The following is a 72,089-nucleotide window of genomic DNA, read 5'->3' on the forward strand; positions in this document are numbered from 1 at the left end:
AGGACAAACAAATATGGCTTAGTGAATTAGAAGCCAACTTATCTTTGAGGATAAAGGGAATCATTAGTATAGATGATACTTCTCTATTTTTCAAAACAATTGAGGAGATAGAGAAAATCAAATCACACTATGGTTTTCTAAATGCAGAGGTCAACAAAATGAGGAACTCTTGGAAAAGATTAGCCAAGACAAAGGGAAAAGTGATTATCTTCTCATGGCTTTCTGATGATGTATACTAGGAGTGGACAAGAAAGTATGTGGTTCTGGATGTAGAGCAGTTAGAAGAGGTTGCAAAAGAACCACAAGCAGAGGAAGCCACAGACACTGAAAAGGACTTGTAACCACTTCTTCAAAAGACTTTTTTTGTAACAAACTTACTATTGGAAGGTCTGAAGCTTGTATGCATCCATGTTATTATAAATGGATACCAGGACCAATGTAAAAGGGATCGCAAGGGATTTGTAAGAAAACACTACAAAAATTTATGTGAGCTTTTTTCTAAGTCTTAATAGAGAACATTCAAATGTTTTTGTAATATTATCTGAAATAATATCAATATGTAGACCATCGGGTTTAAGCTTAAACTTTGTGTTGTCTTCAAGTATGTTTGCAAAATATTTATTGTTTCATTATGAGTAATCTAGGATTACTTCTTTTGAATATGGGTTGTAAGAGAATTTCAAGTAGATGTGCTTCTTATCTTTTCTCTTCAGGAGGGGAATTAAATACATAGGAATCATTTCTATCAGTAAATTCTTTGTGGGATACTTTAAATTTCATAAATGCAGTTTAGTTTGGTATGAAACAAATTCTTATGTATGTCAGGCATATGTGGGGATCTGCAGAAGCCAAGCTAGTAGGATGTGTGGGGATATTTGATTGTGGGAGTATTTTTTGAACTTTAGATGACTTTGTGGCCTAGATAAGGCACTGGTATCTATTAACGTTTTCTTATTACATATCTTGTAGGTCAATGTTGAACATGAGTACAAGTTTTATTTCTCTATTTCAATTAGGTTTAAGGTGATAAGATCCACTGGTTTTCGGACTAGTTTACTATGGATTTGTCTTTTAAAAGTGTGAATTAAGTTCACAAAAGGTATACCCACCTAAACTTTGGATAAGTTTGAAGTGTAGAAGGTTAATCAAACCTTGTCATATGTTGTTCTGAAAGTCTCCTTCTCTTTGATCTCTCTTCTGTAGATAGAGTTTATCATATTACTATAAGGGTCTTAAGGGGAATCAGATTTTGAGAACAACACTGTCTTTATCTTTTTAATAAGTCATCCAACTATGCAGCACTGATCCTAAACTTTTATTTATACTCACTCATAGTAGTCAGATCATCTCTCAGAGTAGTTATTTGTCTTTCAGGTTCTTGTTTATTGTTCCAGGAGTTTGCCAAATCAATTCTCAACAAATTATTCTCTTGAGTCAATCTACCACATTCATCAAATTTGTTCTTGAGACATAATAAAAGATTATCTTCCTTCTTCTTTCTATCCTCAATATCTTTTGATAACGTCATAGTCAGAGCTCACATTTCATTCTTCATGAGCATGTTTGCTTGACTTAATTTATCACATTGTTCCTTAAGAGCATTCTTCTCCTCATCATCTAGTTTTTGTAAAAGTTATTTTCTCTTGGCTTGAGTAGATGATAACCTTTCTTGCAGGATAAGAATGAATTCATTTGTAGAATTCAATTCTTCTTGCAATTTCAAGTTCTTCATCCTTTTAGCATCATAATTCTCAAGAGCCATCTCAAGTTGCTTCTCCATAGCCATGTTCAAATATTTTGGTTTTAGGATCTCCCTCAAACTATTAAACTTCTTCCAAGTTACCAAGCTCTGATACCAATTGTTGGGATCCAAGAATAATGAGAGGGGGGGTGAACCAATGTTTTTTCAGTATGAACAATTTTTATCCTTTTATACCATACACATATAAACTGGTAAACAAATAAACATATGACAAGAAGAAAATAAACCATCCACATAAATGATCACCATAACACACATAATTTATACATGGAAAACCTCAATGAGGGAAAACCACAATGGGATTTGTGACCCACAATATTGGTTCACTGGCCATATGAAAAGATAGTACATATAGTAGGGGCTTGCACATGTCGGGAGGTACATTGCCCAGAGCATACTGCTCATCACTAAAGAACCTCATAGACTACAAGCTTTCTACTAAAGTAAATTATAGAAAATAAACTCAAGAATTCATTTTCTATGCCAAATAGAGTTTTGGTTCTGTCTCTACTCTCTACCAATTCATAAACCTTGAACTTCAACATCTCTTCTCCTCCAAGAATCCTTTCAAAGTTATCTACAAATCATTGTATGATATAAAATTCACATTCAAAATGATCTTCATCATATATTTTGCATCATATAGTTCTGCTATATTATCCTATATCCACACATTTCATATATATCATATCTCACAATAATAACCTAGCATACTGACCTATATACCTATTATAAATGATATGCCTTATGTCTACTTACAATACATTTATAAAACATATTCAATGTTAGCCTTGTCAATGTTTACAAAATGATTTATTAAGTAAATCCTCCTTGATGTCGGCTTCCAATGAAGTATTGATGCCAGTGCCGGTTTTGGTGCTGGTGTAGCCCTAAATGCTCCAAAGCCAGTATATGCCTCCTAGAGCTAGTATATGACTTCCATCTGATCTTGTTGCCATCAGTGAAAACAAAATGAATCCAATGAGTGTCAATTGCCAACACTTCTCCCCCTTTGACAACAATGCCAAAGTGAAAGTAAAACATATAGTGTCATACTTCACTATTCTACAACAAGCTTCTCCCCTTGTAGAGTAGGTCCACTCAACACCAATCCTACTTCAAAATATTCAATAAGCTCTGGGATTGATGTCTTCCACATCAGCTTAATTGACCTTATTTAGAGGCACAATTGTTGGCAATTAACACTCTATTGGTTGGTTTCATTATGTTGTCATTGATGGCAACATGATTTTGGGTTTCGGCTTTATATGGTGTACCTACAGGTACTTCATAAGACTTTACATCGACACTGGCACCAGCACCGATATGATAGAAGATTTCTTTGGTCACTAGCAATGCATACTAACATGGTATATTAATGGTCACCAGTATTGGAGGCCAACATATCTTGGATCCAGCATCAGTAAATAGTCTTAATGCTTATTCATTTTAATTATCTGGCCGATATGTAAATATGACATTGCAAATATCTTTTTAAGCTGACATAAGGCATGCAAATTGTATAGGGTATATAGGTCAGTCTAATAGATCATTTTGTATGAAGGAATATATGAGAATAAAGGTTATGGAAATGGAAATCTAATATGATTTGAAATATTTCTGAGAGACTATGTATGTGAGGAATTCATTCTAAGGGTTATTATGGTACTGAGGTTTAGGGTTTTAATCAAAATAGATAGAGCTTAAACTAGAACTGTATTCTAGCATAGGAGATGTTATACTAAGCAGTTCACACTTCTCCAAATTGTTGTCTGGATTGTTATGTAGTCAGTGAGGCTTTTATTGTGATGAGCAGTGTGCTCTAGGCTGTAAGCCTTCCTACAAGTGCAGGACCATAATTTATTATAATATCTCTTCATATGGCTAGTGAATTGATATTGTGGGTCACAAATCCCACCATGGTTTTTCCTCTTTGAGGTTTTCCACGTATAAATCTATGTGTTATGTTTCTCATTTATGTGTTTGGTTTATTGGTTTCATTACTTCTTTCAATTATGTTTATACCGGTTGGTGTATGAATGTTTTGTGAAGATTAAAATCTTCTATTCTTGTATAAAACTGATTCACCCCCCCTCTCAGTGTTATTGGTTTCCAATAATTGGTATCAAAGCCTTGTGCCTCAAAGGAAATTCAACAACTTGAGGAAGATCCTAAAACCGAAATCATTGAAGATGGCTTTGGAGAAACAACTTGAGATGGCACTTGAAGATTATGATGTTGAAAGATTGAAGAATTTAAAGCTACAAGATGAGTTGAATTTTGCCAAGGAATTAATTCTTGTCCTACAAGAAAGACTTTCATCTGTTCAAGCTAGGAGGAAGGAACTTTTACAAAATTAGGATGATGAAAATGCACTTAAGGAACAATGTCAGAAATTGAATCAAGAGAAAATGGTTATGAAGAATGGATTGCAAACTATTATTTTGAGGATGTCTAAGGAGATTGAGGACATAAATAAGAAGGAAGAAAGTCTTGTTGTATCCCTGAACAACAAATTTGAAGCACTAGTATATTCAGAGCTGATTTCTGACAGCAGTTTGTCAGATTTGCAATGAATTTTTGTCGGAGTGTTGACAAAATCCACCATTGAAAACTTAGGGTCAGATTGGTCGACGATGCCATGCCCATCAGAAATTTGACAACCAATGGACTCTGCCGATGGTCAAAGAAGTCATCGCTCGAAAGCTTGGTATTCGTCATAATTCCGATGATGATAATTTTTATCAAAAAAAATTTATTATTATCACTAAAGATAATTATTATCACCGATTATGCATTTTCATCAAAAGTATAATATCGATCAGACAAAAGGAAGCTACATCAATAAAAGATATCGATGAGACCCAATGATGTCTCATTGATATAAAAGAGCCATCGAAGGAAGGAAATGCTGATGAATTGAAAAAAGGACTCATCGAAGATAATCAATTCATCGACAAAAGATATCAAAGAAAGCAGAGAGGGTCTTCATCAACGAGAAAAGTTCTCAAGGAAATAACAGTATTGGTGCAACATAAAAAGGACCCACCGAAAGGAGCATTTTCATCGAAAGAATAATATCGATTAGACAAAAGAAAGCTACATCGATAAAAGGTATCAATAAGACCCAGCGATGTCTCATCGATGTAAAAGAGCCATCAAAGGAAGGAAACACTGATGAAATCTAGAAAGGACTCACCAAAGATAATAACTTCATTGATAAAAGATATTGAAGAAAGCAGAGAGGGTCTTCATAGATGAGAAAAGTTATTGAGGAAATAATACTATCAATGCAACATAAAAAGGACCCACTGAAAGGAGCGTTTTCATTGAAAGAATAATATCGATCAGACAAAAGGAAGCTACATCGATAAAAGATATCGATGAGGATATAGGTTTTGAGGAGGTTAAAAGGCATGTTCTCGATATGCATGGTTTTGCCAATGTAACTTTATCGGTGTAGAACAATAAGGGAAAATAAAGAAAAGCTTCAATGAGATAATAGACTTATTCATAAATAGGGCATAGTGATATCGATGAAAGAAGTATTTCGATGGAAAAATAAAGGAGGACACCAAAGCCCAAGGTTTCTTCGACATAAGACCCGATGGATATCAGATATGTTTCGATGAGGATATAACCATACTAACTGAATACAGTATTTCGATGAAGGGAAAAAATACTTGATCGAAGTAATATTCGAAACAAAAGTATTGTTGATAGAAACAAAGATATCGATGGACTAAAGAAACAAATGATTGAAAGACATATCCTCATCGAAATGATTATTGATTGCCGTGAAAATCAAAAACAAATCCCATGAAAGGTCACATCGCCATTAAATTCAAACATGTGCTCAAGTGACCGTTGTCTAAAATGGCCATTACTAACTGATTAAATACACCATAAGTAGTAGATCAACATCAAAGGACACAGCATTAAGGAATTCACAGGTGATGAACTAAAAGCAGGAATTGGGTGAATTCACAAATAAAGCTCAGTAATTCCAAGTAAGTTGTTTGCACACAAACCTCTTTTTTTAAATTCAAATGGAATCATCATCTAAAACAAATAAGACCAGAAAGGGAAAAGAACCTATCAGTGCAGAAGAAAAACCTAAAAGATAGAAAAGGGAAGGGCATTTTTTGGATAGGACCTGATTGACCAGTGCCCATCATCCAGTTTGAGGTCCAAGAAGATTAGAGCTGATGAGGAAGGCCTGGAGGACTGGTTTGAGGATCTTGGAGACATATGGATAGAATTGAGAGGGTATGAATTATTCATATATGGGTACAATAGAAGAGTTTCCCCTCAACCTATCAAAAATTTGTGGAATTGAACTTAGGAAGGTTAGTTGTGGCTAATGTATTCGTGAATGTGGAGCTCATGAAGGCATTGGCAAACAATTATGACCCTAAAACTAGGACCATATATAACTACATGGGTGAGCCAATTCTTGCAATCAGAAAGGAGGTTATTGACACCATGTTTGAGTTAGATTGGGGATTTGAAGAATTGATTGACCTCAAGAAGTTAACAAGTGAATATTTTAACCTAGAGCACATTTACAAAACATGGAGACTCCCTATACATAGACTTAAGAATGCAGGGTCCTTAGTGCCACTAGGTCAGGATGACAAAGCTCCCTATGATGTCAACTCTTTCCATCCATATTTCAAGTATACCTATTACTGTGTTGCCCAAGTGCTAAGGATAAAAGCCCATCATTTGATGGATATTGCAGCCATGGTCATTTGTGCTGATTTATAGTCTAAGGACCCTCGCTTCTTTGATTTTTCTGCTTATTTGGTTGAGGTTTTGAATCATGGGTTAGAAAAGTTAAAGGGGGATGTCATCAATGTTCATTTCAAGCATTATTCCTTACTTATGTATATGCTATTGTATGTGGGCCAAGATGAAGGGTTATGGCCAGAAGAGTTATGTGTCAGGACATATGACAATGTTGGGATGAGAAAACCAGGGCAACTATGGGTTTCCTCATGGGACCAAAGGTATGTGAATAATCAATATTGGCATTTTGAGGAGTTCTTTGTCAAGCCATTATATAGACTATTGGGATTTCGGTGCGATCATGCCCTTGCACCAGAGGTTCAAAGATTCCTAAGACCAAAAGATTTCACTGAAGATCCCTCAATTGCACAATTGGGGAGATTGGTATTATTTTTTAGACTGCACACAAGTCAAGGTATATGGGTTCGAAGGGAGACCATACTTACTACCACTTACAGTCCCTAACAGAGTGCCTTGTCTAGAAATTGTGAGGAAACTCTCAATAGTGAGTACAAAACATCTAACAAGCCATGGGAAACAATCAATTGTACCTGGGTTGTTAGTATTTTCAGATTTTATTGTGAAAAGTTCAAAGAGTTATGGCCTATTGCAGACAAAATTGGATTATTATGGCATGGCTATGGGGGATCCAAGGCCCAATTTCAATCGTAAAGGATACATAAGGATAGCTTGGTCATCACAAAAGCTGAAGGCTGGAGAGCATAAATCTTACCTACCGGATGAGCTCATTAAGAACATTGGCAGAGAAGAGGCCAGAGTGAAGCGAATAAATTTTGAGAAAGCAATGCAGGCTTATAAATGGAAGCTTTTTAGAAGGAAAATGGATGAGAACATGATACAAAATATTGAAGACCCCTTGGAGTTGGCCAAAAAACTTATGGAGCATGAATTGGAAATACTTGAGGGAGTCCCGCCTCATATTTTTAGGGATTACATTGATACTATTAGGAATACAAAGCCTTTGGATCATATGTCTCCTACTTCCACATCTGGCATCGTTCCATTCACTCCTTGAGAGGATTACCCCCTGGTTATGCAGAGGATACACTAATAGACCTGGAAATAGGACAACTGAATGTCTAAGAAGTGGCTTACATTAGATTCCTAGAGCATGAGGATTTCATTGTTGATAGTGACTTCATTGCTTCCAAGGAGTTCACCGTATTCCTCTATCAACATAAAGGATCTCAAATTAGGAATAACATGAGAAATAGTGAAGAAGAGCAGTAGCTTCAAAAGTTACAAGAGGAGATGGATCTTGTGATGAGAGAAATGACACCTAAGAAGGGAAGACAGTTTCTTGAGGAAGCTGGTGTGCTATTATACTCTGGATGGGACATGAACTTTGCCTTTTTGTTTGATGGATTCCTCAAGAAATAGGACCCAAGTAAGTAAATGGTGCCAAAAGAGATTGATAAACTCTTTAGAGGATCAGGATATGATCCAGATCAGAAGGCTCTTCTATAGTAGGCTATCTATCACAAAGATAAAAGACCTATATTGGTTGATACAAAAGAAGTTTTTGGACATTTGATAGTGCAGCAGGTTGAAAAGACTGACCCTAGAACAACTGCCAATCTAAATTTGGATGTCACTAAACTGAACCAGGATTAGATAGAGTTTCTGGTCCAAGAAAATTCTACATACAAAAGCCTATATGAGAATGTTAGGATTCCCACAGATACTGAGAGGGGGGGGTGAATAAGTATCTAACTGGTGAGTTGAATTTCTTAACTTAAAACATGTGGAACATATTAAAATAGTGTACCGGTAAGCAAGAATTAATGCAATAAATAGAGATAAAAGCAACCACATGAAAAACACACCATAACACAATATTTTAACGAGGAAACCCAGTGTGGGAAAAACCTCGATGGGATTTGTTACCCAAAATATTCACTTACTGGCCAATAAGAGAATATTACTGCTACAAGAGGGGCTTGCACATGTAGGAAGGCCAAGTGCCTAGAGCTCACTGCTCAATTACAAAAAGGGAAGTCTCATTGACTTACAAAATGGATTATATAAATCCAGTGTCTTGTACTGCTTCAAAATAGCATCTATAATGCCAGATCCAGTACCTATTTTTGCTCTGTTTCTTACATAAACCCTTAACCTATAATTTGCATAATAGGTCTGCCTTATTTCACCTAATGACATTATCCTATTCTTTTTCAAATATTCTAAAATGATCTCTTATATATATGAGTCATTTTACAATGTTTCCAAGTCGGCTTATAAAGATTTTACAATAATAAACAAAATGTATTACAACAAAAATCCTCTCGGCCTCTGTGCCGATATGCTTCCTTTCACTGCCATTGTCGGTGGTCTGAGTGTTGGTGTAGAGTTTGATCTTGCTAGTGCCGGTGGAATGCCTTGCCGGTGTCATAGGATTGTAAGGTTGCCATCAATGACAAAACCTTCAATCACCTACAATGTCTCATTGGAGTGTGCATATGCCAACAATCTTCTCCTTTGGTATTGATGGCAACACTCATGAGAAAATTTCAAAAGTGTATCCAAAACTTGTAATCCAAAAATTGTTTCCAAAAAAAATGTGTACCAAAAATATATGAGCTCCCCCTAAGTAGATAAGTCTTTTGCTGATTATTTTATCATACTACTACTCCCCCTTTGGCATCAATGACAAAGGTTGTCAAAGTGTCAAATAGAGTTGTAGTTTTCTGTCTCAACCTTGTAACTAAGTGGTTACAATTGAAAAAGATCCGCCAAAACCAAATTTATGCTTTCCAAAAACTTCTTACTATCTTTTATTGTTGCCTCTATTCTTTGAACTATACCAGTGAGGTGCTGCATATGCTCTGTCAGTGTTTTCTATCCTTGTACTAATGCCTCAGATATTTCCTTCCACAAGGATGCTAGATAGTCCAATCTTGGACTTAGTCTTAAACTCATATTTTTCGCCTTATTTATTATTCTCTCCTTTTCTCTTTCTAGCTTAAGTAATTCTTCCTCAAAACTTGTTATCTTTTGTTCAAAAACTGATAATGTATCAGGTGAGTTAACAAAATTGTCAGCAAGTTTATTGATTTCATCCTATACCTTTGCTCATTTTCTTATCTATGTCAACTGTTAGAAAGTTTGTCTTGCAAATGTCTCTATACAGAGTTTTAAATTCCTTTAATGAGTTGCATAGTTCTTGTAGAAGTGTGTCAAATTCCCGAGTACACTTCTTTATTTGATCCTTAAAGAATTTTTGCTTTTCAATTTCCAACTTGTCCTTGAATGCCTCTTCCTTTATTTTCTCAATTATCACTATGTTGTTGGTAATGTACTTAGACAGAGTGTCAAGTTCGCTTAAAGAATCCTTATTATCTATATTGCAGTTTGGAGCTATCATCTTCAAAATTGGGACTATGTCATATATAGCTTTATATGCCTGTGAACTACAATTTGTTATTCTTTTAATGGAGTCCAAAAGAACTTCAGTTACATTTGTTGATTTGTAACCTACTAAGGAACCAACATTCTAAATTTTGTTGGTGGAGGAAGTAACCATGCTTGTAGTGACCTATGGTAGGTCAGTCTATGTTTCCATTTCCTTAAGAAAGGGTTTTTGTTGCTCTCTTGTTGCTAGTGGCACTGTTTCCATATGAACTTGTTGCTGTTCTGGAACCTGTTGCTCTACTTATCTCTTTATTTGTTGATCTATTGGAGTCTCTGTCTGAGTCTTAGCCTATTGTCCTATGCTATCATCTTCCACTTTTCCTTCTGTGTTATCAATGTTATCAATTGCCAGTGGCTCACTAGCCATATCATAATGTTGACCTTTTGAGTATCAACATCAACTGTTTATAAAACCTCTGGATTAAGATTTGTATGCTCTATATCCATACTTTCATCTGCTGGTTGATCTTCAGTTATTGTTATCAGTGGAGTAATCAAAGGTGGTGGGGGTAAGTTATCTTTTACTTTGATGCTAGGAGGTCCACCAACCTTTCCTTTTCCTTTGGTCTTGTCCTTATGATATACTTTTATTGGTTTAGGGTTTCTATACTCTTCCTATTTTTCCTTCTCAACAAGGAATATATCCCATGCATTTTTTGTTTCCTCTGTTACCTCATTTACTCTTCCAACCATTAGTGCATTATGCTGATGTCCAATAGAGAATACTGACCGGTTGGCCTCTGCAATTAGGTCATCTATCTCCTCTGGTGAGTTAACTAGGTAAACAACAAGTAGTTGCTCTACAATAGCTTGTCTTCTTGCTTCTAGTCTCTTTAATAGTTCATCTTGTAGTTCATCTACAACTTGCATTAAGAACTTCTTATAGATATCCACGTGTAAAATGACACTGTTTTCAACTTGCTCTTTCTCATCAGCTGATAGTGTATCATATAATTTTTCTATGTTCTTAAGTTTTCCTTCTTCTGTGATTTCATTCAATAATTTGTTGATTGGGGAAATTTCTTGTTGAGTCCTCTTCTTCTTTGGTGTTAGCTTTTTCATTGGGGTTTTCTTCTTGATCAAAGACCTCACTGCCTATTGTTTTTGTCTAGTTCTTCTAGGTGAGGGTGTGAATGCTGGTGAAGGATCCCTTTTCCTTACAACCCTTTTGAATGTTGTTGTCATATCATTCTCTGAAGAATTTGCTACCGATGATAGGTGAGTTTTAGGTTGTAATGTTACTAACTCATCCTCAGTGATGTCGGTTTGTTTCAGTACATCTTCTTTGATAGCCTTAGTCTGTCTTGAACCTCTTCTCACCATTGCTTCAACTTTTTTCACTCTCTTCTTAGATTGAATTTGGCTTTCAATGGTCTCAGCACTACCAAATACCTCTTCCTTAGGTTCCTTGGGTGCTTCAAGAAGGGCTTTTGCATATGTCTCAATGATGTGATCATCGATCTCATAATCCATCTCAGTAACCCAAATTGTTCTTGGGATAACTGCTTCCATCCAAATCTCATCCTTTTAATCACAAAGCATATATCATCCTTGTATTTGTTAACAATTTTCTTCGACAGTCTGACTCTTTTTTTCATTCTGGCCTTTAGTGCTTGAAAATACTTATTGATATTCTTTTCCTTGTTTTCACCCATGTTGTTGAATAAGTCTGATAACTATTTCCCTACCGGTATATCAAATCCAAGGTTCTTGTTGCCTATATCGAGCACCTGTTTGGTTATGTGTAGCATTAAGCATACAAGTAAATTACCAAATCTAAAAGTTCCTTTCTTATCCTTCTTGATTTTTCCTAAATTATCAATCAACTCATCCTTTAGCCATTCACATACATCAATTTTCTCATTGTCCTTAACCATGTCATAAGCACTTTTTATGCATAAATAGGAAACTGAGTTGAGTCTATTTGCATGAGTTGCTTTGTAACCTAGAATCATGCTAATGAATCTCACATTTATGTCAGTTACATCATTAACCCTCAAGGACCTTTTGTTGGATGTTGCACCTGTTAGGTTTGTTACTAGGTCATTTCAGACCTTCTTTGTTTTGTCTGGTCTATTACTAGTGGAAGGTAACCCTGTTACAGCTTTCACAGCTTCCTTGGTAATTTTATGGACTGAATCTAGCCAAAAGAATGCACCATGTACCCTGCTCAATACTATCCTAATCACTTCCTTGTGAAAGTCTGGAATACAGAGGATTTCAGTGAATCCTAGGGTTTCAACAATTTTATGTTTAGGTTTCACATTTCTGGAATTATCACATATAATAGTTTTGTACATGTTTTTGATTTCTTCATCTCCTAATTTCTCTATATGGCAATGAATGTACATTCTAGGATCTTCTGCAAGAACAACTCCTTTTGGGATTTGGGAAAATGCACCTACATTATCATCCTTTTTAGCTATCTTGGGAACTAGCTAAAATATGGGCCTAGGGCGTTTAATTACCTTGACTATAGTAGGGTTTGCTATGAATTCAGGTGCAAAGGAGGATGCCATGATTATAAATACCTTTTTCTACCTTAGGAAGGTTTGATTGCTGAAGTGCTTTGCCTCTTTGCTCGAAATGCCTTAGCTATAGAAATTTTGCACTCTTCAAATGTTTCAATTCTCGGTGAAGTGAAATGGAGCCAAAAATCACAAATTTATAATGTTTATTTTCCATCTACCACATTTCATGCATTTCGGTTAAGTAATCACTTAACTTTGTTTGCTAGTATAGAAGTAATTTTCAACTTCTCACCATTAACGGAGGGAACAATAGCATATGTCTCATTTGATTGCCAAACCTTCAAAGAAATTTTCTTCAATTTGATGAAGAGCTTCCCACCAGTGGAGTACTACTCTATTCTATCGGTGGAGTGTTGATTGGTTCTACCGGTGGAGGAGTATTCCCAACATTATTTAGGTCTGACTTTTTAATCCATTGTTTTGAGAATTCTTGCTTAACCTCTTCAACCTTTTCTTTTCCTTTCAAACTAGAACTTTTATTGTTTGTTGGTGATACTTTACTTCTGTAGAATTTTGCAATATGTCCAATCTTGTTACATGCATAGCAAGTCACATTATTTTTCTGAATAGCTTTCCCATAACCTATGTCAGTTTGTGTTCTACATTGATTAGATAAGTGTCCAAATCTTCCACAAACATAGAATCTCACATTCATTCTTCAATTTTTAGAGTTATGACCAATTTTGTTGCATTTTGAACATTGACCAATGGGTGTGTTGATGTTCTCATAATTTCTAGATCTACATTGATTCACTCTATGACCATACTTATTACAGTTAAAGCATTTTCCATTGAATTTATAAGTAGTAGATTGTCTTACCGGTTTGCTATGATCCTATGTGTTTGCAGTACCAGAGCTTTCTCCTACCTCAAAGCCAATTCCACAAGTATCACCATTAGGTTTTTGAATCTTCAATAAGTCACCAAGTTCTTCTGAGCTATTCTTGAATTTTTCTTTGTGCTGATTTGCAATATCCAGTTCTCTTTCTAAGATCTCTTTCTACCTCATCAGTTCATTGGAGTCATTCTGAGTATGCATCAGATCTGTCTTCAACAAATCATTTTCATAGCTAAGTCTTATGTTTTCATTTGCTGCATCATTTAGTCTTCTAGTCAACTCTTCTTCATTCTTCTTTCTATCTTCATTTTCCTTATAGAATCTCATGGTCATATCTTGCATCTCATTCTTCATTGTTATGTTCTCTTGTTTTAGTTTGTATATCTGATCATTAAGTGATTCCTTTTCATCATTCTCATTTTGCATCTTTTCACATAGTTCTCTTCTCTTATTTCTTGCAATGGTAAAATTTTCTTGAAGTGTCTGAATGATGTCCTGAGATGCCTTTAAATTATCTTCAACTTCGATGTTTTTCAATTTCTCTGTATCATAGTCTGAGAGAGCTACTTCTAGTTGCTTCATCAGATTTTCCATTTCTACCAGTGTCAAGATCTTCCTCAAGCTATTAGGCTTCTAAAAATAGAGGACAAGGCTCTGATACCAATTGTTAGGATTCCCACAGATACTGAGAGGGTGGGGTGTGTTGTTCTCAAAAAATGATTCCCTTTAAGACACTTATAGTAATATGATAAACTCTGTTTGCAGAAGAGAGATCAAAGAAAAGGAAAATTTTAGAACAACATATGACAAGGTTTGATTAAACTTCTACACTTTGAACTTGTCCAAATTTCAAGCGGGTATACCTTTTGTGAACTTAGTTCACACTTTTAAAAGACAAATGCAAAGTAAAATGGTTCGAAAACTAGTGGATCTTGTCACCTTAAACCCAATTGAAACAAGAAATAAAACTTGTACTCATGTTCAGCATTGACCTACAAGATATGTAAAAAGACAACCTCAATAGATACTAGTGCCTTATCCAAGCCACAGAGTCATCTAAGTTCAAAGAATACTCCCACAATCAAATATCTCCACACATCCTATCAGCTTGGCTTCTGTAGATCCCCACATATGCCTGACATACATAAGAATTTATTTATGCCAAACTAAACTGCATTTATCAGATTCAAAGTATCCCACAAAGAATTTACTGATAGAAATGATTCCTATGTATTTAATTCCCCTCCTAAAGAGAAAAGCTAAGAAGCACATCTACTTGAAATTGCCTTACAACCCATATTCAAAAGGAATAACCCTAGATTACTCAGAATGAAACAGTAAATATTTGCAAACATACTTGAAGACAACACAAAGTCTAAGCTGAAAACCAATGATCTATGTATTGATATTATTTCAGAAAATATTACAAAAACATTCGAATTTTCTCCATTAAGACGTAGAAAAAGGCTCAAGTAAATTTCTGCAGCATTTTCTTACAATTCCTTGTGATCCCTTTTACATTGGTCCTGGTATCCATTTATAATAACATGGATGCATACAAGCTTCAGACCTTCCAATAGTGAGTTTGTTACAAACAAAGTCTTTTCAAGAAGCGGTTACAAGTCCTTTTCAGCATCTGCAGCCTCCTCTACTTGTGGTTCTCTTGCAACCTCTTCTAACTGCTCTACATCCAACACCATGTACTTTCTTGTCCATTCCTGGTATACATCATCAGCAGGCCATGAGAAGCTGATCACTTTTCCCTTCATCTTCGCTAACCTTTTCCAAGAGTTCCTCATTTTGTTGACCTTTGCATTTAGAAAACCATAGTGTGGTTTGATTTTCTCTATCTCCTCAATTGTTTTGACAAATAGGGAAGTATCATCTATATTAATGATTCCCTTTATCCTTAAAGATAAGTTGGCTTCTAATTCACTAAGCCATATTTGTTTTTCCTTCAATTCAGTTGGACTGGCAAAACCCACTGGGAGTAAATCAAATACTTGATCAGTGTACTCTTTCTTGTACAAGTTGACCTTTCTATCTGCATTATCTACTCCTTCTGCCAACTTTTTTAGGTCCTTTGTCATATCACAAGTGGATTTAATAATGGGGTCAGCCCCTGCTTCATCATAAGATACACAAGTAAGTTCCAAATCCTTCTCTCTGGGCTTCCACTTATCAAAAATAGGCATTAGGATAGCCTTGTCTCCATTGAGCTCATTCCATATTTCCAAAAATTTTCTCATGTTGTTGTATAGTAATGAGGACCCTATAGTGTCAGCAAAACTCAAGATTGTAGCCCTCACTCTCTCTTCATACTTCTTTGCAAATAGGGCTTGGGCCTATTTTAGCTTCTCCAACTCATGGGGAGTGATCTCAAATAATTGGGAACTAGAAGGTGCTGGAGGTGGTGGGAATTCAATGATGGGGCTAGTAGGTGGAGGCCTTGCATGGGAAGAATAAATCATTAATGTTGAGGACTCACCTTGATGGTATTGTCCTACCAGCTGACTTGTCAATTTGGCAATGATGCTATCTTTACCCCTTACCTCTTCCTTGGCATTGTTGTAAGCTTTTAAAACTATCTCCAGGGCTGCATTGTCCTTATTGAGGGTGACCCCTTCCATAGGTTTGCTCTCTTTCCTCACTACCTCTAGAACCAAGGCATCTACTATATCCTATTCAGGGAGAATAAGTACACTAGCCTTTGGTACCATGTCTCTTCCTTACTCAGGTATGATGGTCTTCAACTCATTGACCATTTCTTGCTTTACTTCTTCCTCCACCATAGTTGGATCTTGGTTGGCCTGCCAACCCTTCCTCTTCTCACATCTAGTATTAAACTAATCAATATTTTGCTTCTACATGAATTGCATGAAAGCCCCTAATGTGATGAAGTTTTTGTTAGCCATGAAATCCTCACTAGCTTGTTTGATGTTAGGATCCAAGTACTGGCCTTTGAACTCATTTGTGGTTATGTCCATCTCAGCACCAAGGGGCTCTACTAGCATTCCCTCTTCTACTTCATCATAGGTGTAGGATATCTCCCTAAGACTACCCAATTGTAACAATTGCTCAGCTGCTTCCTATTCATCTCCTATGTGAATAGGGAATTGAGATGAAGAATACAAGGGTTCATTAGATTGCACTTCCTTCCCCTCTCTTTGCCTCTTGGGGCTCTTTGAAATGTCATTGGAATCTTGTATCTTGGTCTTTCCTCTTGAGGTAGAATTCTCCCCTATTGTTGGCATTAATACACTATAATTAGACTTTCCATGCTGCATGTAATCACCTAGAGGTATTGCTTTGGCAGATGTAGACCTAGTTAAAACTAGTCATGCCTTCTCAGGATTATTCTTAATCACTACCTCCCTCTTCTCTTTCAATCTCTGCATCACATCTTCAAAATAAAGAATCAAGAATTTAGCCTTTTCTTCAAAAGGGTGGAAACTAGACAAAGGGTCATATTTGGTGTGAAATTGCTGCACAAAATCTAGGGCCTTCTTGTAGGCCACCCACTTCTCTTTTCTTAGCTCTTGCTCATCCAAATCAAACTCATTCTAGATGAGGTCTTCCAGGAAATGGAATTGGTGAGGTCTACCTCTGCACACTGCCCTTTCCCTGGACATGTCATTGAAGAAATCTTCAGGGTTGGCACACCTTGATACTGCAGTTGATAAGTGGTAGGGTTGAAGGAAATCTTCAAAACACTTCCAACCTCCTTTAGTTATCACAAATTGATGTGCTATAGTTATTGTGGGGAAAATGGTCCCTTTACCTCTACCTGCCAGCTCTTGTTATTGTACACTACCAATCTACCTGAGGACTTCTGCAATTCTTATTTTAAGTTGGACTTGGTATGGCAACAAAAATGGAGTGCCTTTGAAACCATACAAACTGAAAACTGTGGAGATTGGGTATAAGTACATATCACCCCAATTGTGGACAATCTTAATGTCTTCAGCAAACTCCTTTAGTCTAATGAATTCCAAAAGAACTTTAGGGACTCTTGGATTCTCTGAACATAAAAGAGTCCTGATTTTGGATGCAAAGCACTTATCAAACCTCAAGTAGCTAGCATCTTCTTTGTCCCATGATAGCACTGTACTCCATAACTGAACTCACATCTTCTCTCCATCCTTTTCTTTTACAAGATCCATTCCATTTGCAAAATAATCACCACCCTTGAATAGAAACAGGTGTATGAGGAGGGAGTACCATCCAAAAGGCCTATCCACTTTTCCTTTCTTTATCCCTATCAAGCCTTCATGGATGGCATCAATAATATAGGGGGCATAATCAAATGTCACTGCGAGAGAAGGGTTCAAAATTTGAGCAATCATTAACATATAATGATTTGGCATATTTTCTTTAGCATCTTCTCCAAGAATTTGGTGGAGTAACCAGTATAATCCCTTAGCTCTAAGGGTGAACAGATTCAAGGAGAAAGGCTCCATAGTATTGGGTCCTACAATAGTTAATCCACCTATCTTAACAAAAAATTCTATAAGAGGCCCATTCCTAAGGTGATTCCTCTGTGCATTGTAAACTTGAGCCAATGATTTGAAATTGATGGGTTCCAAATAGTTGGATACTTTACTAAGCCTGAATGCATGTTTGAACTCGTCATCATTAATCTCAATGAGGGTTTTTCCATTTTTGTCCTTAATACTATTTTGTAATTGGGTCATAGTTGTGTGCAATTTGAGTTAGGAGGTCCACATCCATGAACACACTAGGAACCACCAATTTTCCTACATCCAATTCCCAAATACTATTCAACAGGGCTGGGGAGTGTCTCATAGCAAATCCGACCTTAAATAAGCCCAACCCAGACAACCCTGTCAATGGGTCTCTCAGCCAATTGCCTTTGTCATACAATCCTTCTCCTATTCTCAAGCGAGGAGCTTTTGTCACTAATTCTTTTACCTTAGCTGCCACATTAGTTGACATGGTCAACTATTCTAGGAAATCATCACAGATTGTCATCTCATGGTAACTAACCTTTCCTGAGAACTCCCTTTTAGGTGCCATATTAAGATTACTATGCAAACAACTTAATTACTAACCACAATAGTTCTGTAACAAATCAAAAACCCCAATTTAAACAAACTGTCAAGTAATTACTAATCAAGAATACAAGAGAACCTATACTTGGCTTGAAGAAATCTATTCTACACCTATTTTTATCTGCTCTACACCCACTTTTCTGCAATAGCTCTTCAAAATGATGCCTTCATTCAATTGATGCGAGATCAAATATGGTAGTCGGGCTCTTAACTGTAACATTTATAGAACATGCTTTGGCTATCCCTTTAGAATTGAATTCATAGAAGAATTCAAAAATTTCACTCCAATGGGTCATAACAAACCTATGTATTCTCTTTTTCACTCTTTCGCCATTTTGTAGAGCATAACATCCTTGCATGTTCACCTAGCAAAATTGCGCTAGCCACTAGATCATATCAAACTTGCACTATCTTTACCCTTTTACCTTTCCTTATTTGGCAATGGGCTAGAAATCCTTTTGCTACTTCACAGATAGTAGCCAACATGCACTTTAACCTAGGGAAATGGTGCCAACCATCTAATTAGATGAGACTTGATTGGTCTTTACACCATCTTAATCTCTTTTCCTAAGCATCGGGCCCTATCTCCTTTTCGCCATTTTGCAAGCTTTAACCCTTGAGCATTTTTCTTTTGTGAAGCTATGCCAAGCGTTAGATGGAACTCTAACCACCTGACCTTTATCTTGAATCGGGACCATCAACCCTTTTTACTAACCGTGCCTCATCTTGACGACTAACAGTTTTTGCTATTTCACAGGAGTTAATCTGCTTCCATCTTTGGGCCACGAAACAATAGGAAGCATTGGATCAATCTTGAGATGAACACCTTTTAAGTGGGCCTTCTAACATGGTATTACTTACCCCACTCTTTCACCAGTTAACAAATGCCATGTGGAATTCAACCATTAGCCTTGGAAACTCCTTCGGGTTCAGTTCTAAGTTAGCCACATGTCTTACTTCACTATTCCCACATAACCATCACTTACACCCAAGCGGACCCTCAATCACCTTTTAAAACAACGTGTCACACGACACATCATTATCAACTCTGAGAAAAGCATTAACTACTATGAAATGTCATGCCTTCATGTGAATTGTGCCTGTCTTTTTTGACTTCATGAACATTAATTTCTGATTAGTTTGCAACCATGAAGTTACAGGAACCATTGGATCAAAATAGAGTTGATCGGCCTTTACCTTTATGCCTTGCCTGTCCTTTGGGCCCACTAGCTCTTTGGCCATTTCATAGGAGTTAATCTGCTAGCATCTTATCTTCGCGAATTTATGTGGGCCTTCAGATCAGATGAGACTTGCACATCTGTTATGCCTTTAGGTCTTCTTTTGCCTGGGCCCATCACCCTTTCACCATTTTGCAAAAGTTAAAGCACGTTCAGTTTCATCTTGTGAAACCACGGTGTCCATCTGATCAGATGGAACTTGATCGATGTTTAACTTTAGTTCAAACCTATATGCCAGGTCTGTGTTTGCCTTTCACTATTTCACAAAAGCTAAGTTGTGAGCACCTTTTGGTCATGAATCAATGTGGGCCATTGATCTCTTTCCGAACTAATCGCCCTTTAGCCAAGAAAGAAGTGCTCATCTTTGGGTCCTACCAAACCTTTTTGCCATTTCATGAAAGGTAACTTGCATGCTTATTTTGGCTGCGAATCAATGCAAGTCATTAGATTCACAACAAGATGGAGTCTCGTTAAGCTGGCTACCAATGCGCTCAGTCATTCCCATTTATGCCTTTCACTATTTTGCAAAGTTTAACGCACTAGCAACTCCGCCCAACAAAACAAAGAAATTCATAGATCTATATGATAGTTGTGCGATACTTACTTGGCCCGATGGACATTGGAGAAAGCAGATAAAAATGCAAAAAGAATTAAAAGATTTAAAGGGACCACCTAAGGAAATGACAAAGGGAGAACACTTCTACGATAAATGGACCCATCACTTAAGTGAATAAAGTAATGCTAGATTAGAAATAAAAAAGGGTTTTTCTCAGACATTTTAAAAGCAACTAAAGATTAAACCCTAACACCCTCTTTAGAATACACAGTAGTTAGAAGTAACAGGGCCATGTCAGACTCAAAATTTTTATAGACTTAGCCACTTATGGAAAAAAGCACCCATTTTAAAAATAGTGATAACAATGGCTCTAACTGGGGATGGTTGATCACAAGGTCAACACAAGAACTTAGAAAACTCTGGAGAAATAGACCAAAACACAAACCCACAAAACAACAACATAAAGCAAACTAAATATATACAAACAAAGGACCTGTTGTGCATGGACATTAAGAGAAGTAATGTTTTAGGAATTGTCCATGCGCTAGAAATTCCTGTACTTCATCATTCACATTCTTCAAAAAATATGTGTCCTTCCCATTTAATTCATAGACCATAGAAGGGCCAATGCATAATGACTCAAACTTCTTATGCTTTCCGTTGTCCTATCCTTTTGCATTCCACTGAAGAACAACATCACCAATTTGAAACTTTCTCAATGATGTCCTTTTATCAAATAGATACTTAGACTACAATTGGATCTTCAAATTTCTCTTATGGGCTAAAGCTCTAATTTCTTCCACTTCCACCATCTGAATCATCTGGTCCTCCATAGGCTCAGACAACTCCATGTCTTTAGCTTGTAGGAATTTATATACTAGAAGAAGATTGTTTATTGGCACCCTTGCTTGTGTACCATAAACCAGTTCAAAAGGTGACATTCCAATGGCCTTCTTGACAGTAACCTTGTCAGCCCACAAAGCTAGCTTCAACTTCTGATCCCAAGACCTCTTGTTTTCTTCCAGGATTTTCTTGATGATGTTCAAGATGCTTTTATTACTAGATTCATCTTGTCCATTTCCATGAGGATGATAGGTGAAGAGTAAGACATGATTATTCCATGACTGGTACAAAATCCAACAAACTCTTCTGACCTGAAACTCATGGCATTGTCCATTACTAATTTTGCAGGGATTCCAAATCTAGTTATAACATTATCCATCAAGAAGTCAATGACAACTTTACTTGTAGCTCTTCTGGTGGGGATAGCTTCAATCCATTTAGTAAAATAATTAGTGGTTACTATGATCCATCTATGACCTCTTCCTGATCTTTCAACAATCTCTCCAATGTAATCAATGCCCCATTGGACAAAAGGGGCTTCCACTGTGACTGGATTTAAAGGTAAAGCTCCTTCATATTTTAGCTTGGATGAAAACCTTTGGCATGGGTCACATTTCCTAACATGTTCATGAGCATCTTTGAATAAGGTAGGCCAATAATACCTATCCCAGACTATCTTTCTAGCAGTTGTCTTAGTAGAGTAATGACCTCCACATACTCCATCATGCATTTGAATCAACACTTTCTTGGCCTGGAATTCATCCAAACACATTAGTAATGCCCCATCTCTGTTTCTCCAAAACAGGTCACCCTGAATGAGAATATATTTTTGTGACTTGAGTTTTAGAGTTCTTCTCTGATTATGTGTCATTCCCTCTAAAAATATTGCATCTTTTAAGAAATGGACTACCTCTAAATACTAGGGTTGCCTTTCAATACTAGTGACCATGGTGTTATCAACTTCAACATTGTTTACCTCAATATCAAGAAGATTTGTTTCAGTCATGAGATTTGCAAGGCCTAAACCTCTTACCAATTTAGTAATCTTTATTTCAAGATCAAACTCTTGAATTCTATTTATCTTTTTCCTGTGACCTTAGATTGGGATAAAATGTCCTTCACCGTAGCATGTGGAACATAAGCAACTACTTGTGCATTTACAAGATATGGCCTAAAAGCCTTGACAACTTTAACTAAAGCATATGCTTTCTTTTCCATGATTTCATATTTCAATTCTGTTTCTTGTAAAGACCTGGTATAGAAAGCTATTAGATGTTCATCTCCCTCAGTATCCTTTTACAACAACGCTGCAGCTACTATATGATATGAAGCAAAAGAGAACAAAGAGAAGGGCTTACTATAATTCGGGGATTTCAACATAGGTGCTTCTTGAATGGCCTTTTTAATCTCAGTAAAAGCCTTTGAAGCTTCTTGATCCCAACAAAACTTGGTATCCTTCTTGAGCAACTTGACAATGGGCTTAACTATCTCTGCAAAGTTTGCAATGAATCTTCTAACAAAATTAACTTTGCCTAAAAAACATTGAATACCTTTAACACTCTTTGTTTCAGGCACATTGTTTATTGCCTCAATTCTTTCAGGGTCTATTCTTACCCCTTTCTTGGAGACAATATGCCCCAGCAACTTCCCTTCTGTGACAGCAAAATGACACTTCTTGGGGTTTAATGACACACCAAATTCCAAAGCCTTACTGAACACTTGTTCCAAATGTCCACAGTGGTCATCAACTCTTTTGGAGAAATAGGTTAAATCATCTTGGTATACTACCATAATGATGTTGATGAATTCTTTGAAGGCTACATCCATTGCTCTCTTAAATGTAGCTCTAGCATTTTTTAACCCAAATGGCATTCTTACATAAACATATGTTCCCCAGGGGGTGGTGAAAGTGGTTTTGAATTGCTCAGATTCCTTCACTAACACCTGATTATACCCTGAGAAACTGTCCATCATTGACAAAAGATCATAGCTAGTTACTCTCTGCAGCATGGCTTCCATATTGGGAGAAGAATAAATATCCTTTAGGGAAGCAACATTTAAATTTCTAAAGTCAACACAGAGCCTTATGTCCCCATTTTTCTTTCTAACCGGGACCAGATTGGAGACCCATGAGGAATGCTTTATTGGCTTAATAATCCCCCCTTCTCTTAGTTTAGTCAATTCTTGTTGCATCTTGGTTTCTAGCAAGGGATTAATAGGTCTCTACTTTTGTCTAAAAGGCTTAGCAATGGGAAGTAAATGAACTTCATGCTGAAATAGGTCTTGTCTATACGCCTTTAGATCTTATGACCAAGCAAATAAATGCTTATATTTCTTTAATAAATTAATGAGATTCACTCTGACATGAGGAGGCAACCCTTTTCCAATGTATACCAACTTAGGGGATGATTCTATTGCCAAGTTTACTTCCTCCAACTCATCAAGCTTGGTGGTTGATGATGGTGCAGATGACTGTCACTGTAACTGAACATACCCTCAAGCTCTACCATCCCTTTCGGTATTTCATTTGTTTCCAACTAGACCAAGTCATTCCCAAATACTGTCTCTCTATTGTCAATCGCCTCTACCAATGCATTGCAATGAATTTATTGTCCATCATAATCATCAATGCATTGTATGAATCTAAGAATATCTTCATCATCTTCAAATACTTGCCAATTATACACATTATCAAGGATGGCAGGCCTAGATTTTATTTCACAGTGGATATACCAGTTAGTATTGCATCATCATTCTTCAATGCAACAATGGCTAAGAAGTTTGCCATGATATTCTTTGATCTCTCTATCCAATTAATAGAAAATGCACTAAAATGCGCAATGACATCCCATACTGCATGCTTGTATCTTTTCAATCTATCATTCTTGGAAGCATATTTAGCTCTAACTTGAGAGACAACTAATTCTAAATCTCCTAAAACTTTTCACAGTTGTATCGCATGCCTCTTTGCAACTTCAAGCCCTAATAACAGAGTTTCATATTCTACAGTGTTATTTGTGCACTGAAAGCTTAACAAGAAAGAATATTTAAAAGTTATACCTGATGGGGATACAAAAAGAACTCCTGCTCCAGATCCTTCTTTGGAGCAAGCTCCATCAAAATACATTTGCCATAAACCATGCTGTTGTGATTCAATTTCAATCACAATGGAGTTAGTATTCTTCAACTGGGGTAAAATTGGTTGCACTCTAAAATTATCAAGATCAACATCAATCATACAATTGAGCATGCTGGGATCTACATTTTCAATCACTAGAGGAGCATGTGGTTCTCTATACAACTTGACTTGATTCCCATTGATTGGGATGGTAGCATAAGGCAAATCCAGTTGGACATTTCCACCTACTGCTGCTGCCCATTGCCTAGATAATAACATGCCATAATGAGGCTTAGTGTTAGTGACAATAACATCCATCTTATAGGTCACTTTAGGGAATGCTGCTATCTTTACATCAACATCTCTCATTGTACCTATCATAGGCACTTCTCTATTATCCATAGCATAACATTTCCCATATAGTGCAGTCACTGATAGTCCTAATTCTTTCATAACACCATAGGGCATTACATTAGCAGTTGCACCTGAATCTATCATACAATTTTCAATCAACCGGTTAATCAGTAACAAAGTGACATAAAAAGGATCTACCCATGAAGGCTCTTGAGTAATAGTTGTTCCAACATAAACCTCTGGGGTTTGGAACTTTTGATCCTTTTCATTTCTAACTGAACTAGTGGGTAAAACTATGCTACTGTTAGATATGTTAGAAAATAAAGACAAGGCAACTTCTCTATGTTCTTTTATTTTCAATAACTCTACTAATGGGGCTATAACCTTCATTTGTGTAAGAGTTTGAGCCATGTCAAATGTGGAATTGTTGCTAAACTCATTATTAGCTTTAGCTCTTTTTGCCTTAGGTTGAATTGCCTTCTTTATTGTGACAGCTCCTTGAGTATCATTTGTATTTTTATCATCTGTACCCTTGGGTACTTCTTTGATTTGATCTTTCTTTTCTTGACCAATTTGAGGGGAAATAGCACTACTTGATGCCCTTTTCTGAAAAACTTCTTTTAAAAACATAGAACTAGGTTCACCTTGATCACTATCCTTTTTGGCACTCCTTAGGTTATAATTGTGCTTAGCCTTAGCTATAGCAACTTTAGTGAGATTTTTTACTTCTTCCTCACTAGGCCTTCTAAGATGAACTTCTTCATCTTCAATGGTTACCACATTTAGAGTAGGATGCCAATCAAGTGTTAATTGTCCTTGGGAGGATCTTTTACTATCCAACACATCACTAAATTCACTTTGTATAGATTCCTCATCACTTTCTATAATGGTTTCAAACATATTAATATCAGGCTCAACCTCTTGTCTCATGGATTCTTCAAGGGCTTGAGCTACTGCACATTGATGAGGAGAGTGTGGTCCATCACAAGCTACACATCAGGGAGTATTTTCTACATTATGAACATTTTTTCCTTTTAAGGGATCAGGGGTATCTTGGTTCTGAATATTCTTAGGCTTCTCATTCTAAGGTTTACCATCCTTCCAGTTTGTACTATATGGCATATCATGTAATCTAGGAGGTCTATCTTGCCAATTATAGTGAGGCTTATCATTTTTATTTACCTTAGCAGTTAGATCCTTCATAGTAGTGACTAAATTTTCTATCTTGTCTTCCTCCTTAGCAACTTTGTTTGGTTGTTGTTCAGTTTCCTGCCATAGCCTACCATCCATTCTTCTTCCTAATTTTCTAGATGCTTTCCTATTACTTTCCATGCTGATAGCAATTTTGAATGCATCTCTTAGGCTATGTGGATTCTTATCCCTTAAGATATAAGCCATTTTGGAATCAAAAGCATTGTAATAAGTGTTTAGGCACATGTTATCATCTAACCTCATCACTTGATATAACCTATGCATGGATTTTTGAAACCTAGCATTGAAATCAGTGACCATTTTGCTACCTGATTTTCTAATGTTATTGAATTCATTTAACATGAAACTCACATTTGTCTTGTCACCATATTGTTCTTGAAAACAATTCTTGAAATCCTCCCAAGACCCAATGCTATTAATAAGGAGGCCTCTAAACCAATCTCTTGCATCATCTAGTAGGGACTGAACAAATAATTTCATTATGACATCTTCATCTGCTATCTCATAATCATTTATCAAGTCACTGAAAGATTTTAAATGCTCCTCTGCACTAATTGCATTATTTCCAGCAAACTTGGGGAGTCTACCTCTTAACTCAGTAGGAACATGGTTGGGATATCCTAGGATTCCATCAAAAAATAACTGCCTATACTGCTCTAAGTTGATGGGTCTCCTTTGGAAAGGGTTAATAATATTGTTATTACCCATGTTCATTCTCACAATAGGGTTTTGAGTTTGAGGTATCTGGTTATTCTGATTAACCACAGGGGCTTGACTAGCTATTGTTGTATTGACAGGCAAAGTGGACTGAACCTTAATAGGGGGTAGGGAAACTTCTTGAGGAATAGGTTTATTTAGATCCTCTGATGGGAAAATGATAGGGGGAGCTCTTAGGTAACCAATTTTTCTTTTAACTTCTTGGTTAGCTGCCTCTAACTCAATTTTCTCTAGCTCCATTTGTAGATCTTCTTTTTCTTTCCTCATTCTTTCCATTTCCCATTCATGTACTGATAATCTATGAGAGATTTCCATTGTATTCTTTGATCCTAACCCACCTTCAATGCATTTTTGCTTTCCTTTATCAACCTCATTTTTAACAGGCTGTGCATCACTAAAAACCTCTTTATTTGGTTGGATTACTAACTTATATGCTGGTTTGAATTTGGGGGCTAGAATTTCTCTAACCACAAGACTTTCATCTTCACTCTTGGCCTTTTCTTGGGCCAACAATTCAAGATTAGCAATCTGCCTAAGAAGCCTATCTCTTTCCATCAGTTTTGCTTTGATTTCCTTCTCCCTATTTGCTTCCTTTTGGGCTCTTAAGGAGATTAGGTGATGAACCTTTCTAATTAGGTCTTCTATTTCTTGGGACACTTCATCCTCATTAGGGAAAATCTCCTTAGAGTTAGATACATTAACTTGGTCTATATCAATCAAGCTGATGTTTCCATCAACTATTCTAGACACAGAATTTTTGACTATATTTGAACTACTTCTATCTTTAGTAGATAAACTAGTATGAGATAGATCTTGATTTAAGACATGAACATTATCTATATTTCCAAATAACCTTGAATGGAAACCCAAAACATCATGTTTAGATTCTTGGGAAGATGCATTTGATTTAGCATAAACAGGTCTTTAAGATGTCTTACCGGTATTGTTGCTTTTCTGCACCCAAGCAGCATTTGATGGCTCATGTAGTACTGATCTTTTTTGACCTCTTCGTGACTGTTTAGGTAATCCCTCCTGCAACATTTCACGAGGATTTTTTTTCATGAAGGACCTAGTGTTCTTTCCTCCTTGCATTTTGCTTATTTTCCTTTTCAGAATTTTCTTATTTCAAAAGGACCAGTTTATACTAATAGAGTTGCCACCCATAAAATGATGGGAAATATGAAAACAAGCTATGAATAGAATACTGCCCTTCTTCAGACCAAGATCACATATCAAATATCAAGAAAATCTCTAAAAAGATGTCCAGACAACATTCAAAGTTTATTGAAGTGCCCATCTATAACACAGACACATTTATGGTTGTTCCCCAGCAGAGTCGCCACTTTTGTTGTTCTCAAAATCTAATTCCCCTTAAGACCCTTATAGTAATATGATAAACTCTATCTGCAGAAGAGAGATCAAAGAAAATGAAACTTTTAGAACAACATATGACAAGGTTTGATTAACCTTCTACACTTCAAACTTGTCCAAAGTTCAGGCTAGTATACCTTTTGTGAACTTAGTTCACACTTTTAAAAGACAAATCCATAGTAAACCAGTCCAAAAACTAGTGGATCTTATCACCTTAAACCCAACTGAAATAAAGAAATAAAACTTGTACTCATGTTCAGCATTGACCTACAATATATGTAAAAAGACAACCTCAATAGATACTAGTGCCTTATCCAAACAACAAAGTCATCTAAGTTCAAACAATACTCCCACAATCAAATATCTCCACACATCCTATTAGCTTGGCTTCTACAGATCCCCACATATGCCTGACATACATAAGAATTTATTCATACCAAAATAAACTGCATTTATCAGATTCAAAGTATCCCACAAAGAATTTACTCATAGAAATGATTCCTGTATATTTAATTCCCCTCCTTAAGAGAAAAGCTAAGAAGCACTTATACTTGAAATTTCCTTGTAGCCCATATTCAAAAGGAATAACCCTAGATTACTCGGAATGAAATAGTAAATATTTGCAAACATACTTGAAGACAACACAAAGTCTAAGCTCAAAACCGATGATTTGCGTATTGATATTATTTCAGAAAATATTACAAAAACATTTGAACTTTCTCCATTAAGACTTAGAAAAAGGCTCAAATAAATTTCTGTAGTGTTTTCTTACAATTCATTGCGATCCCTTTTACATTGGTCCTAGTATCCATTTATAATAACATGGATGCATAAAAGCTTTGGACCTTCCAACAGTAAGTTTGTTACAAACAAAGTCTTTTCAAGAAGCACTTACAAGTCCTTTTTCAGCATCTGCAATCTCCTCTCCTTGTGGTTCTCTTGCAACCTCTTCTAACTGCTCTACATCCAGCACCATGTACTTTCTTGTCCATTCCTAGTATACATCATCAGTAGGCCATGAGAAGCTGATCACTTTCCCCTTTGTCTTGGCTAACCTTTTCCAAGAGTTCCTCATTTTGTTGACCTCTGCATTTAGAAAACCATAGTGTGATTTGATTTTCTCTATCTCCTCAATTGTTTTGACAAATAGGGAAGTATCATCTATATTAATGATTCCCTTTATCCTTAAAGATAAGTTGTCTTCTAATTCACTAAGCCGTATTTGTTTTTCCTTCAATTCAGTTGGACTGGCAAAACCCGTTGGGAGTAAATCAAATACTTGATCAGTGTATTCTTTCTTGTACAAGTTGATCTTTATATATGCATTATTTACTCCTTTTTCCAACTTTGTTAGGTCCTTTGTCATATCCCAAGTGGATTTAATAATGGGGTCAGCCCCTGCTTCATCATAAGATACACAAATAAGTTCCAAATCCTCCTCTCTGGGCTTCCACTTGTCAAAAATAGGCATTAGGATAGCCTTGTCTCCATTGAGCTCGTTCCATATTTCCAAAATTTTGCTCATGTTGTTGTATAGTAATGAGGACCCTATACTGTCAGCAAAACTCAAGATTGTAGCCCTCACTCTCTCTTCATACTTCTTTGCAAATAGAGCTTTGGCCTATTTTAGCTTCTCCAACTCATGGAGAGTGATCTCAACTAATTGGGAACTAGAAGGTGCTAGAGATGTTGGGAATTCAATGATGGGGCTAGTAGGTGGAGGCCTTGTAGGGGAAGAATAAATCATTAATGTTGAGGACTCACCTTGATGGTATTGTCCTACCTGCTGACCTGTCAATTTGGAAATGATGCTATCTTTACCCCTTACCTCTTCCTTGGCATTGTTGTAAGCTTTTAAAACTATCTCCAACTTAGCTTGGTGATCTACCTTTTCCTTGGCTTCTTTTTTTGCCACTACAACACTGAACTTTGCAGTCTCTAGGACTGTGCTAGTAGCCTCCACTACCCCAGTGCTCTGCACTCTTTTCACTATCATTCCTCCAAGGTAACTTGACCCTGAGGTGTCCTTTTTCTTTCTATTTTCATCTATTTTCAGAGACCACATGACCAGGGTTGCATTGTCCTTGTTGAAGGTGACCCCTTCCATAGGTTTGGTCTCTTTCCTCACTGCCTCTAAAACCAAAGCATCTGCTATATCCCATTCAATCAAAATTAGTACACCAGCCTTTCCTACTATGTCTCTTCCTTGCTTAGGTGTAATGGTCTTGAACTCATTGACCATTTCTTGCTTTACTTCTTCCTCCATCGTAGCTGGATCCTTGTAGGGCTACTCACCCTTCCTCTTCTCACATCTAGTATTAAACTGATCAATATGCTGCTTCCACATGAATTGCATGAAAGCTCCTAATGTGATGAAGTTGTTGTCAGTCAAGAAATCCTCACTAGCTTGTTTGATGTCAGGATCCAACTCCTGACCTTTGAACTCATTTATGGTTATGTCCATCTCAACACCAAGGGGCTCTTTTGGCATTCCCTCTTCTACTTCATCATAGCTGTAGGCTATCTCCCCAAGACTGCCCAATTGTAATAGTTGCTTAGCTACTGCCTATTCATCTCCTATGTGAATAGGGGATTGAGATGGGGAATACAAGGGTTCATCAGATTGCACTTCCTCCCCCACTCTTTGCCTCTTTGAGCTCTCCTAAATGTCAATGACATCCTGTATCTTCCTCTTTCCTCTTGAGGTAGAAGGCTCCTCTGTTGTTGGCATAAATACACTGTAATTAGACTTTTTATGCAACATGTAATCACCTAGAGGGATTGCTTTGGTAGATGTAGACCTAGTTAAAACTAGTCCTTCCTTCTCAGGATTATTCTTAATAACTACCTCCCTCTTCTCTTTCAATGTGTGCATCACATCTTCAAAACAAAGAATCAAGAATTTAGCCTTTTCTTCAAAAGGGTGGAAACTAGAAACTAGACAAAGGGTCATATTTGGTGTCAAATTGGTGCAAAAAATCTAGGGACTTCTTGTAGGCCACCCACTTCTCTTTTCTTAGCTCCTCCTCATCCAAATCAAACTCATTCCTGATGAGGTCTTCCAAGAATTGGAATTGGTGAGGTCTACCTCTACACACTACCCGTTTCCTGAACATGCCATTGAAGAAATCTTTAGGGTTAGCACACCTTGATACTACAATTGATAAGTGGTAGGGTTGAAGGAAATCTTCAAAACACTTACAACCTCCTTTAGTTATCACAAATTTATGTGCTATAGTTATTGTAGGGAAAATGGTCCCTTTACCTCTACATGTCAGCTCTACCTCTTGCACACTACCAATCTACCTGAGGACTTCAGCAATTCCTATTTTAAGTGGGACTTGGTATGGCAACAAAAATGAAGTGCCTTTGAAACCATACCCTCTGAAAACTATGGAGACCGGGTATAAGTACATATCACCGCAATTGTGGACAATCTTAATGTCTTCAGCAAACTCCTTTGGTCTAATGAATTCCAAAAGAACTTTAGGGACTCTTGGATTCTCTGAACATAAAAAAGTCCTAATTTTGGATGCAAAGCACTTATCAAACCTCAAGTAGCTAGCATCTTCTCTGTCCCATGACAACATTGTACTCTAGAACTGAACTGGCATCTTCTCTCCATCCTTTTCGTTTACAAGATCCATTCCATTTGCAAAATAATCACCACCCTTGAATACAAACAGGTGCATGAGGAGGGAGTACCATCCAAAAGGCCTATCCACTTTTCCATTCTTTATCCCTATCAAGCCTTCATGGATGGCATCAGTAATATAGGGGCATAATCAAATGTCATTGTGAGAGAAGGGTTCAAAATTTGAGAAATCATTAACATATAATGAGTTGGCATATTTGTTTCAACATCTTCTCCGAGAATTTGGCAGAGTGACCAGTATAATCCCTTAGCTCTAAGGGTGAATAGATTCAAGGAGAAATGCTCCATAGTATTGGGTCCTACAATAGTTAATCCACCTATCTTAACAAAAAATTCTTTAAGAGGCCCATTCCTAAGGTGATTCCTCTGTGCATTGTAAACCTAAGCCAATGATTTGAAATTGATGGGTTCCAACTAGTTGGATACTTCACTAAGCCCGAATGCATTTCTGAACTCCTCATCATTAATCTCAATGAGGGTTTTTCCATTTATCTCCTTCATACTCTTTGTAATCGGGTCATAGTTGTGTGCAATTTGAGTTAGGAGGTCCACATCCATGAACACTCCAGGAACCACCAATTTTCCTACATCCAATTCCCAAATATTATTCAACAAGGCTGGGGAGTGTCTCATACCAAATCTGACCTTAAATAAGCCCAACCTAGACAACCCTGTTAGCAGGTCTCTTAGCCAATTGCCTTTGTCATACAATCCTTCTCCTATTCTCGGGAGAGGAGCTTTTGGCACTAATTCTCTTACCTTAGCTGCCACATTAGTTGACATGGTCAACTATTCTAGGAAATCATCACAGATTGCCCTCTCATGGTAACTAACCTTTCCTTAGAACTCCCTTTTAGTTGCCATCTTAAGATTACTATGCAAGCAATTGAATTACTAACCACAACAATTCTATAACAAATCAAAAACCCTAATTTAAACAAACTATCAAGTAATTGCAAAGCAAGAATACAAGAGAACCTGTACTTGGCTTGAAGAACTTTGTTCTTTACCTATTTTTATCTGCTTTGCACCCACTTTTCTACAACAGCTCTTCAAAATGATGCCTTCATTCAATTGATACGAGATCATATATGATAGTCAGGCTCTTAACTGCGACATTGATACCGCATGCTTTGGTCATCCCTTTGGAATTGAATTCATAGAAGAATTCAAAAATTTCACTCCAACGAGTCATAACAAACCTATGTATTTTCTTTTTCTCTCTTTCACCATTTTGCAAAGCATAACATCCTTGCATGTTCACCTAGTGAGACTGCACTGGCCACTAGATCATATCAAACTTGCACTATCTTTATACTTTTACCTTTCCTTATCCAGCAATGGGCTAGAAATCCTTTCGCTACTTCACAGATAGTAGCCAATGTGCACTTTAACCTAGCAAAATGGTGCCAGCCGTCCGATCAGGTGAGACTTGATCAGTCTTTACACCATCTTAATCTCTTTGCCTAAGCATCAGGCCCTATCTCCTTTTTGCCATTTCGCAAGCTTTAATCCTCGAGCATTTTTCTTTCATGAAGCTACACCAAGTGTTAGATGGAACTCTAACCACCAGGCCTTTATCTTAAACTGGGATCGTCAACCCTTTTTACTAACTGCACCTCATCTTGACAGCTAACGATTTTCGCTATTTTGTAAGAGTTAATCTACTTCCATGTTTGGGCCATGGAAAAATGGGAAGTGTTGGATCAATCTTGAGATGAACACCTTTTAAGTGGGCCTTTTAATGTGGTATTACTTACCCCACTCTTTCACCAATTAATAAATGCCACGTGGCATTTGGCCATTAGCCCTGGAAACTCCTTTGGGTTTAGTTCTGAGTCAACCATGTGTCTTCACTATTCCAACATAACCATCGGTTACACCCAGGCGGACCCTCAATCACCTTTTAAAACCACGTGTCACCTGACACATCATTATCAACTCTGAGAAAATTAGTAACTGCTATGCCATGTTACGCCTTCATGTGACTTGCTCCTGTCTTTCAAGACTTTGTGAACATTAATCTCCAATTTGTTTGCAACCATGAAGTTACGGGAACTGTTGGATCAAAATAGAGTTGATCGGCCTTTACCTTTATGCCTTGCCTGTCCTTTGGGCTCACTGGCTCTTTTGCCATTTTGTAGGACTTAATTTGCTAGCATCTTACCTTCGTGGATTTATGTAGGCTATCAGATCAGATCATACTTGCGTGTTTGTTATGCCTTTAGGTCTTCTTTTGCTCGGGCCCATCACCCTTTCACCATTTCATGAAAGTTAAAGCACATTTAGTTTGATCTCATGAAACCACACTTTCCATCCGATCAGATGGAACTTGATTGGTGTTTAGCTTTAGTCCAAACCTATATGCCAGGTCCGCGTTTGCCTTTCGCTATTTCACAAAAGCTAAGTTGTGAGCACCTTTTGGTCATGAATCAATGCGGGCCATTGATCTCTTTCTAAACTGGTTACCATTTAGCCAAGACAGAAGTGCTCATCGTTGGGTCCAACCAAACCTTTTTGCCATTTCATGAAAGGTAACTTGCATGCTTATTTCAGCTGTGAATCAACACAAGCCATTAGATTCACAACAAGATAGAGTCTCGTTAAGCTAGCTGCCAATGCACTTAGTCATTCCCTATTTTGCCTTTCACTATTTCGCAAAGTTTAAAGAACTAGAAACTCCACCCAATGAAACAATGAAAGTCATAGATCTATTTGATAGTTGCATGATACTTACTTGGGTTGATGGACATTGGAGAAAGCAAATAAAAATGCGAAAAGATTTAAAAGATTTAAAGGGACCACCTAAGGAAATGACAAAGGGGGAACACTTCTATGATAAATGGACCCATCACTTAAGTGAATAAATTAATGCTAGATTAGAAATAAAAAGGGTTTTTCTCAGACATTTTAAAAGCAACTAAAGATTAAACCCTAAACCCCTCTTTAGGATACATAGTAGTTAGAAGTAATAGGGCCATGCCAGACTCAAAATTTTTATAGACTTAGCCACTTATGGAAAAAAGCACCCATTTTAAAAATAGTGATAATAGGGTGAATCAGTATCTAACCGGTGAGTTGAATTTCATAACTTAAAACATGTGGAACATATTCAAATAGTGTACTAGTAAGAAAGAATTAATGCAATAAATAGAGATAAAAGCAACCACATGAAAAACACACCATAACACTTTTAATGAGGAAACTAGGTGGAATTTGTGACCCACAATATTCACTTACTGGCCAATAAGAGAATATTATTGCTACAAGAGGGGCTTGCACATGCAGGAAGGCCAAGTGCCTAGAGCTCACTGCTCAATTACAAAAAGGGAAGTCTCACTGACTTACAAAATGGATTATATAAATCCAGTGTCTTGTACTACTTCAAAATAGCATCTATAATACCAGATCCAGTACCGGTTTCTGCTCTATTTCTTACATAAACCCTTAACCTATAATTCGCATATAGGTTTGCCTTATTTCACCTAATTACACTCCTATTCTTTTTCAAATATTCTTCAATGATCTCTTATATATATGAGTCATTTTACAATGTTGCCAAGTTGGCTTATAAAGATTTTACAATAATAAACAAAATGTATTACAACAAAAATCCTGTCGGCCTCTGTGTTGGTATGCTTCCTTTCACTATCAGTGCCGGTGGTCTGAGTACTGGTGTAGAGTATGATCTTGCTAGTGCTAGTGGAATGCCTTGCTAGTGTCATAGGGTTGTAAGGTTACCATCAATGATAAAACCGTCAATCACCTACAATGTCTCATTGGAGTGTGCATATGCCAACAGCCAAAACTGATGAAGGAAAATAGAAGCTGCAAGCAAGATTGCTTTAGATTGATACAAGTACCACTCAAATAGGGATGACATATGGTGTTAACAGAGATGCCATGGATTCCTTGACAGACGCTATGTATTGGAGGCACAGGGCCAAAAAGACATCCCGGCAAGTAGAAAAGGTACAACAAAAGATGGATAAGTTGATTCTGGAGATCATTGAACATAGGTTTAGAAGTATGATGCAAGTTGCAAAAATCTATTGGAAAACATACACTGGAACAGTCAAAGCTTTGAAAGAGCATGAAAGGCTTAGGTCTCAGTTGGAGGACATGATGAATGACAACAATCTAATTAATCTAGGTGAGAAAATTGAAGTCGAGGCTTACTTGAAGTCCCATGACGAATTGGCAAATCAATTAAGGAAAGAGCTTCAGAGGCTGGATGATGGGACTACCCCTAGGATACCCTCTTTTTATAGTAATGGTGAGTTAGTATCATTCAAATAGTGGAAACAAGAGTTCATTGATGAGAAGAATCGAGTAGTAGCAGAGTTGGATCAGGACAAAGAATTGTCACTTTGTGTTAACCATATTCTATCCAATCATTTCCAGACAGAAAGTGACACGAGGACACTAAACAATGACATTCTAATGTATAAAGATGATAAGTACATTCAACACATAGGAATGCTAAACTTGTTTATCTTCCAGTTTGTTAACAAAAGTGCTAATTAATAGTTATGTGTTGAAAAGCCACGATGCTTGGTGACAATGTATACCCTCATATAAATGAGGGAACTTTTATAACAATAAGGATCATTAGAGAAGAAGTAGAATATAGCCTATACTTACTACTATACCATTTTGCAAACATACATAATATAATCAGTCATCTTTCATTTGTGTATATGTTGTGGATTACTGTATCTTTCTGTAGGCAGTTGCTTGTGATATTATCTAAAGGAGATAAGGTTACTTGTGTTCTTCTAGTGAAACTTTGTGTTTCATATTGTGGATTTGAATAAAAGATTTACTTGCGAATATAGTTTTGTATATAGTGTGCCTACATATTATCTCAACCATGGTGCGCCTGCGTATGTATATAGTTTTGTTTATAGGTGGAAAGTCTGAGGTTCAATGTCGAACTTGGTTGCTTTGATACCATATGTAATATTCCATTAATTCTATACTTAAAGAAAATTAATTGTGATGTATATTAAGATAAAAAATTAAGCATTTCAAAATAAAACATAACTACTTTAGTTGAAGGAGAAAACTAACTAAGTGTTCTTCAACATAATAGGAATCTAACTAATTTATCTAAAAGGAAGGTAATCTTTTAATGATAGAAAAAATTGAACAAATATTATTAAGCTAATCAATATGAGAAAGGAATTCAAATGGCCAGTTTCATCACTTAAATAAAGTATCACCATCTTGGCCAAGGTTTTAACATTGCAAGCACCAATGCGTTGTTAGTGTTCACCTCCCTTGCTTGACTTGTACATCCAATTCTTGAGCTCAACAAACTCACTAGTTACCAACCATCTAAACAATCCATCTGCTTAATGTGTACTAACAATAATGGTTATTAACGACCATCATATGATAAATAGCATACACTTGAGCCAACTAACTCACTGGTTTACTAACCAGCTATCTAGCAAAATGCTTAATGTCTACTAAGAGTAATGGTCATAAATGACCATCATAAGATAATTAACATACACTTGAGTCAGTTTATTCATTAGTTATAGAACTTCTAGGTTTAGCTGATCCAATTTGTTACATAACAGTATCATGTCTACTGACATTAATGGTTTACAAGGACCTTCATGGGATTGCGACATAACCTAACAAACCAACTATTACAAATCCCCTATATCTAGCAAGCTTCAACTACCATCATGAAATTAAACCTAATACAACATTGGTTCCCTTATTTAGCTAAATTAACACATCATATTGTGGCTCAACAAAAAATATGGTTCTAATATATTTTTTTGTCTTTCTATATTCCCAAAAGTATGTGTCTAATTGATGATAAGAATCCTTCTTTAGGTCTTGTAACCATGGAGACTGGTTATAATCTGATTATTACCGATGTGCATTGATTCCAAGATGAACCATATTTGATTGAACTATGAGTTAAGAGTGGAAAACAAATAAACATAGAATAGCTACAAATTATAGCAAGGCATTGTGACTATAAGATAGAAATCATCGTAGGAGCCTCCAATATATCAAAAGTTGAGAAAGTAGCAAGCTTACTATACAAAGATAGTGATCACTATAAAGTTTTAGTCAAGTTCAAAGAATTGATTTATGGGAACAAAGGGTTTCATATGGGGATAGAGAAGTCTCATGAAATATCATGACAATCATAATCATAATCTAAAGAGTAGTCAAATCTTCAAGATAGATGGTGATAGTGCAGTTATTTTGTTGAGCATCAAATCTGAATTAAGTAAAATATCTTGATTTTAGAAATTAAATCATAGAAGCCATCTCTCTTTGGAAGAAATCATCATTTTCACTGATACCGTAATAACCCATAGGTTATCGAATAAGTCTAAAAGAATTCTATCAAAGTATCTAAGATTCAAATAGTATCGATGAGACCCAGCAATGTCTCATCGATATAAAAGGGGCATTGAAGAAAGAAAATGCCAATCAACTTCAGAAAGGACTCATCAAAGATGGTAACTCCATTGATAAAAGATATCGAGGAAAGTGGAGATGGTTCTCATCAACAAGAAAAGGTCTTTGAGGATATAACACTATCAGTGTAAAAAGACTCACCAAAAGAGATGGTCCCACCAACAAAAGGTATCGAAGAAAGCAAAGGTGGCCCCCACTGATGAGAAAAGGCTTTTGAAGAAACAATATCATCAATGCAAGGTAAAGAAGATTCATCGAAAGAAGCATTCTCATCAAAAAATTGATATCGATAAAATAGAAGAAAACTACATCGATGAATGATATCGATAAGGATATGATTTTCAATGGGAGGACAAAAGAAGTCACCAAAGTCCAAAGTCTCTTCGACATGAAACCCAATGGACAGCAAAAAGATTTCGATGAGAATATGAGTTTTGAGGAGACTAAAAGGTATGTCTCCAATACACATGGTTTCATCAATACAACTTTATTGGTGGAAGACAACAAAGAGAGGATAAAAGGGGCTTTGGTGAGACAACAGACCCATTCATTGAAGGAGCATAGTGATATCGATGGAAAAAGAATTTCAATGGAAAACTAAAGGAAGTCACTAAAGCCTAGGGTTTCTTTGACATAAAAAGGGACTAATGGATACCAAATAGGTATCAGTGAGGAGATAGCAATACTCAATTTATTTATCTTCTAGTTTGTTAAACAAAAAATGTTGGTTACCTGTTATATTCCGAAAAGCCACAGTGCTTGGTAATAATGTATACTCTCATATAAAGGGGGGAGCTTTTGTAACATGAAAGAGAATTAGAGAAGGAATAGATTATAGCCTCAGGCTTACCATTGTACTATTTTGGCAAATATACATAATAGAATCAGTCATTTTCCTTTGTGTTTATGTTGTGGATTATTGCATTTCCTACAGGTAGTTGCTTATGATATTATCTAAAGGAGATAAGGTTATTCATGTTCTTCTAGTGAAATTCTGTGTTTCATATTGTAGATTTGGAACAAAAAGATTTACTAGCGAATTGTAATTGTTCCTGGTATTTCTTCCTTGGATGGTCTCTTAAAAGCTAGGGTCAGATTCATTCAAGTGGTTTACAATATAGACATTGAAGTAGAGCTCATAAGAAATAGTAACTGATAGACTCATCGAGAGGTGGTGGGTTTAAAAATTGTCTCATAAGTTTACACAATAAGTCCTAAAGAAATACAAAGACTCTGTAGCCCAAACAACAAAGAAATGCATTGGTCATCTATAGAATACAATTCATCAACTCACATTTCATTTTAAGGCAATAGGAGTAGCTGAGTAGGAAATATAGAGTAGACTATAAATAGTGTATATACATAAATTTCAAGCACAGAAATTGAATAATTTCTACAACAAAAATCTTGAACTCATTTGCTATATCTCCATCCTAGCAATTTATGCCATTCTGAGATGCATTAGGTTAGTCTCAGTCACTAGAACACAATTTGCAACATGCATTAGGAGTTGTCCTCCTTACAAATAGTGCAACATTAAAAAGGTATTATCAAAGCTACAACCATAATTCAAAGAGGAAGCTTTCAAAGATAGGACAAAGCTAGGTACAATTATAAGTCAAGGCAAATTCATAGTCTAAACTCAGTCCAAAATAGTGAAGAAGTGCAACAAATGACATGAGAAGTCTAAAGAAGTATTATAGCAATCATGAGTCAAGGATTAATGAAGAGATTTTTTGCATCCATGATACAATCCTTAAAAGCATCCATGATATAATCTCAAACACACTTTTTACCATTCTCTTTCCACCAACCATGTATTTGAGATGTCTTTGATTTAGATATGGCATGAGCTTAGTCATAGAGTGAGACTAGGGAGTTGGACCATCTCAACCATGGTGTGCCTGCATATGTATATAGTTTTGTGTATTCATTAAAGATTTTCATTTAATTTTAATCAACTAAAGAGCAATATTCATGACTTACAACTAATAAAAAAACTTACAAGGATGAGGCATATTCATTACTTACAAGTAATAAAAAAACTTACAAGGATGAGGCATATTCATAACTTTTGCAGTCCTACCTTGGATATCAACACTAGAAGAAACTCATATTGTTCATGTACAGACAAGACAATATGGGAGTTTATTTTACCCAACAACTTGTGGTGTTGTTGTGCATGTTGGCTCTATTGGACCCTACAATTAAGATTCAATATACATTATTCAATAAGATTAACTCTGCAACATAATGAAATATTGAAAAGTGTGCTACCTTGTTGAGCTTTGCTTGGTTTTGAGAATAGTTTAATATTATCTACTTAACAGGGCCAACCACGTGAAGGTGGAAGCTCATTTGACCCCTCCCCCCCCTAACATCACTCTAAATTCCTTATTAACACCTTATAACATTCATTCATTAATATCACGTAACATTCATTAACACATAACATTGATTAACATTAATTAACAGGCAACATTCATCAATATTAATTAACACGTATCATCCATAACCATTAATTAGCACATAATTACATTCACTAACACCTAAAAATCAGTCATTATCAGATAAGTTAGATTACAATCATTTCTTTCTTTCTTTTTTCTTTGAAGCTATGAAAAGACTAAGTGGAACATTAGTTTCTTCATCATTTCCCCCCTCTATATATGTTCTACCAACTGCTCATGATCTCAATGTATGCTTAGTCCTATACTAAGGATGAGGACACTAAAGTGAAGGGGGGTCCTCTACAATAACAAAGAAATGGGTTAAATTCAAAAAAAAAAATTATTATTGTTACAAGTATTTCATTAATTTAGAGAACATAATTGTTGTTCTCTTTACCTGATGGGGCCACATCATTTTGTGTAGCCTTAACCTCAACATGTTGAACACCCTCTAGATCATCTGGAGTTGAAATACTAAAGGTTACATTAATGTTGAACACCAATTGCAATTATATTTGATTAAAGAAATAATAGTGGTCCTCTTTACCTAAATGGGGAACATCACGTTCTTGAGGTTGTGTACCCAAATCATGCTCCACTTGCTCACCACCGACTACATTCTTTAAAATATTAACAAAAAAGGTTACATTAATTACTACTCTAATTACAAATTAAGATGTTTAATTGTATTAATAACTAAATAAATAAATTTGAATAGAAAATGAATACCTCCACTACTGGGATGCACATCTGGACCTTCATGTGTAGGTGGTGTTTCACAATTAGCAGGCTGCATTCCAATGACATGCACATTGTTATCATTGCTTGCTTATTTAAAACAAATATAGTCACTTTATGTTGGAATTCAACATCAATTAGATTATTGGTAAAGTATTCAATTTGAAACAACTTTCATTTAGCATATTTACCTGTGTGACAGATGCACTTGAATGTTGTGTATGCCCACTCAATTCTCATAGCTAATTAGCCATGGTTGAATAGCCTTGTTGGTAGGCAATTCTCTTGTCATCTTATGTGGGTGCTCTATTGAATTTAGAGCCCTGCATTTTTTCTTGGTACCGTGAATTGTGCTTGCATTGTTTGATAAAAAAAAAATGTTTGCAATTTATTAATATTTTGATGCAATATTTTGTTTACATGAGATACTTACAATTCGTGCAGCAAGTTTCATGTAACCACTAGAGCCCAGTTTGTGTTGCCTGTGCTTTTCTTACCTTGCCTTGGTTTCCTTTGACGTGTCACTCAGTCTATAAAAAGTTTGAAATATGTTAGATTATATAAATATAAAGAGTAATCAATTAGTACATAATTACATTCTTAATAGTATCACGTACCTTCTTCTAGCATCTATTTGTGTATTTCCTTTTTTCCTTTCAATTCTCTCCTTGGCATCCAAAATTAGGTCCTTCCACTCCCTCTCTGGAATCATGGGGGGACACTCATACTTTAGGTTCCTCTCCAAATGGGTCCTGTATTGGTCCCTTGCATACTTTAGATATGTGCCATCTTTTTCAAGGAGCTTGGTTTTGTCAAAGGTGTCATTTCCAAACCACTCAACCATTTGGTTTGTCAATTCATCTTTTAACCCTTTTTTTTGGTCATTCCAGCTTTTAAAGAAAAAACAAACTTGTTAGATTCAGAAATAAACTGAAGCTACATTTATTACACTTCAAGAAATGGATCAAAGGACAACTATTCTAGCAATGATATGAAATCAAAAGTGGATAAGGGTTAGTTCACATATGATGTACCACATTTTATGTATGGTGGGCCCAAATATCTACAGTGCAATGTCACTAAGATGTTTATAGAAAATATCATTGCCTACAAAAAATTCATGGGATCATTAGTCCAAAATGAGTGATCATAAAGTAAATTACAATTAGAGTATATATAATAATAATTTTAAAGTACCTGGAACCTTTTGTATCTTTAAGGGAAGCATTTCTTCATCGCTTAACACCAATGTGGCCTACAACATTCTCGTACTAGCAATAGGAGAAGATCCAGGAAATGATGGTATGTTATTAGCAGTAGTCACCTCTAGCACATCCTCATGTGCATCTCCTCTTGCAAAAAATGAATCCACTATGAAATGGCATTGGAATTCAAGAAAGAACATTTGAAGGGAAATAAACACATGTCAAAAGATAGAGCAAAAGAAGGATCTACCAATAGTAGGTGGGCCAATATGACGTGCACTAGATGATGTCTACATGCTACGTGTTGCCAACATTGTAGTCGACAATATAGGTGTGGGTGACCTCTGATGAGGTAGCGACGACATTTGCATAGTAACATTGACAACACCTAAAGAATAATACATTAAATATATCAAACATTAAATATATGAAAAGTGCAAGAATTGTAAACAAGGATGAACCTTTATTTTGAAAATTGACAGTATCAAGTATGATGTGTTTTGGGTACTCAAAGTGATAAGTCGAGCCAGTGATAATCAAGAAAATCATCATCACTTGAAGATCTTGCAACACCCTGATCATGGGAACAACTTTCATGAGGGTAGATAAATTTCTATAGAAACAATACATACATATTTTAGTTAATGACATAAAAGAGAATAAAATATAAACCATTATTGAACTTTTGTTATAATTAAAGCTTTCATTACTGCTTACTTGCAAGTTTTCTATTGTCTTAAACAATAATTCCACCCTCTATCATATCTCATTAGTGGTAGGATGCACGACTACCAAAGCAACAATCTCTTTTCTAATTTTTATAAGAGGCATTTTAAAGAATTTCACAAGGTCTGTGGGATCTTCAAGGTCATCATTGCCACATCCATAGAAAGGTGCTCAGGTACTGCAACTCCCTTTCCCTTTCCCTGAACATCCATCTATGTCAAGAATCATTAACAATTACAAAATTAGTATAAATCACTAAAAAAGAGAACATAATAATGTAACAATTTGCTTCTATCTAATTTGTACAATTACAATGAGGTTTACCTGCTCGGTAGAAGTGTCACAAGCTACAAGTCTGTCTATGATATGTGATGGATCCATGTCAGCCTGTGACTAAGAAAAAATATAAAAAATGTTACCGAAATTACATAGTACACAACATGAACAACATGAACTTTGTAGACAAAAAGAGTATTAAATAATAAAAAGATGTTGTCATCAAAATCATTGTAAATTTTTTAATTCCTTACCTTTACTTTATGTAGACAATGCAAGATCCTCAACTAAATGGTTGATGATGGCTGTAGTCATTGACCTATTCCCACCAAGGGTGACAACATCACACAGGGACTATACCTAAAATCAACACCATCAATTGAGCATCATAAGCATTACTACATTTGTAAGTTGATAAACAATAAATACATACATATCATAAGCATCACATGAAGTGTCATCATATATGCAATTGAGCATCACAATTAGGATCACATATCATGTGTCATCATAAACATGTAATCCATCACATATGTATCATAAATCACCATCCATCACATAGGTAATAAACAATCCACGTTCTATAAATAAACACAAAGTTCAAAAAATGTCACATGCATCATCATAAACATGTGATCCATCACATATGTATTTTAAATCAATATCCATCACATAGCTAATAAAAATCCAATTTCCATAAATAAACATAGTTTAAAAATTGTCACATAAATAGTCACTCTCCCTATCTCCATCTCCATATTAAAAGGTGCATCATGAATTAATTATGTAATAGCATTAGAATTCAAAACACAATGAATTAATTATGTAAAAAAAATTCTATCAAGAAGTCAATATTAAATAGATAATATACTAATCGCATACCTCATACATTTCATTCTTCATCATCATGAACATCAAGGTCATCATCACCAACATCATCATCATCATCATCATCATCATCATCATCAACCTCTTCGCCATCATCATCACCATCACCATCACCATCACCATCACCATCACCATACCATCACCATCACTTTCATCATCATCATCATCATCATCATCATCATCATCATCATCATCATCATCATCATCATCATCATCATCATCATCTTCTTCTTCTTCTTCTTCTACTTCTTCTTCTTCTTCTTCATCATTGAGAAACTGTCGATCGTGATCACCATCCACTTCATCTTCTACTTCTTCGGTATCTTCTTCTTTGGTATCTTCTTCTTCCATCACATTATACTTTATCAGCCTTCCTCTTGGATCATGTCTAACAACAAATGACCAACCCAGTTTATGTGGAACCTCTGAGTAAAATACTTGCTCATATTGGCTTGGAAGAACATAAGGCTCATCCCCAACTAGTTCAAATGACCTTGTATTTAGCATTGTAAAACCATTATCATGTTCAATAACAGTTCTATCAAGATCATTTTTATTCAATTGTAGCTAGTACCATTTGACGACGAACAAAACTAATTTGAAGGAATTAAAGTCATAGTCAAGTATATCATCCAAAATGCCATAGTATCAATTTTGAGACTATTGAGGATGAATGTCATTTCTCGATGAAATATTTGTCACCTCAAAGACTGCAGTGATGCTAGAATCACAAGTTTTCTTCATGTCATCCAACTTTTTTATGGGAAATTTATGACCATTCCAGCACATAGCATTGTAGTGTTTGACCTACGATATGTCAAACATGTAAAATTTATTGCATTGTGAGTTGATAAACATACGGGTGATTAATAAATTTATACATACCTATTTATCTCTTAAACCATATGCTAAATCAATTTCCCTTTGCGTAACATTGGAATCTCCATTATGATGTGCTTCTTTAACCAATGAAGCCACACCTTCCCATGTTAATGTGCATCTAGAATGTTGACAATGTTCAATCCATACCGTCATCCAATCAGGATTGTTTGCAATATACAAATGTAGTGCATTCCACTCTTGACCAACTGTACAAAAAATAAATAGACGTCTTACAATTGATTTATTTTGAAGATTAAGAATTAATTAACTACAATAACATCTTATAATTACCTCTCACTTTCCTCAATCTACCTTTCCTTGTCAAGTACTCCCCTTCGAATTTGTTAATGGTGTTGGGATCCCAAATACGATCCACATGGATCTTTGCTGAAAACTTAGGAAGATATTCAGAAATGTACACCATAGTCTAGTATACCATATATCCCTCCACCATAGAACCCTTAGGATGTGCTCTTTGTCAAGCCAAAGTCTTCAAAAATTTCAAGTGCCTCTCAACCATCCACATTGACCTAGTGTGTACAGGTCCACACAATTCAATCTCCTCAACTTGGTGTATGAGGTAGTGTTCTTGTGCATTGAAAAAAGCTGGAGGTAGACACTTTTGCATTTCACACATTAAATGAGGAATTTTTCTCTTCCAATATTTTATATCATCTTTATGGATTTCTTTACATGACAACCACCTACAAGGTATTCAAGATGCAAAAAAATATATTGCATAAGAAGTAAAACAAATTGCAAATATAATATCTATACAACGAACTAAACAAATATCACTACTTACCTCATGTATTTTCCAAGATCATATATGACTTGCTTGACATTATTGTCGAAGCCGTCTGGGAGAGATAGAGGTAGAATGTACTGCAACAATTATAAAATTATCTTTTCATTTTTTTGTAACATAATGAAAAGTACATGTACGCATAGTACTTAAATACATACTAAAAACACAAGAACATGAATTACCTTAATGAAGGTATGCCAATCATGTGTTTTCATTCCTGGCCCAAATACACTTTTCTTTGATATGAGATTGTTTATGTTCGTAGAAAATCCTATGGGAAATCGAATTTTTCGTATGACTTCTTTTATAGCATTGCTTTGCTGGTCCGTTAATAACCAAGGAAGCTCACTTGTATTAACCTAGTCTCCATGGCTATTTGATTGAATGAAATTTATCATTGCATGATTGGAATCTTGAATGTCACTACATATTTTGACAATTTTTTCTTTGTCACACCTTCCATCCAATATTTTCCATGTTGTCTCTGTTATATTCTTTCCAATATGCATACTATCAAACAAATGAACAATTTGTAACTGCTTGTAGTAGGGCAACCTACTAAATTGTTGGGTATAACTTTTTATTCCCTTAGGAAGGTGGTAATTTATGCCTTCATGACCTTCATGATCATAATTCACATCATCAATAAACAAAACAAAATAGAAAAGATGTTTTATGACAAATCAATAGATGGAATGGCATTACCTTGATGATTAATTCTATTATATTCCAACTTCCACAGGTGAGGTGTCATTCTTCATTGCTTTGATGTATTCTCTTATTTCCCATTGAAAAGATGTTTTTCAGTATTTAGATACTTATGATTTTTGTGGAGAAAGTGCCTATACTCATCAAACACTTGCTTTCCTAAACTTTTTGAATGATGAGATTTCATCTTTGGACCACAAATAGGACATGCAAATTTTCCCTTTGTTTGAAGACCTACAAGATAATGTATAATTGGATTAAATATGATAATTTTTTGAATTATAATGTTCATGAATTATAATTTTTTGAATTATTATATAGAAGCATTGCATGGAATTGAAATTGTCTTTGTCCTATTGGTCTAGAGACGTCATACATAGTGACACCATTCCATAACTCCAGCAACTCATTGATAAGAGGCTCGATATATATATGCATATCTTTAACTTGGTACTTACCTAAATGAATCAACAAAAACATTACATAATTATTATGGCCATTTTACTACAATATTTATAATTAAATTTAGACAACTATATTGAAATGATAAAATACCTAGAACAATCATTGCCAACATTATGTGCTCCCTCTTTATTGACATCCATGGAAGAATGTTATTGTTGATAACAAAAACAGGCTACACCGAGTAAACAAATCTCATCTCTCCAAATGGATTGACACCGTCCACTGCCAATGAAAGCCTGAGATTGCGAGGTTCTTCTTTAAAGTGTGGCCACTTTTCCTATATGTCCATAAATGCTGAACCATTCACATGCATTTGAATAATTTCATCTCGACTTCTATTGCGTGCATGGTAATCCATAAATTGTGCCAAGCTAGTGCACTTGAATAATCGTTGCATACGTGGAATAATGGGAATATAGTGAAGAACCTTGTGAGGAACCCTTTTTGTTATTTGATATGTTTGATATCTACTGATATGATATTCAAGGCATTCAATTCAAAATTCATGTTGTTTGTGATACATAATATGATCATTGGGACAAGCATCTATTGCTTGATACTCCATTAACAGCAGATAATTCTCGATATGAGTGAGGTAGAATATTTGATGGTGGTAACAATAACTCACCTATCAATCTACAGCGAAAAAATATAATTTGTTATAATAAATAATATTAATGGTACAACATGATTCATAGTTTATTATGACATACCTTAACATACGTGACATTGTTATGTTGGATAAACCATTCATAACCTTCAAGTTCACCAACAATAATACAATGGAGAGAAGAGTTCCCTACGAGCCTTCGTAAAGGGCCTCAGATGCCTTCTCAAGTAGAGGGACATCATGAACAACATCAAGGTCATCTTCATCATCATGATCAGTTGCACGAGTACTAAATGAGTCATGGATCAATGTATTTGTACCATCATCTTCAATTGTCTTTTATGGCTCATGATCGTCATCTTCCATGGGATCATTATCTTCAGCTTCGATATTCACACCTCCATGTTCATCCACTTTGAAAACCATATTCTCAGGGTTGTGTTGATCCATACCATGTGCTCCGAGGTGCTCGATCTATATAAAATTGATAAACATAAATAAGCCGTGATCATGATCTCATCATCACATGATTTATTATGTATATAAATTGTCAAAATGATATAATGAGAAACTTACCAATGGATGATAATCATGTCCACCTTCAATGTGACCATGCATCCTACAATGTTTCTTCGTTGTTTTGATTAGAAGTCTTCTAGTCTTTAAACCCTTACAAATTTTGCACGGACATTAACATTTTCCATCACCTTTTCTTTTCAAGTTAGACCATAATCTAGCAATTGTCTCCTTATTTTGTTGTTCATTGATATTGTCTGACATGGTCTTTCTTCATAGGCAAGAAAATAGAAATTATCATCATTAAACAAAGCATCTTATTGAATTTAGATTTCTAGTTTTCTTATGGTACATTACACAACATGTAAAACAAGAAATACTCAATAAATAACAAGATTCATTGATCTAGTATTATCACAATTTGCACTTGGCCTTCAATATTTTCTCTTCCTAACACTATTTATCCATTACCTGTCAAGTACACAACTCTAAAACTCGTGGCTATTAAAATACATAGGACAACATTGTAGCATCTTATAATCATTTGTTATAAAACCAAAGTACTTGGGAGTGATTCTTTTGTTTGTCAGAGTCCAGGAAAACCATGTCTACTGGAGCCTTGAATAACTGACTAGAAGGATTTTTAATTACTTTTCTTTTTCCTTCTAATTTTTTCACTGTCACTTCCATCCTCTGAGTCAGATGCCCTTGCCCTTTTCTTTCTTCTTGTTTTTTCATACTCATTGTCATGATTTGAATTTTTTTTCTTTCTTGGTGACTCCTTACTGCTCTCACTGTCAGTTTCACCCTCAGAATCTGAGTCTGATGTATCAAAATCTAACGAAGCTGATGTACTAGAAGAATCATTATTAGAGGTAGATTCATCTAACTCAAGAATAGACTTTTGTTGCTACATTACAAGCCTTGGCATATTCTTCAACTACTCACGTAAACTCTTAGTGATACCACCAAGACCAATAGAAGTAAATAAATTGATAGCAAACCATGAATTTTTGAGATTGTCCTTTGGAGAAATTGAATCAAACGACTCCTACATTGTTGGATCATTCAACCTTTCATTAAGCAAAAATATACCAAGTTGCTTTGCCAACTCCTGCAAGAGAATCTTTATAAAAATATGGGAAGAGGAAGTAGTATCTTCCTCTCTCACATATATAAGCAAGACAATGCCATGGAAGAGCATCTATGCCAAGTAAGTGGGCAAAAAACTTTGAAACATTATATAGTTTATTTGTTTCCAGTCTCTGTATCATAGAATACTATTGTACAAAACACTTATCAAAAGATTCCTCATAAATTTTATTGATCATATAGAATATTTGCCCAAGAAGACCATAATAATGAAGGTATGTTCTCTCTTGACTAGGTTCAAGCTTGATCTTTAGTAGCTTATGACCAGCTTCCTCAAAATCAACACTTGACATGATTGTCAAATAAATTGTATGTCTAAAATTGACCAAGTTTGTCTCTGTCTCATCCTATATTCTCAATGCTTCCTCACCTTCCTCTTCATCATCATCATCATCATCTTCATCATCATCATCATCATCATCATCTGAATCATCACCTGAATCATTCTCCCCTTCTGCTTCATCTGAAGAAGCATCTCCAAGGATATCTTTCTTCAGTTTTTCATAGGTTGCCTCATGCTCTAAGAAATTAGGATCTAGCTTGAAAAGATCCAAACCAGCTTCTTGATCAAGTTCATCTTCTAGGAAAACTTCATGTGTTAACTGATCTGGACACACAACTGGATGACCCTCAAACTTAGCTTTGCAAAATGCAAACATGCCTTCGATTAAAAACTGTACTTGTTTGTCAATTTCCCCCTCATGGAGAATACCTCTAAATATTTCAAAAATCCCATAGAGACCTTCGGGTGAAAGGTCTTGCAACAAAGAACCACATTCTTTCACGATTCCAATAGTAACCTCTACACTGTCATCTGTGGGGTTCTCTAGTAAAAGGGTGAGAAGTTCCACGGCAATGATCTCATGTTCAACTTGTTGATTCACTAAATGAGCTATGAATTTGGCTGTAGCTATCAACATGTGCTTGTCATTGCATTTGCATGCCCTCTTAAGCTGCAAAATAATTCTTCACAAAAGTAGATTGCCAACTTCAGGAAATTTTGTATTTACCATAGCAACCAACACAGCAAAAACATCTGTAAATCTAGGGGATGCCATTTTGGATTTCATACAAGACCTACAAAATAGACCACTCCCATGGATGATAATCTCTGCAAACAACTCTTGAATGATGTTCTTGATGTTAGATGCATTTACCTTGTTTACTAACCCATTGATACTCTTTCGAAGGGCATCCCATGTCATGCGTTGGTATTCCACATTGCTCTTTCCTTCCACATCTTTCATCATTTGAGCTAGCTTAAATGGGGGAATGTAAACACCCCTGCTTCTTCCAACACCCTTCTCAGCTCCTCTTATAGCACCTTTGCCATTCCCATTCTGAGATGTTGCAGACACAACACCAGAAGTTTTCACTTCTACTGCCTCTCTGTCCCTCTTGTTTCTAGAAGCCCCTTTACCAATTAATTCGTGCTTATTTTTGTACATAAACCCATCAAGAAGCATGAGTCTTTGCATATAAGCTCACCCAAATATTTTATAGTTATTTTTCATCAAGATTCCCTCAAGAGTTGGCAAATCCTGCTTCCATACTTTAATTCTATTTTCTCAAAGGACAATCCAAAAAATCCATGCATTGCAAACAACTTTTTACACCTTTCTTGGTTGTGGTGGCATCACAGAGAGTTTACATCAATAAATGAAGAACATGCCAATTCTTTTAATGCCATAGTAGAAGTCTATCTCTTATTCAATATCTCTAGTGAAACCCTCATGATCTTTTGTTGGAGTAGAATTTGTTATATTATAGAAAGGGTCTTGTCCTTTGTTGATGGAATATTCATCTACCTCAAGAAATAATTGTTCTTTCCTCCAACATGAAGTGGAACTAAATGAAGATCTAGCACCATGAAATGAATCCTCAAAAGGATTACTATAGTTAGTTTTGGTAGATAATGATCTGGGTAAAATACTAATGTGGATATAGGAAACATTATGTACTAGCTTAGCATACTCTAAAAACTTTGGTGTGACATGCTACATCCAATTAAGTTTCCATCAGTATCTCTATTGTGTTTATGGATTGGGATTCAATGTACTCTTTTTATACACAGATTTTACTTTCAACTGAGGAGGTTTGTATGTACTTACTTGTCTTTCAATTGTATCCCTATTTCAAGAATTTCTTCTATCAACAAATCATTTGTTGTAAGTTGTACAAGTGGAAGCTTGAACATGCCTTCCATGCTAGCCTTGTTGATATGTTCAACACCATCTTGTGCAACAAATCTTTAAAAAATCCACTATTTCATTGAAGAGTGAGTCGTAGGGACAATCTAGGACACTTATAGAGGTTTTGCAAGAGAGATAAATAGACCTAAATATTATGACTTAATAATGATCAATAGGTAAATAGATAAGAAACTCTCAATATCAAAATGACTTTCTCAATTTTCTTTACTAGAAATGGATAGATCTACTAATAATGGCTTTATAATTGTATGTCAACTTTAGACTCAATCCAAGAAGAGCTAGAACTAATATGCGATATCTAGATTTATGATCTCTATAATATAACAATCCCATAATTATGTTTCCATGCATCTATACCACAACACAAACATCATGCTAGTGTTTAGCCATAGCAATTGATATCCTAATTATAGAATGTGAAATATGCACATAACTATGATTAAAGATTAAGGAAAACAAAGAAAGATGCTTATTGCAAACATAAATGACTAATGGACAAGAATTGAATTCATTGTAGATAGTTTTGAATATAAAATTCACTTATTTGTGTGCATTTAGTAACTCATGTACTTGTGGCCAACCATTTATCTCTTTCATAAATTAAACACTTATTAATAACATTAAATGGTTGAGTAATTATGTTTTAGTTGAAATTGAAAATAAAATATTTAATTTTAGGACAACTCACACTATTAACCCTATCATATTTTAGACTCTCGGTTTTGTTAGTAGTGATTTGATGTCTTTGGAGATGATAATTACATTTCTTTAGTTACATTTTCCAGTGTACTCCTAGCCTGTGCCAAAATGGGAGCTTTGGAACAGGGTATGGACATCCATCAAAGCATAAAAGATAGAGGAATTTTGTTAGATGTAGTTAAAACTGCTCTATTAGCATGTATACAAAATATGGAAGCATAGACAAGGCATGGGAACTATTTGACAGATTGCCTCAAAGAAATGTGGTTTCCTAGACTACAATGATTGTCGGATATGCACAAAATGGATTTGTTGAGAAGGCTTTAGAAACTTTCAAGCAAATGCAATCGGTAGGTGTAAAGCCAAATTCCACGACCATTGCTACTATCCTCCCTGCCTGTGCCAAAATGGGAGATTTGGAACAGGGTATGGAGATTCATTGAAGCATAAAGGATAGAGGAATTTTGTCAAATATTGTAGTTGCAAATGCCCTAGTAGACATGTATGCAAAATGTGGAAGCATAGACAAGGCACGTGAACTATTTGATAGAATTCCTGAAAGAAATGTTGTCTCATGGACTGTAACGATTGCTGGATATGGACAAAATGGATTTGTCAAAAAGGCTTTAGACACTTTCAAGAAAATAAAATTGGAAGGCATAAAGCCAAATTCCACAACCTTTTCCATCATCCTCCCTACCTATGCAAAAATGGGAGCTTTCAAATAGGGTATGGACATCCATCAGAGCATAATAGATAGAGGAATTTTTTTAGGTGTTGTACTTGCAAATGCCCTGCTTGACATGAATGCAAAATGTGGAAACATGGACAAGGCTTGTGAATTGTTTGATATGATGCTGCAAAGAGATGTGATCTCATGTGAACAATCAACATGCGCGTATATGGGAGGAAGGGATCGCTACTACAAAATTGAGCACTCACTCCTCAAGCATAGTTCTATGGTTTTACGAGATTAAACTAGGGCAATTAACCACCACATGTATATTTTTTGCAACATGAAATTAAAAACTAGGGCAATTTGAATCTACCTCCTGCGTGGGATTGCAAGCAATGCCACAAATGCCTTCAATGCAGGTTTGATGTTCTTGGGGGTTGAAGTCACCACAGATGCCTACGCGGGAAATTTGCAATACAAATGAATTCCCCTCTTCTTTTTTTTTAAAGTAATGGTCATTTTTGTCAAAATTACGATGAACTTGAGCACTTTTTTGGAAAAAAGAAAATTCTCATTGCTAATGCCTTCTTCGTTGAAACCAAATGGGAAATTTTCATCGGAATTACGACAAATGTGAGCATTTTTTCAAAAAAAAATCAAATTTGGCCACAATATACCTTCTCCATCGGAAACCTTAGTCGAAAATCTAGTCCAAATATATTAGTGAAGAATGTGGTAGGTTGGTTCATGAAAATGAGATATTGAGGACTGATTTGGTATAATCCCAGAGCAATAAGCAAGATCTTGAGAGACAAATGATGATACTAAGAGAAGAACTAACTGATGCTAGTGAGTACAAAGAAAAATTCAAGATCATCTCAACATAGTTTGGTGACTTATTGAAGAGACAGAGGTAGATTGGACATTCTAATGGACTTGGATTTGAGCAAGGACATAGTTCTAGTACTGCTAATGAAGATCAAAACCATAACGTACTGGTAAAACAATTCAATGCTTATAAATTCAATAGTAGATGTTTTGTTTGCAATAAATTTGGACATATGGCTAGGTAATGTAGAAATAGAACTAATCAAAACCCTAATTCTGCTCCTGGTAAATGTTCTAAATGCAATAAGTTTGGTCATAAGATAGAAGATTGTAGATTGAATGTAAAATACTATTCTTGTGGAAAATTTGGACATATGGCTAATCAGTGCAGTTCAAGAAATTTCACCAGTTTTAGCAAAGCAATTCAAAATAATAATGTTATATGTTATGCATGCAATGAAATTGGACATATTGCTAAGTTCTATGGAAGAAGAAATCCATCGGTAGGCAATGGAGGATCAAATGATAAAGGTAAAGAGAAATTTAGTGACATCCAACATGATCACACTCAGAGATGGGTTAGAAAAACTGAAGAGCAATCATCAGATGGGAATGTACCAGTTATCTATTTGATAGAAGAGGCTGATCCTACACTGTCAATGAGATTAACCGTTAACTAAGGCAAATGCCTTAGGGGTAGGTAAATTTCATAGAAGATGATGCATATGCCTCAAGAAGAGGTTATGGAAGATGTTCTAGATATTGGAGAGGATTATCCAACATTGATATGTTCACAATAAGATTCGATTTCATTCATCGACAATCATTTATGTCAACAAAAGATTAGGGTTTTCTTGATGGATCAAAAGTCAATTACAGTTCATTGTTAATCACCCAACATTCAAAGAGATTACAGAGTGATTCAAAGAGACTTAGTGCAATTAGAATCTTTTTAGAGGTGATCAAATTTCTTCTTGAGCAATCACCCCGACATCTAGAAGGATTTTTTGGAGGTTTTCACCGAAAGTGTTCAAAAGTATTTTTATTGAATCATGGAATCGAGATCATCTTTTTCTCCTATTTTCATTGCAAATCCATCTTTAGTAGAAGTTAAGGACCACCCCAGGCCAATTTTCAAATGGTATCCACATGTGGCTACCAAGGAAGATTCGATTGGAGCATTTTCTCGCATTCCAAAGGGAGTGGTATATGTGGAAGATGTTAGGGCCTATGTTTATTGTCATATAGAGGACCTAGGCACTTCTGAGATCAAGGGGATGTATATGAATGAACTCATGGGAGAATCTAGCAAAATCAAACTAGCATATCAACACATCGAAGATCTAGGGTTTACTGATATTTTGGATATTTAGGAATTTGAGGATGAGATAGTCAGATATGTACTGAGTAGAGTACATGGGGAATTCATATGGCTAGACCAACCCTACAAAATTACTAAGGAATCTATCTGGGCAATTATAGGCTTGTTATTGATAGGGAAACATCCAGATAAGAAAGTATCAAATGACTTTGTAAGGAAGATCACAGGTGCCACATCAGACAAGAGATCAATGAAGGTGAGCACCATCACCAACACCGACATCAAGTTTGGAATCATGATCATAGGCTACAATGTAACTCATTCTAATTGACTGAATTTGGTTTCCAGTTCATGTATTTGGGCTGCATATATGATGATGAGAGAAAATATCAAGTTGGATCTTTGTGGGTGGATGCTTGAGGAATTGTTGATCAATTTAGGAAAGATTAGAGGTGAGAAGAAGGACAATTTCCATTATGGAAATCTGTTGGTCTATTTAATGTTATACTTTTTGAATGATACTCATAGTTTTGGAAGAAAGCAATGGGATTTTGACATCCTGATAGGGAGATAACTTAAGCAATCAATTGCTACATTGGGAAGTCTTAGAGATGATAGGATATGGGGTTACTTTAAAGATTTTTTAGAAATCTATGAGGTCTAGAATAAGACTACCTAAGAATATAGTAGAGAAATACTCTACCGACATATGTTTCATGGTCAAAATGGATGAGACCCTCATGGAGGTAGTCAAGCCCTAGAAGATATGGATAGCTGAAATGAAACATGAGGTAGATGCATTAATTCTTGATGCATATGTGAAAATTTTTCTTGATGCTGAAATAGATGAAGTACAAAAACCTTGTTGAATAGCACAACAAAATAATCTTGAGGTTGAAACCAAGTTCAACTGAAAGAAGAGGGAAAAACAAGAAGGTAAGGTGAGAAAGTTTGTACAAGAAGTTTCAAAGGAAATTAAGGCACTCATTGATGTTGTCCCAAAGAAAGGAAGAAAGAGGAAGGATTTGGTAGTTCACACTGAACCTGTGACTGTTGAATCTAAATTCAAGGATAACACTCCATTAGCATTCAAAAGAGTTGTGAGGAAGAAACCAGAAGAACCTAAGGTGGAAGCAAAGAAACAACCGGTTAGGAAGGTTACCATCAAATTACCAGCATAGAAGTAGGCACCTAAGGCCACACCATCAACTACATCTGATACATCTAGGAAGAGGAAGAAAAGTCACATTGATTTGGCACTTGAAATTGGTAATGTAACAATTATTTCACCTAAGATTTGTGCTAAGATTGTTCATGAAATCACTAAGGATGGAATATTGAAAAATTTTGAGTTATATTATGATTAGTTAGAAGTTGATGAGAAGAGAGAGGTGGAGAAAGCAGTGCTTCTATATTTAGATATCTATAAGAAAGCACTTATTGAAATAGAAAATCAAATATTGGTAGAGTTATACAACATGCTAGATGCTAGAAGGTTATTTGCAATGCAAGAAGACAAACACATTAAGATGCAAGGACTTTTAGCTATCTGTGTTACCATAGCTCCAGATGAGATGGAGCAGACAATAGAGGCTACTGACAGAAAGGTTTTTAATAGAAAATACAAAATAACTAGTCTAATGTTAGGGAGAATGAATGAAGTGATAAAGGAAACACCAAAGGCATGGCTAAAATTTTTGGGAGAGCATAGAGGATTCTTTACTTCACTGGAGACAAAAATTAAAACTATAGATACATCAGTTAAAGGGAAAGGTAAAGGAATTATGGGTACTCCACCCATAGTTTTGAAGAACATTAAGATAGTGGATATTAAGCCACCGGTTATCACAGATGTACATACACATATTAAGACATTGGTTATTACTAAGAACATTGTACAAGACACCAACATTAAGGATAACTGTCCTTCAGATATTAATGTATAGGTTGAGGATATTGTTCCTAGAGGGGAACCGATAGTTGCACAGACTACACCAAGTGGCAAAGCCACTAGTGCAAGTGATGAGGCATTAAAAGATAAATCACCAAAAATAATAGGGGAATCTAGTAAAGTACCAATTGGGATTCCATAATTGTTGACAATTGACACTTCTCAAGTTGAGAAGAAATCCATCATGGAAATGAGTCCCACGGAGCTAATGATGATGGTTGCTCATAAACTAATGAAGGAGGGATCCGTAGATAAGGGAATAATAAATCAATCAATAATAGTTTTACACAGATTGGTCCTAGAATGTCAGATTGAGAATGGAGCAATCCCTTCCAGCAAGCTTAAGGTAATAACATAACATATCTCTAAAATTTTCAATCATTACAACAAATCTCTAACCGACAAGCACTTGAGAGATTCACTTTGGCTAGGAGAGCCGCTTTCGATCAAATTATTGAGACACAAAAGAGGAAGATTGAGGAGAAACTTATTCTTATTAAAAATTCTTTGAAATGGTTTACTAACATATACAGTGTATGTTGTGATATAGAGATTCTTACAGCAAATGTTGATAAGAAGATAAAGGAGTTATAGGAAAATATTGATAATATTGCTAATTCTTTTGATTGTCTAACTTCACTGACAACATCTATTGATGGACAAATTTTGACCTTGGAGAACCAAATTTTTGCTCTTGAAAAGGAAAGAGATAAGATCATTTGGAGAGCCATAAGCCTCAAAGGTTTGGTGAGTCCAAGATTGGATTCACTTGGTGTACATAAAAGGGAATGTATGGATATGCTTGGTAAGCCCACACTGACATAAGTCACTAAGAAAGAATCACTTGCATATTTATTTAGTGGACTTGTATCCATCTTTGACACACTCAAAACTGGCTGAGATACCTATGTAGAGCTACTTGAGAATGCTTACCTAGAAGTCTTGAAATTGGTCAAGCTCCAGTAAGCCATTTTTGGAGGTATTCGGTGTATAGTTATTATTCTTTGACATTCTTTTTAACAATTTTTTGGGCATTGATGTCAAAGGGGTAGTATACATGTGAAAAAGATAAAAGAATGAAGAGTTGCATACAATAGGGGGAGCTATAATTTTTTTGGAATTTTGGTATCTTGGAGTATTTTGCATATTCAACTCAAGGGGAGCATGACAGGATGAAACTGATAGGTCAAACCATGACCATTTTTCACATGAGTGTTGCAATCAATGCCAAAGGGGGAAATTGTTGGCAATTGACACTTTATTGGTTGGTTTTATTATGTTGTCATTGATGGAAACATGATTTTGGGTTTCAGATTCATATGGTGTACCGGTAGCACTTCACAAGACTCTATATCGACACTGACACCGACACCGATAGGATAGAAGATTTCTTTGGTCACTGACAATGCAGGACGACATGGTATAGTAAAGGTCATCGGTATTAGAGGCCGACACATCTTGGATCCACCATCAGAAAATAGTCTTAATGCTTATGCATTTTTGTTATTTGGATGACATGTAAATATAACATTGCATATATCTTTCTAAGCTGACATAAGGCATGAAAATTATATAGGGTATATAGGTTAGTTTGATAGATCATTTTGTATGAACTAATACACAAGAATGAAGGTTATGGACATGGAAATGTAATATGATGCAAAATATTTCGAAGAAACTATTTATGTGAGGAATTCATTGTAAGGGTTATTCCAGTACTTAGGTTTAGGGTTTTAACTGGAATAGATAGAGCTTAAATCAAAATTGTATTCTGGTATAGGAGATGATATACTAAGTAGTTCACACTTCTCTGAATTGTTGTCTAGATTGTTATGTAGTTAGTGAGGCTCTTATTGTGATGAGAAGTGTGCTCCAAGCTATAAGCCTTCCTACAAGTGAAGGCCCATCATATATTATAATATCTCTTCACATGGCTAGTGAATTGATATTGTGGGTCACAAATCCCACTGTGGTTTTCCAAGTATAAATTTGTGTGTTATGTTTCTCATTTATGTGTTTGTCTTATTGGTTGCATTACTTATTTCAATTTTGTTTATACCAGTATACCGGTTGGTGTATGAATGTTTTGTTAAGATTAAAATCTTCTATTCCGGTATAACACTGATTCACCCCCCCCTAGTGTTAATGGTTTCCAATAACGACCCCGAGCTAACCTCTAAGATACTCAAAAGTAGCATTAGGCAGAGGTTTAGTAAAGATGTTTGCTAGTTGTTCCTTAGTAGATACATGCTCTAGTAACACATCTTTATTCTGCACTTTCTCTCTCAAGAAATGATATTTCAGCTCTATATGCTTGGTTCTAGCATGCAACACCGGGTTATTTGAAATATTTATTGCACTAGTGTTTGTAGTCACGAAGGATTGCACCCATGATGTTAACTATGAAACCAAGCAATCTTGTGAAACATGCAAAAAACCTTCTAGCCAGTGGGTTGCTCAAAGTTAAGGTGAATCTTTGGGTTATGGGCCAGTTTCCCTTGAATCCCTCCTAAAACTAAATTATCGATAAGGAAAAAAGAGAGATAATATGAAAACACTGAAAAAATTGCAACTAAACTAGGAGATTATACACCAAAAATATAATGATAATAGCCTAAAACTCATAAAAAAATATGTCAAAACTTCACTCACAAAAATTAATTTTACTCGCCAACCACATAAACATTTCCTAGGAAGGCAAAGGAAATCATAAACTTGGAAGGAAAACCAGTTTCAAAAACAAATTTACAATTATCTCTTCTACACAACCTAAAATCTGTGATTATATTAAAAGCAAGGATACATGCACACAGTAAATCTTTTTCAAATCTACAAAATGAACACACACAATTACCAAGGCAAACTCATGAAACTCTATAATATCAAAGGAAATCTACTATACAAAACTGTGAGGCCCTACCCCGACCCATCCTATCTCTTCAGTTATTTTCATTTTGGAACTATTTTGGATGCTAGTTTTGACACACTATGGATATAGAACTTTTCCTGGTTCCACGATTTTGGTAACATTGATATATATGGGTGCTTCATTTCTATGCCTTGTGGATGATAGAATATTATATGATTCTAGATTAGGGTAATCTTGTGATGATGCAGGTTATTATCTGAATTTCAGAATTTGTTATAATGTTAGAAAAATGTTTGCATATCTTGTAGATGGATCAAATTTTGAGGATTATAATAACTGCTTTGATTTGTGATAAATCATATTTTATAATGACGAGCCTTTGTGGAATGAATGTATTGTATTCTGATTTTGTGTTATATATTATATGAGGTTATTTGGAAAGTACTAATGTTTAAATTGAGATGCGCAGGAAATTATCCATGTGACCATGGAAATATTATGGAGAATCAAGCCTAGGCCAATGTGCGTTAGTAAAACCAGGGGTTGTCTATTTGGAGAGACAACACCCCGTATGTACTATATTTTATTCGTAAATGTAAAATGTTGCATGAGTGTAATTTGTATTTATTAGATTGTTTAAGTTGTTTAAGGGACAATTGCCATGTGTGTATTGTGATGTGGAATTATTTTGTAGTGTCACTTGACACCTATGTAGTATGTTGTGTTGGCAAGTTGTCATGTCACCTTTTTAAAAAGTTTTATTTTTGTTAATTGTTATATCTCCTAATTATCCTTGAAGGAACCAAGAAATCTAGGTTAGAGAGCCACAAGGAAGGTCAACTCAGAGTTGACCCGTAGGTTAACTTCAGGTGGACTTTCTAAAGGTCAAATCAACTCCCAGAGTCAATTTTAGAGCATTTCTATTAGGCCTCATGGGGTACCTATGGGTGAAGGCCAAAATTGGCCATGTGTCTTTCCCTTAGGACTTGTTTAACCACCCAAAAAAGTGGTTTTCCCAAGATGGACGAATTCCATCTATAGGAGTGCCATCCTTGGTAAGATAACCTTCTTGGAGATAGTAATCCCTCTTCCCCATTTCATTTCCCTTCTCTAGACACCTAGGTTAGGGAGTGTGTAAGACCTAGGGAAGACCAACCCAATGGGAGATCTCTCACTCTATCCAAGAGGTTGGAATGAGTGAGAGAGGCCTTCTTAGGCTAAGAATGGAAGCTTAGTGAGCTAATCACCCACTCTCCATCCTTGGAGATTTTTGGGAAAAAAAAAAACTTGGAAGGAAAAACCAGTTTTAGGAATAGAGGAATTTGGGGGCCAAAGAATTGCAGAAAGTTGTGTGGATTGGGTAGCTCATCTCCAACTAAATTTAGCATACCTATTGGTAGGATAAGGTTGGTTTTATCTCCCCTTGTTTATGTTGTTTATGTTAGTTATGTTGTTTTGTTGAAGGAAAGAAATGCTTGTAAAGAAAGTGTTTATGTAAATTGTTGTTGAAGAAAATAATGTGTAGTTTCATTCTATGTTTGTTTTTTTTGTTTGTGTTTTTGTTTTTGGGAGTGTCCAAGATCTCTTACTCTTGGGAGAGTAGGATGATCTTGGGGTGGAAGAAGCATGACAACCTTGGGTGAGAGGCTCTCCTTAAGGAGAGTGATCTCAAGGGTGTGCTTTGTGACCCTTGCTGCATAGCCTTGTGTATGCATTGGGGGTCATAAGGGGAGAGAAATGGCTTTGAGCCTTTGGGGGGCATAAGGTGTGTGAGATGAATTCTATTGAGTATTTTGTGTTGCCATGAGGTGGCTTGTGTTATATTTTGGCTGCAGTCTCCCCAATGGTACTTGGTCCACTTCCACCCGTAGATTGATCACCACAAATGTGGTGTTAGTGTAGCTTGGGATGGGAAAGTGTATGTTTGTGTGTTTGCCTTATTGTTGTGTTGTATTGCTTGGTTGTTACCCCGTCTAGGTCTTGATTCTCCTAGCTCGGGGGTGGCTTCTGGTAAGCCTAGGTTGGGAGGTGAGCATCCCATGGTCACAGTCCTAAATCTTACATGCAGGTGGCTTGGAAACAGACAAGGAGTTGCAGATTGTTGTGTTGCAGACTTTTATTCAGATTCCTGATTTTTATTTAAATGCAGAAAAGGATAAAGAAATTGTAACTTTATGATTTGTAGCAAAAAAAAAAGAGAAAATGCATATGTAAATATAGGGCTTAAATTGATGTTGTTCTGTTTAAATAAATGTATTCTTTATTTTCGGTGTAAAGATTTAGAAAGAAATGACTGTTGAAATTTATTCACCCATTCTTATATATGGGCTATTGTAACTTATCATTCTGGAAAAAGCAATGTAATTTTTGTTATATTTTGATGTCTATTGTGTTTGTTGTAGCCTACATTTAAATCTGGTCTATTCACTTGTTTATTTACTGCAATATTAAAGAAAAGAAAAAGAAAAATGCATTAGGATTCCTTATTTACTTGCATAGTTTAAATTCTGTTATTTTATGACTGTTTAAAAAAAAAGAGAATTAGTATTGTTCTTATTTCTCATTATTTACTTGCACAGTTTAGATTCCTGTATTTTATGATTGTCTGTAAAAAAAAAAAGAACTAGTATTGTTTTACTTCTATAGAAAGTTTAAATAAAAGGAAGAAAAAAATGGACCTACTCTAAATGCTGTTAGAAGACTAAAAACAGAATGTAAATGGTTAAAATCTCAAATCAATATAAGGGTTTTTAGCCCTATTACTTCAAAATTTAGTCATATATATATATATATATATATATATATATATATATATATATATATATATATATATATATATATATATATATATATATATATATATATATATATATATATATATATATATATATATATATATATATATATATATATATATATATATAGGTATATAAGTATATATATTGAAAATATATACCTATATATATATAAATATATATATATAAGTTCATGTATGTGCATACCCCTGTAACAACGAAATAAAAGATATATATATTCTGAATCCTGTGCATCTTTGTCACAAAACATATAAAGGTATTGCAGAATAAACTTCTTAATCATATATATATATATATATATATTTCTGCATCTGAAAAACATACTCTGTAGATGTCTGTAGAACAAAAAAAATAAAGACATATATGTTATGTTCTGATCATAACAATGTTTATATGTGTATATAAACATATATATACAAATATATATATATATATATATATATATATATATATATTTGATATTCAAAAAAAAAACACATCATATAACATTCTGTTCAAACCACGAAACATATTAAAATGTGTTTAAAACAAAAATGGGGAAATGGAGACACGCGGGCCACTGTGTGTAACACAGTGGACGGCCACGGCCGAGCCACTGTGCTACACACAGTGGGCGGCGCTGAAGGGCACCGCACTGTGTGTAACACAGTGGGCGGTCACGGCCGACACTGTGCTACACACAGTGAACGACGCCCGCCACTGTGTGTATACACAATGGGCAGCGGCTATGTCGTCCGCCACTGTGTGTACACACAATGGGTGGCACTGCCGCCACTGTGTGTATGCACAGCGGCGCCCAGGAAAACCCTTCCACTTCCTCCACCTCTCCCCACATGAAACCCTCTGCCTCCGTACCTGCAATCACACCCTAAACTCAAAAAAAAACAAAAACAAAGAAAATGGTGTTATAAACCCTAACCCGAAACGGGTTAGGGTATAATATGATAAAAGAAATAAAATAAAATAAGGTGCAATATATAGAAATGCATCCCTAACCCAATTTCGGGTTAGGGTTAGCATTTTAAGAATTTATATATATATATATATATGAGAAATTTAATTGGAATTTTAAACTTGGGTTTTAATATATATATTTGGGGTCAATTTAATAATGGAATTATTATATGTCCATTTAAATTGGGATTTTAAACTTTGATGTTAATATATATACATTTGGGGTCAATTTAATAATGGAATTATTATATGTCCATTTAAATTGGAATTTTAAACTTTGATGTTAATATATATACATTTGGGGTCAATTTAATAATGGAATTATTATATGTCCATTTAAATTGGGATTTTAAACTTTGATGTTAATATATATACATTTGGGGTTAATTTAATAATGGAATTATTATATGTCCTTTTATTCTTTAGGGGATTAAAATTTTAATATCTAAGGGATTTAAAAACAAAAGGGGTTATTATAGTTGGATACACCATACATTAAATCGATTAATTTATTTAATTAATCAATAGATTTTCCCCAAATATATTTGGACGTTAGGAAAATTTGAAAGGAGGAATTTGAAAATTTATGAACCTTAAGCCCTTGAGACCGATTTTTGGTCGGATTGAAATTTAATTGACAAAATCAAGGGATTTAGGGAAAATTAGAATTGGCCTTAGCTTATTGTCGGTTTTAGTGGGCAAATGACATTGTAGTAATTCGAACCCTCATCGGTTGGATGTATATAATAATTTCGCATGTGCATCAATTAATTAATAGCATTATCCTTAAATGGATTGGGAATGATTTAATACAATAAGATAATCAATTATCCCTTGATTTAATTAGCGACAACTTGTCTTAGGTAATTGAGCTAGCTAACTAATCCACGATGCTAATTAATCCCCTCCCAACAAGTCGCTCACTCGAGTTGGTTAATTTACCCAACCTTAGAAGTAAGTTTATTTACATCCTAGATAAGGCAAAACTTTAATAAAGTTATTATATTATAGAATATGTTGCGAGTTCATGACGTCAAAAAAAATAAATTTGTTGTTCCGTTTTTGTGCCCTAAAGTTTGGGCACGACAAAAACTGGAAATAAACTAAAGTGTTGAGATACAATGTCTTTTTGCAAAAAAGTGCATGCAAAAAAGAAAAAACCAGAGGGAAAAAAGAAGGAGAGAGGAGAATATATATAACCTATCATGTACATCTCCTTCAAAAACCCTAATAGAAAAAACTACATGAGAAAAAGGCTTGGGTGAATTTTTCTAAAATAGCCTAAAAAACTCATGCATAAGCCAGCCCAAAATAACCTCATATGCTCAAAATAGAACCACAATTGATGTTGCATGAAAAGAACCCCCACTGCCATATATAAAACTACCAATCTTGTCAAAACATAGCTCTGAAAGAAAACAAACAGTTTCTATTCCAAAAATTTGAATGTGACTGCTAAAAATAGTCCTTTTAAAAAGCACTAAGTCATCTGGAATATCTGCATGTATGTTGACTCTAAATATATCCATAAGACAAAATACCCCTTTACTAAGAATCCACATGATACTTCAACCAAAAATAGCTCAGGAAAGCAAATAAGAGTACTCTCTATCTAAAAATAGAGACCCCAAGATGCCAAAAATAGCTGATAAAAAGAAAACCCCTCTTTTTATGATTATGCATGCCATGATCCAAAATGGATGTGATCTATGCTAAATATAGCTCAGAAATAAAAATTAAAACTGTCTCAAAAGTCTTCATCCCCTATTATGGCAAATATAGTTGGAAGAAAACAAAAACCTCCTTGACTGTATGTCACCAAAAATACCTTCCTTGAAAAGTAAACCTCTAAAAAACTTGCATGCCTTTCATTGAAAAATTTGCATGTTATCTTTACATTTATCTCTCTTTTTGAAAATTAGTTTTACTCCAACAGTTAAATAAAACAATTTGTTTTATTCAATTGTTGAAATAAAACTATTAATTTCTTTTTTATATTTTACCATTTAATATAAATTTATTAAGATTTTTATAAGGAATAAATCTTTAATAAATTTATATTAATTATAAAATTTACAATTATAATTAAAAGGAAAAATATGATACTTATTATAATTTAATATATATTAATTAAATCTTTTATTTCTTATGCTTTAATTAGTATATATTAAATTATAATAAGTAATAAAAATAAAATAATACATGAGAAAAAAGAACTTAAAGTTCTTTTGGCCCTTTTTCATGTGGGCTTACAATGAAGACCTAGGTCTCATGACTTAGAAAATAATGACCTTCGGTATTTGATTTCATTCATATTTTTGTTAGCAACTGGAAGGACAACTAAGAGTGGGGGGGGGGGGTGAACCAGTTGTCAATGAATTTCAACCCAATTATAAATTACTCTAACTTAATACTTAATACCGGTAAACCAAACTTAATGTTGGTTAACAAATTAGCAGTCTATATCAATACCAGAGAAACTTAATGCATGAAATGGAAAGAGAAACAACATCCACAACACATAACACAAAGAATTTTTATGTAGAAACCCTATTAGGGGAAAAACCACGATGGGAAACCTTACCCACAATTAGAAGATACTACTGCAGATAGTATGTGTATACAAATGGGGTCTACACATGTGAAAAGGACAACCACCTAGAGCACACTACTCAAATGGGAGTCGCAATGACTATAGTAGGATGGTTAAATCGTAGAATAATGTACTGCTTAAAAGTGCATTTGTAATGCCATTCAGTACCGGTATAAGCTCTGATAAACACCTTCAAACCTCCCTTGAACCTTCAAATGATGTCTTCTTGATTCTCTCTTATGATCTTCAATATTCGCACATACCATACCATACCACAATTCCACACTTCATCTCACAAATGAGATCTTACATTTATACAAAACCTAAGACCAAATGTGTAGGTCGGCTCACTAAGAATATTACAATTAAATCAATTACAAATAAGTCTTGGTGCGATACAACATGTTGGCTCAATACATTTACAACTATCCAATCAATAAATCATCTCCATAATGTGCTATGCTGATCTGGAATAGATAATGTATATTGATCCATAACCTAGACCTATCTATCAGTAACAACAAATATGTCAACCTAATTAGACCAATAACCAAAACACCAAAACCAAGTATCCAAACCATTTATTTTACATAATCAAGTGATCTCTAGATGATAACAAGTCATCATCAGTACCAATGAACCATATAACCTATCGGTGAGCATATACCGGTGACTATGCATAAGTCACTGACCTTACCAATGAACAAAATGTGTCGGTTCAATAGTAAACCAATATAACCATAGTGCCATATCAACAATTTAGATCTCCAGAAGGATAAGTGTTGACATCAATGACAAAAGCAATGCAACACATCCATAATACCAACAATCTCCCTCTTTGGCATTGATGGCAACACTAGATGGAAAAACATCTAAGTACCAAAGAAAAATGCCCAAACCCAAAAATGAACAATCTCTAGAATAGATCAATACCATAAATCAAAACCAAAATACAAAGGGTATATATCTATCCCCAAAAGAATAATCTCTCCCCAAATACAAAGTTTTTCCATAGATATCTCTTCCCCTTTGACATCAAATGCAAAAGTAGTCAAGGAAAAATACAAGAACATACAATCAGCTACTCCCCCTAAGAAGTATCTCTCCTCCATCAAAGCTGGGAAAAGATTTCTCTCTTAGTTTTTGCTAGTTTGATGCTAACATTCAATCATCTAAGTCTCTTTGAGGGTATTACCCCAAGCTGCTCTCTGAGATATTCAAAGGTTTCGTTAGGAAAAGGCTCTGTAAAGATATTTACAATCTTCTCTTTATTATTCACATAAACCAATCTTACTTCTTTTGCTTCAACATTCTCTTTCAGAAAATTATATTTGATAGAAACATGTTTAACCTTAGAGTGAAATACCAGATTCTTTGATATATCAATTGTTGCTGAATTATCACAATAAATGATTATCGGTTCTTTGCATTTTACCTTTATGTCCTTCAACATTTTCTTAATCCATAATAACTGAGTACAATTAGTTGTTGTTGCAACATATTATGATTTTGTTATTGATAATGATGTACAACTCTACTTCTTGCTTATCCATGAAATCAATCTGCTACCAAGAAAGAATGCACCGCTAGTGGTACTCTTTCTGCTATCTACAACTCCTGCCCAATTTGCATCGGTGTATGCACATAAATCAAAATTTTCATCTTTAGGATACCATAAACCAAGATTTGTTGTGCCTTATAGATACCGGAAAATGCTTTTTACTGCCGATTCATGATTTTCTTTAGGATTACTCTGAAACCTTAAAACAATCATAGTGCATTCATTATATCAGGTCTGGTTTGTGTCAAATATAGTAAACCTCCAATCATAGATTTATATCTTGTCGGATTAAGAAGAGCTAAATCATCCTTCAATGTCAATTTATTAGTTGTAGTCATAGGAGTACTTACCAGTTTAGAGTTTTCCATACCAAATTTCTTCAGTAGTTCCTTCAAGTGTTTTGTTTGACATATGAATATACCTTTATCAGTTTGTGAAATCTGCAATCCTAAAAATAATTTTGTCTCTACAATCATAGACATTTCAAATTCTTCTTGCATCTTGTTAGCAATGTCCTTACACAATCCATCTTCTCCTCCAAAAATGATATCATCGATAAAAATTTCAATAACCAAGATCTCATCATTAGTCACTTTATAATATAAGTTGATGTCAGCATTACCTTTAGGGTAACCAAGCTTCAAAAGATATTTGTCCAATCTAGCATACCAAGCTCTAGCATTTGCTTCAATCCATACAAATCTTTCCTTAATCTGCAAACCATATCTTTATCATTTGTTAATAAAATTCCATCAGGTTGTTCAATGTAAACTTCTTCTTCAAGATCACCATTCAAAAATGCATATTTTCAATCCATCTAATATACTTTATAGTTGTTATGAGCTGCAAATGCAAGAAATAATCTAACTGGCTCAATTCTAGCTACCGATGCAAAGGTTTCATTATAATCAATTCCCTTTTTCTATGAATATCCTTTTCAAACTAATCTTTCTTTGATCTTGATTACCTTACCATCTTCATTAAGTTTATTTCTAAATACCCATTTAGTTCCAATTACATTTTTGTCTTTAGTACAAGGAACTAATGTCCATGTATTGTTATTTTCAATTTGTTCTAATTCATCTTCCATTGCTTTTATCCAATGTTCATCTTGACATGATTCAATAATAGAGGTTGGTTTAATTTGAGAAATTAAGCATACCTCTTCATTTGCCAATCTTCCTCTTGTCATATCACCTTGATACTTATTGCCAATTATCTGATTTTCTAAGTGATCCAGTCTTACATACCTGGGTTTATTCACATGGTGTTGTTCTTCAGTCACTGTGGAATTCTCTGATGATGTCAGTGTGATTAGATCGACATTCTATACCCATGCAATCTATATTGGTTCATTTATGATTATCTCAACTATCAGTTCAGAATCTACAGACCTTGAATTTCCTCTAAAGTATTCATCTATCTTCACATTAGCACTTTAAATGATTTTCTGCAATCTTTTATTAAAACATCTATATTCCTTTCTCTTAGATGAATAACCAAGAAATATTCCTTCATCACTTATAGGATCAAATGTACCAACATATTTATCTCTCCTAATATAGAATTTGCTTCCAAATATTATGAAGTATTTAAGAGTAGGAGTATTGCCAAACCATATTTCATAAGGGGTCCTAACGGTTTCACCTTTGATGTCAACTCTGTTGAAAGTGAAAATCATTGTATTCACTGCTTCTCTCTAGTACACATGAGGTAGATTTGCTTCCAATATCATACTTCTAGCTGCTTCCAAAATAGTTTTGTTTTTCCTTTCCATAATTCTATTTTGCTGAGGTGTCTGGGGTGTTGAAAGTTGTTTTTTGATTCCATTCACTTCACAAAATGTATTAAATTCCTTAAATGTAAATTCTCCTCCTTGATCAGATCTTAAACATTTAATTTTCTTACTGGTTTCATTCTCTACCATTGCCTTGTATAACTTGAATTTTCCAAAAGCCTCTAATTTCTCCTTGAAAAAAGTAACCCAACACATTCTAGAATAATCATCAATAATTAGCATAAAATATCTATCTCCCTATAGAATTCTTGTTCTTGCCGGACCACACAAGTTAGTATGAATTAAATCAAGAACATTATTGGATTTCTCAGAAATACTCTTAAAGGTTGTTCTAACTTGCTTTCCCATTTGACATTCCTTACATACCGGATTATGAGGTTTCACAATCTTAGGTAAATCCCTTACTGCCTTAGTTGAACTGCTCTTTACAATGCAATCAAAATTTACATGACAAAGTCTCTTATACCATAACCAACTTTCATCAATATGTGCAATCAAACATGTCTTATCACTGTTATTCAAAAGAAAGATCTTACCTTTAGTCTAATTACCAATTGCAATCTCCAATCCAATTTTCTTCATGATTTTGCATTTTCCATTCTTGAATTGTAACTAAAATCCCTTTTCAACTAATTGACCAACACTCAAAAGATTATGCTTCAAACCTTCAACATAATAAACATTGTCAGTATTGTGCTTACCATCCAAAGATATAGTACCATTTCATTTGATTAAACAAGCTTTATCATCACCAAATCTTACTAGACCTCCATATATTCCTGAAAAGATAAGAATTTACTTTTATCACCAGTCATATGATGTGAACATCCATTATTAATGATCCATTCATCTTTTTCCTCAATTTTAGATGTCAGGCCCTGCTGTACTGGTGGGACAGTAGGTGTCAGTTGATCTTTTTTTATTGCAACAAATGCCCATCCACTGTCCATTGGTTCTTCATCAGAATCATCTGTAACTCCTTCATCAATATAGTAACATGATTTATCTTTGTTCTTCTTAAATCTGTATCTTTGATATTCAGGGTTAGGCTTATATGATCTTTTAGCTTCCTCTCTCAATCTTGCATGTCTATCAGGACATCTAGATTCTATATGACCAACTTTATTGTAGTTAAAACTTTTAAATGGTGCTTTACCTTCATACTTACTTCCAACTGGATCTTTAGGCATCTTCGTTGCAAATAGTTCTTTAAGTTCTTCGAGTTCTTCATTTTCCCTCCTGATATCTTCAAGTTCTTTTGTATAAAGTGCTTTCCAATCAGATTTGTCAGATGATGATGATGATGCTACAAATGATGATGCTCTGAAGGCTAAATAAGTCTTAAAACTTTATAAACAATTTTATCTTCACTTAAGGATCCTCCACAACATTGTATTCCTAAAACAATTTCATTAATTCTTTCCATAAAAGCATAAATTCTTTCATCTTCTTCCATTTTCAAATTTTCATACCTGAGCTAGTAACATTCCAGTTTTGGAATTTTGACAGTGGTATCTACTTCATTCAATGTTTCCAATTTATCCTAAATAGCTTTACCAGTAGATTGGTCTGATGATCCCATGATTTGTTGATCTAATAATGCTCTCAGAAGTGCTTCTCTTGCTTTGCAATCATTATCTTGATCCTTACCCAATGTCAATGGATTAGGTTGATTCAGAGTAGGACCAACATAGACATTCTTTGTAACTTCCCATATGTCTCTTCTAATGCAATTTAGATGTGTCTCCATTCTGATCTTCCATATACCATAGTTAGTTCCATCAAGTTTAGGACTGTCCTTCCTAAAAAATTTCATTGCCGTAGGACCTCCTCAAGCTGTTAGACCTCTATGAAAAGAGGACTTGGCTCTGATACCAATTATTAGAAACTAGAAGGACAACTAAGATGGGGGGGGTGCTGAATCAGTTGTGAATGAATTTCAACCCAATTATAAATTAGTCCAACTTAATACTTAATACCAATAAACCAAACTTAATGTCAGTTAACATATTAGCAGTTTATATCAATATCAATAAAACTTAATGCATGAAACAAAAAGAGAAACAACATCCACAACACATAACACAGAGATTTTTGATGTGGAAGCCCTGTAAGGGGAAAAACCATAGTGGGAAACCTTACCCACAATCAAATGATACTACTACAGATAGTATGTGTATACAAATGGGGTCTTCACATGCAGAAAGGCCAACTGCCTAGAGCACACTACTCAAATGGGAGTCACAATGACCACAGTAGGATGGCTAAATCCTAGAATAATGTACAGCTTCAAAGTGCATTTGTAATGTTGGATTCAGTACTAGTTTAAGCTCTATTAAACACCTTCAAACCTCCCTTGAACCTTCAAATGATGTCTTCTTCATTCTCTCTTATGATCTGCTCATATGATCTTCAATATTCACACATACCATACCATACCACA

Source organism: Cryptomeria japonica, chromosome 11 (genome assembly GCF_030272615.1).
Source record: "Cryptomeria japonica chromosome 11, Sugi_1.0, whole genome shotgun sequence".
Lineage (NCBI taxonomy): Eukaryota > Viridiplantae > Streptophyta > Pinopsida > Cupressales > Cupressaceae > Cryptomeria > Cryptomeria japonica.